A 72,089-nucleotide genomic window follows, 5' to 3' on the forward strand; every position below is an offset into this window, starting at 1 on the left:
TAAACCCTATAGAGCGCAACCTCTATAGGTTGGGAGGCCTTCCATTTAACAAAGTGTAACACGCTGCTGATTATAGCCACCCGAACAGATGCCCTTACTAGACACCTTTTGTGTTAGAAGCCAAAAACCTTCTAGTTGTTCGCACAGGAGGTCGGACCTCTGAAGCAGCTCACATTCTTATGGTTTTTAGTAGAGATACAAAGTTTGCCATGAGGAGTTTTCATGGGGACTGGTGCTTGGCTGCCCCGGAGAAGTGAGTGTCATGGAGGGGAGCCAATGGGGTCAAGCACCTAAGTATCCACTCTGAATTGCGTAGCTCGGGGTAACCCCCCAAGTGAGATTCAACAACTACTGTCTCGTCCAGCCCTAGGATTTGTGCTTGCATGATCAAAACAATCAAACACTTTCAAACAAATAAACATTGTGTCTTCTTTGTTTTCAAGTGTATGCAAAAATATTTCACATTATACTTGAGTCCCCTTAAAACCTATATTATGTGATACTAGGACCTATTATGTGCGATAATACCTATCTTAAATATGACATAATAGAACCTATTATGGCATAATAGGTCCTATTATAACTTAATAACATGACCACATATGCAAAAATCATTTCACATTATATAATTGAGTTCGGGCCTTAAGACCTATATTTATGAGATATTAGGGCCTATTATGTACATGTGATAAATTAATGACCTATTATTGCATAATTTAGGTCCTAATATCACATACATAATAGGTCCTAATATTTGCATAATATAGGTCTTAAGGGGAGTCAAGTATAATGTGAAATGTTTTTGCATACATGGTCATGTATTAAGTCATAATTAATAATACCTATTATGTCAAAATAGGTTCTAACTTATATCATATTTAAGACCTACTTAATTTCATGTGATAGGTCCTTTAATATCACATAATATATTTATCTTAAGGGGAGTCAAGTATATTAATGTGAAATGTTTTTGCATACGCGGTCATATTAAGTAATAGTAAGGCCTATTGTGTGATATTAGGACTTATTATGTGATTATAGGTCTTAAATATGACATAAATTTAGAACCTGTTATGTCATAATAGGTTCTATTTATATGACTGGACGTATGCAAAAACAATTCACATTATACTCAAGAGTCCCCTTAAGACCTTTATTATGCAGATATTAGGACCTATTACATGTGATATTAGGAGGTCTATTATGAAATAATAGATCTTAAATATGACATAGTAGTCCACCTGTTATGACATAATTTTTAGGTCTTACTAAATGACTTGAAATTTTGGTTTCAAATTAAACTTGGAATTTCATTGCATTAAAAATATTCTCTGTCATCTTAAATTATGTGCAAAACGACCTCAAGAAGAAGGGAGTTCTCAAGCGGGAGTCGAGGCAAACGAACCTGTTGAAGAACACAATATAGTTGATGAGCATAGGGAGGAGCTTGCCCAAGTTGAACCAATGTAGGTTGAAGGAGAGGGGTCAGGCTCCTTACCTCCTACCACCAGTATGGATGAGCATATTGTGGATCTAGCTAAACAGGTGAAGAGAAATATTTGTTATAAAAATTTAGATCATTTACTTGAAATGGATGTGGATGATTTGAAATCTCTCAGTGAAGAACCTAGACATACTAAAAGGAGGTCAATGAATAAAAGTGCAAAACAAATAATGTCTCATTTCTACAATCTTGATACTACACTAGAGAAAGCTCAATTGTTATCAATTGCACTTACTCGTAAAGACTTAATAGATCCACTGAAATTGTTGGGTATAGATACAACAAGTCAAAAGAGGAAAACTTCTTAACTACAAAAATCTATTGTTGATAATGTTAAGAAAGGTTTGGAGAACATTGGTAAAAAATCTCAAATAGTAGATAAGACCATTTCAAGAAGAGTGATGTTGAAATCTTTAGTAAATGAAAGATTGCCTCAAAAAAGACAAATCTCTTCACTGTCATCTAAGTTTGGTTTTAGTAGAAGGACAATATCAAAATATGTGAAAAGGAGAAAGAGTTTGGATGATACTACCTCAGAAGGGAATTGGGCAATTATGTGTAGAGCTCCTCACTCTGATAGAATTGAAGATGTTGTTAGGAACTTCATGACAAGTTTTTGGAATGATAATACTTGTCCTTCATCAAACAGTAGAGATGTTATCAAACAAAGGATTGGCCCTGATCGTTATGATCTCCATATAAAACATTGGTTAGACAACAAAACATGAATTGTATGTGTTGTTTACTAAAACAAACCCTCATATAAAGATTAGACAAACCATGTTTGAACGGTTAAGGCCATATTATGTGAAGGTAAACAAAGTCTTCGAAACTTGTTGTTGTCGTTATCACATTGAATTTGATCTGTACTATCAAGTGTTTTGAAATATTAGAGAAGATAGTGATGGTTATGAAAAAGCTCCTCCTAAACGAACAAGTCAATTCATAGCATCCATCTTATGTGATAAATCAGATGATAATGCAACCGGTCAAATAAATTTCATTAAAGGAATTTGTGGAACATGCGGGGAGTTGGATAAATTGACTTTGAGAGATGAAGATACTGACATGAGGAAAATGGTAAATTGCAAGAGTTACAAGTACAAAAAATTTGAAACAAAATTTGGAAAGGAATCTACAAGGTTAGATTATGTAGAAGAGGAAATACCTATTGGAACATTTATGGAAAATTTTCGTAAGTTGATAAAACCATACATATGCCATGGTTTTTTTGCCAAGTGGCAAGCAGAACAATTTAAAACATTAAGAGACACTTTCCCACTTGGAACTATTCTATCCGTAGTGGACTTCGCAGAAAATTACTCTTTTGCACATCAAAAAGAAATTCAATCAGAGTATTACTTTTCAAAGCAAATCACTATTATGGTGCATGCGTGTTATCAACATGCACAAATGGATTTGGATGGTGTTGATAGTACATTTAAAAATCGTGTCATTAAGAAAAACTACCACTTCTATATCAGTGATGATAAGGAGCATGACACACTTTTTGTACAACATTGCTTTAAGAAGTTTTTTGAATATTTGAAAGAGAGAGGCATAACAATAGTTAAACATTTTGTTTGGTCGGATGTGTGACACAATTCAAATCTTCGAGGCCATTTTAGGCACTATGTGGATATCATCAAAATGATAAAATACCACATGTTTGGAGTTTTTTTGAGAGTGTTCATGGAAAGGGTGAACATGATGGTGTAGGAGCTTGTATCAAACGTGCTCTAAGAAAGCATCAAATAAATTATACAGGAGATCGTATAGATGTTGCACATGATATTGTTGAATGGTGTAAGAAACACTTTGTGCAACCTAATTATCCTGGTGAATCATCATCGAGAACATACAAACCCATTCCATATAGAGTGTTTTGGGAGATAATCGGTACGTGTTCTCTTTTAGTGTTTTATTTAAATATTTTTTAAATTTTTTAAAATGTTCCTAGTTAAAATGTTTTAATTTAACAACTTGATCTACATGTATGTTCATGTACACATGTACATTTTGTAAATGTGGATAGAAGATCAATGCATGGATGCAAGAGTGTGGAGAGGACACGATCTTTGCGTTGTGTCATGAGTACAGATAATCACCCATGGACATTGTACACTAGATATTATTCATGTTTTTGTTTTGATTGCATTTTGGAAAACTATGTTGATTGTAAGAACCAAGAGCTTGGATATGTTAGTGAATGGAAATTGGTGCCACTAGATGTTTCTGACACATACGAGGATTCAAATGAGGACGAAATCTTTGAAGACATTCCTTTGATTTCTGGTGATTATGACCATATTTCAGGATTGATTAAAAAAGGTATATGACATGCACATATATTTAAACTATATATATATATATATATATATATATATATATATATATATATATATATATATATATATATATTTCCTTTAAAAATGTTGCATACATGTAAATAGATTATATAAGTTTTAAATCGAGTACATACATTTTAAATTTATTTAACTTGTTTCAAATTGCAGAAGATATTTTTGCAGTCATAATAGAAGATGGAAATATAGAAGGTGTTAGTTATTATTTATTGCGTTGCACAGAAGAGAGAAAAAAGTTAACAAAATCTGAAATGAGTGATGCAATGTCCTTTCCCACAGGTTTAAACTGATTTGAATGTTTAAATTATTTTAAATAAATTTATTTTAAACATTCACACATCTGCACATGTTTTAATTTTTATATGTACACAACTCGCTTACGTGCAAATTTTTAATTTCTTGTTTCTTATATACATGTACATGCAGGCTTAGTTGTAGTGCAAGGGACATATTTCAAACAAGTTAAAATTGTTCAACATGGGATTCATTTCATCACTTCCCTGCTCCCATGCATTTTTTCATTTTTTTGGCCAAGTCTGTGGGGGTGCAAGAATTCTTTTTCTTCTTTTTAATGTTTTATTATATTTTTTAAATTGAAATAATTTATTTTAATATTTTGTATAATTTTTTATTTTTTAATTTTTTTTTTGTATTTTAAGTTATATTTATTATTTAAATTTTTTAAAGAATAAGTTATGTGTTTTCTTTTATGTTTGATTATATTAAAGATATGTTTTTTTTTAACTTATTACTTAAATACTAAGTTAAAAAACATTATTTAGTATTTAAAGTTTTTAAATAATAATTTATGTGTTTTATTTTATGTTTGATTATATTTTTTAAATTGAAATAATTTATTTCAATATTTTTTTATAATTTTTTATTTTTTAAGATATATTTTTAAAATAATAAATTAATAAATAATTATATATTTAATTCTTTTAAATAATAAGTTTAGTATTTTATTTTAATTTTTTAATTTTTTTAATGTTCGATTATATTTTTAAATTGAAATAATTTATTTAATAGTTTTTTATAATTTTTTATTTATTACTTTTTGTTTTTTGTTTTTTTAAGTTATATTTGTAAAACAATAAATATAATAAATTAATAATGTATTTAAAGTTTTTAAATAATAAGTTATGTGTTTTCTTTTATATTTGATTTTATGTCTTTGTTTTACTTATATTTTATGTCAAATCATCTGTAGTTATATATTTAATTTTTATTTATATTCTTTTTTATTTTAATAATTATTATTATGGTTATAACATATAATTATTATTAAAATAAATAAGGATATTTAAAAAAAATAAACATATGATTTAAATTTCTTGAATAAATAAACTGAAATATAAATATACTTATTAAAAACTTCCTATTATTATTAGCAATAAAAAATAAAAATTAAAAAAATTAAAAAATTAAACATATAACTTATTATTTAATATATATATATATTAATTTATTATATTTATTATTTTACAAATATAGCTTAAAAATGGAAAAAATATAATAAATAAAAAATAAAAAATCAATCATATAACTTATTATTTAAAAAAATTAAATATATAATTAATAATTAATTTATTATATTTATTATTTTACAAATATAACTTAAAAAATTATAAAAATAAATATTAAAATAAATTATTTCAATTTAAAAAATATAATCAAACATTAAAAAAAAAATCCTACACCCCCGTGGACTTGGATGCGTCTATTCTAGCTCCAAAATGGGTACGGACTGACTAACACGCATGTTAGTCGCGCGCTTTACACCGTCGATTTTGCAATAAACAGCTGCGATTGACTAACACATTGCTATCACGTTGTACAAAAGGTCCGTTTTGGAGCCAGAATAGCTTCGGCCCGTGGACTTTACCAAAAAAAATGAAAAAATGTCACGCAAATTCCAACACAGTTCCCATAGGATTGAAGGGACAGCTCTGACGGTTATGGCATGGGGATCCGTCCAAAAAGGACTGCAAATGGCATGGATGGCTGTGTCTACTCTGGCTCCAAAACGGACCTTTCATACAGCGTGTTAGCGAGAGGTTAGTCAATCACAACCGTTAATTGCAAAATTGACAGTGTAAAATGCGTGACTAACACGCGTGCTAGTCAATCCGTACTGTCGTTTTGAAGCCAAAATAGACGCGTCCGACACGAATGTAGGGATGCAGATTTTCCCCTGCATAGCCAGTGTCGTCCTCAATCATCTTTGTCACAATTCCTACATTGTTCACCATGATGTCTAGGCACCCCTTCTCCTCCATTGCTCGATCTATGACCCCTTTCACATGGGTCTCTATTGCCACATCACACTTCACAAATGAAGCATTCCCATGGAGCTCTTGGCAAACTTTAACCCCTCTCTCTTCATCAATGTCAGCAATGTACACGTAAGCACCTTCTGCCATGAATTTCCTTGCGGTGGTTGCGCCTATACCATTTGATCCACCTGTCACAATTGCCACTTTGCCTTCAAATCTCCTCATCCTATACCACCCATACGCACTATTTTGTATTACAAATCTATCAGTTACACATGGAGAAAGTAAAACCCAACAAATCTAGATCATAAGCATCACCGTACAAGAAGTTAAAAGTGTGAAATAAATCACAAAAGCATTCTTACCCTGAGAAAGCGATAATAAAACTCTGCCTCTACTCAAACTAGTGTTCCTCTGATCTTAGCTTTGGCCTCTACTTGTAGAAGAAATGAGAGTTATACAGACCTCTTATTCAACGCTCTCTTACACCGCTAAAATTATTGAAGGACTTTCACCCTAGCTGAGTTGAGGGGGCTTTTACTTCTGGTGTCTCTACTCAGCTCAAAATACTTGTTGTTTACTGGAGAGCTAAGTTTCTCAAATTCTGTAAGGCTCTACTGTAAACGAAACCTAGATGCATCATTCAAACATGGGTATCAGACTCAACTATATGAAGATTCAGAATAAAATTTAACGAAATATCACTTCACCTGGACTAACGTTTAATCGCTGCCTGTTTGTTGATCTCAGTTTCTGTTCTCCTTTTTCCTTATATGGACGTATATAAGTAGGAAGAAAGCGGTGGGCGGCAAACAACGCAGTTCTGAATTCAAGATCAAATCCCCAGTTTCACGCCAGCAGAGGTTTACCCCAGGGAGAAGTTTATCTGGCCAAACAGTAGGGTTTAGGTTTTACCATCTACTTTATCAGTTTCATAATATGTTAAACTTTACCTAAACATGTTACTGGGTGCGTGGCGATACTGAAACATTTCGTTTGCGTAGAATTGACATCGTGCCACAAAATCATTGCTAGGTGAAAAAAAAATTCCTGGAACGTTAGTCATAGTATTAATCAGCTGAAGCTATTCTGGTTTCAAAACAGACTTTCCTTACAGTGTGTTAGGGACAGGTTAGTCAATCGCAGCGGTCTGCTGTTTGGGAGCCAGAATAGACGCGTCCAGTATTAAAATACAATTAATAATAAAATACAATGCCTAGGGATCACTATACCGAGAATTGAATATACTTAAATTATTTGAAATAAGGGTTTACTATCATGGCTTTAATGGACGTCGATTTATTTTATTTTATTTTTTATGTATTTTGTATTACAAATCAATACTGATATATTATGATTGCATTATTATTATATTATAAGTCTCTGGAACTTTAAAAAGTTATAATAAACAAAAGTAAATCTTTATAAACTCTTTATAAATCATTTTACTTTTCTCTCAAAATTTGCCCTTTATAAGTTTACTACGGTTAACCAAGAAGGAAGAGTTTGCTACGATTAACATAATTCTTGTCTTATCAATTTAGTGAAAATGAGCTATATTATTATTTTCAATATGCAAACTTCTTTCTAGAATTTAAAACTGTTCTCTATACGAATTTAGAATTTATAACATGCAAATCTATAAAAAAAAAAAAAACACACATCAGCATAGCTTTCATACGGTAAGTCATCGCCATATCATATTTTATATGAACATATTATAATAAACAATTTGTATAAATTAAAATATAATAAAATAATTTAATATTTTGTGAAAACAGATTTCTTTACAAAAATCTTCCTAAGATAGTATTTTCAATCTTAAAATAATGTTTAATAATATTTAAAAAAATTAAAACCAAATATTAAGTAAACTACGTGGATAAGTGAGGTGAGTTTTTTTGCTTAAAGATGATGTATGAATTGTTTTCCCTTAAATATCTCATCTTATATGATGTGTCTTCATGAAATTCAAGAAAAATAATAGGAAGTACAACTGAATTAGTAAAAGCGAAGATATTACTATGAAATCTTATCTGTATCTTTATTGCCACCTGAGACAATATTTTGTAGCATGAGATTTGGATGAAACATATTATTAAATCGTTTCACCCTACCGATAGTTGAAAGAAACAGGTTGCGCGTGATTCCTTTTGAACGTGCGTGAGACAATACCGGTGGGCTATGCCCACATTAAATAGCCTATTGGCTAAAGATTGATAATGGAAATGAAGTATATATATATATATATATATATATATATATATATATATATATATCCCTCTCTCCTCTCTATTTTATCTCTCCCTCTACTTTCAATATCCATTTCCATCTCCATCTTTATCTACCTCTCTATAATGTCTATCTCCTTATCTCCCTTTCACTCTTCCTCCCTTTATCTCTCCCTCTCTCCCTATTGCAAACATGATCACAATGTGAGCCTAATTGTCTTCCCGATTCAAAGGTTTTGTTTGAATCATGTTTGGGTTGTTGTAAGTGGAAGCATAGTTGCTTTGAAGATATCACTTCTCCATTGAAACTTATGTTGAACAAAAATATATTATGTACTTCACAAAAGTATGGAAAAAAACATAAACCAATTTTTTTCCTAATTTACTTTCCACACCTCTTCAGCATACCCATTTCACACTAAAGTAAAATTGCTAGTTTAGTTTCATAGATATTAAATTTTTTCTTCTTCTAAATTTCTAGAGACACCTAGATGATCAAAACTTATATGTAATAGGAGTCAACCAAATAAAGCATCACCGCCTAAAGATTGAGAAACGCTAAAATAAAATTAATAATTTTAAATGTTAATGAAAGTGAGAAGATCATGGATAGGAATTTTTACTTAATTAGAACAAGATATGAAAAACCTTGAGGTATAAGGAAATAAATTAAGGGTTTATGTAATGTGACCTTGTTATACAACTCCAAATTGTGTGGTAATGAGATATTTTTCTGCAAAATAATCTTCTTATCTAAATACAATGATAAATCTTTATATAGTTATGTAATTTATGTCAACCATGAGCAGTGTTATCACCAATATATGTCCCCCTTCAATTAGGTGCATCTAATAAATAGAAAGAAGTAGGAGAGTGGGAAAAAGATACATGATAATGATATTTATATAAGCACAAAGATAATTGAATAAGATGTTATATATAGGAGCATATATCATAGGAAAGGCATGATGCCCCATGGTTGCTCCAGAATTTGGGCAACCAAAGAGAGATCTCTACAATCTACATGTGAGCATGTTAGCATAAGATATGGCGACTTAAAATATTAGCACGATGATAAGGAACATAAATATGTAATAGGTTAACTACATAGGGAATCTGCTCCTACATCACTCATGGAGTTGATATAAAATGAGCTTCATTTTCTAATACAAGCTACCTTTACCTAGGAATTCCAACCTGCTACTTCATTAATTCAATTTTTCCACATCTTAAGGTATACCTCAAGCACTCCAATCTATGTACTATACTCATTTCAATCAATCATATTCTATAGCATTTTCCTTTTTTATGTATTCAGTCACAATTTTATTTATCCCTCACATATGTTAGCCTCCTTTTTGGTTGCCACGTATTCTTCTATTATATTCTTTATTGTTGCATCTTCCTCAATAAAACTCTATATCCTGCTATTTGTCTTCCATTTTCTTAGGTGAGACTTCTATCCTTATGTATCCCCTTACCTATGGTACTTATTTTACAATTTTAGTGTTGTTTGGTCATCCAACAATACTAAAATTCTTGGAATCAATACATATCACTCCTCTCCAACACAAACCCTTTCACTACTATAGAGTTATCTTTCACTTACCCTTAGGGGCATCAACTTGTATATTTAAGAATATTTTTATATGATGTAGGTGTTAACCCTCTCATCTAACTTTACACCTACCAATAACATTTGGTTGAAAGTTTCTAAATCCTTTTCAACAAAACTATTTTGTGCATATCCTACAATTATAAGATTTCATGAGACCACATTTTTTTTAGGCATCCACTCAAATATTTCATGTTCCTTCTCTATGCTTCCACATTTTGCATATATGTCTACTAGAGTATTTTCAAATATAATATTTGATAGTAATTACCCTTCTATTATGATTTGATGGATGTCCATACCCTATTATAAAGCTCCCATTCTGACATAATCAGGGAGAGTGTACTAGAAAATAAAATTGAATGGGATGAAAATGTATTTGTTACATCAACTACATCATGAGGAAAATCATGAATTCTATTTATGGTATGTTATAGGCTTGTAATCTAGATGGTTATTTCCTTTTTAAAACCATTTTTTTTAATTTCAAAATTAGTGTTCTTATTTAGCCAGTATTGTTATGACTTTCCAAAAGATGATAGAAGATGGTCTAAAGACCTTCCAAATGAGCGTGACTCCCCTTGCTCCAAGTGTTCTTGTCATATAATTCATTCTATTTATGGTATATTATAGACTTGTGGTCTAGATGGTTATTTCCTTTGTATAACCATTTCTTATTTGAAATTTTATTTTCTTATCTAGTCAATTTTATTTCATTAGCTCTTAGGAAATAACAAGACAAGAAGTAGCTTGCCTGCTACGATTTCGCTCAGTACTTCTAAGGGTTGTTGAGTTCAACCTTTAGACTATGAGGGGATCCCCTTTAGATGTAGGAGATGCTTCAAAACTGGTCATGCGGCTTCTCATTGTGGTACTGAGAAGAAATCTTTGGCGGCTTCGTGGTGGAAAGGAGCATTAGTTCAGCACTACACTGTTGAGAAAAAATCTGAGCATCATTTGGTTTCTCAGGAGGTTGCACTGGATTCCCAGCATGATTCTCCAGTTGTGCAGGAGATTTTTGTTGGGGCAACTGGTGCTAATGAGCTTTGCGGGCTTCAAATGGAGACTTTGTCTGAGTCCCCTATTGATCGAGGGAATGGGCCCCCGACGTCCACTCCCTAGGTCAATGTCTTGGGTGATATTGGCTCGTCTGTTGGGAGAGATTTTGTCAATGTGTTGGTGGGTGTTTCTCCTGTTGGTTTTTCCTCTCAGGTGGGGGGTGGTTCTGCAGATTGGCATAGTAAGGCCGCACAAGTGGAGGAGGGATGGATCATTGTTCAAGTAAAGAAAGCTAAGTGTTCTTCACCCTCTTTTGATATGACTCTTCATTCCCACAAGAGAAAAGTTAAAGGTAATTCTTGATGGGATGGCTTTTGGTTGGCTACTGGTTTTTATTTCTGGTTATGGGAGCCTCTTGTCTTTTGGTTGTCTATTTATCTAATGCTTCATCTTTAAGGCAACTTCTCTTTTGAGTTTTGCTGATTCTAATTTTTGTAGAATCTCCTTTGTAAAGGGTTTTGAGGACCCCTTCAAAAACTATTTTTTCCTTAATAAAAAAAAAGACAAGAAGTAGCAATTAAAGATAAATTGGGAGCCCATTAGTATTCTTGCTGATTTCAAAAATACATTCTTATACACCTACTAAAAATGCATGGTTGAAACATACATGAGGATGAACAACATCATGAGGATCTTTTATAGGATTTACTAGGTGTATGTGAGGATAGTATGCCACTAGTTGATGATACATCTTTCCTACCATCTACCATTATTTCTCACAATATGCATACACATATGGATATGAGACAAGCTTGAATGATATTTTCCCTTGTGTGGATCGCACCATTACCAAGGAATCAAGATGTATATGAGAAAACATCTAAACAAAAATATCATATCAAACCTTATATAATCATTTGGCTTATCTTGCACCAAGTGGATTTGTGGCACCTTCTTTTTCAAGTAATGATGGTAAAGGTGGTCCATTACAATATTTAGAGTACTTCCACATTATGTGTTTCTATTTTTTTTTTGAGGTTCATTTGTTTGCTAATGTGTTCCTAACAAAATAAGTAGTCATGCCTTCACATGGTTCTATTCATTTCCATGTCACACTTATATAACTTATTTTATGCATTTGGATAATATTTTCATGAAAGATTTCATTATGATATCAAACCTAATACCATGTTGTTAACCTCATACATTAAAACTAAGAAAAAAAGAACCACTTAAATTATGTGCATTATGATTTCAAACGTTAGTTATTAACAAGATTAATTTACCTTAGAAGTGCACTTTTTAAACTATAAATGGTTTACCTCCAATATTTGAAATCCAAGTGTCTTTCATGCATCATCATTCATTTTTATATTTATGTGCCACTATATGTAAATATGACTCGTGCACTTTTTAACCAATTCTCTTTTATGTTAATGTGTTTCTATCACTTTTATATTTATGGATCATGTAGGTAATAAGAATTCACGCAATTCACTATATTAGATGATCCTACACATTTTAAATTAAAGAAACTTTGAGAACGCAATCTTATTATCTTTCCTTTGGTTAGGCCAATTGATATTTCAAATCTTACACCACATGAGGCTAAGCACTTTCTCATTTATCATTGCATACATAGACATTCTCTAGATAGATGTTCTATATTCAAACATAAAGGTCAAAATATCACATGTAAAGGGAATATAAACATTGAGTGTAATCATGGGCATACAACTCTATTTAATGAAGTTTCTTCCAATGTTTGTCTTGAGAGATTAGTATTGTTTATCATAACTTTCCCTATACATTGAGATTACACATGACTAAAAGAAAAATTACCTAATGCAACATCTACTTTGATTATTTGAGAGCATAAATCACACCTGATATCCTTACAATCCCTTCTTGTTCATGGGATCACACTCTATATGAAATGAATGGTCCCACACAAGGGCATTAGTTTTGACATTAACATGTCATCAAAATCTATGGACACGCCAAATGGGGATGATTGCATTGATGATATATTCCCGCTCATCTTTCTTACCACTTGCCACACTTTATATTGTTAGCTTTTATTTATTGGTTTTATCTTTATGTTGTGCCATGTTTGTTGTGATTATCCTTCCTTATTTCCTCATCTGCCTTGTGTATCCTAACACTTTGGCATTTTAATCATATTACCCTCTACACCATAATTTTATTTCTTTCTTTCCCTACTTTAATTCATCATTTTATGTGCATTTCTTAGCATGTATACTTTCCATGTCCTTTGTTTTCCCATGTGTTTTTTCTTACTTTTCTTTATCTTTTCACATTCCTTATTAATTTATTATATGTGTATATGATCATTGTTCTTATACATGTTTTCCTTGTCTTCTTATCCCCATTTCATGGTGTATGTTTTGGCTTCCCCCCCTTGAGGAACCTTTTTTTTGTCACAAATTTTTATCTCCTTATACTTTCATCAATTAGTTGCTATGTCTTATTTTATTTCACCTTTACATATATACATATGTTCCCTCTTGATAGTTTAGCCCATATGTCATGTGTGTGTTGTGTTTGCTTGATTTACTTATTTTATGTGCCTGATACTTATTTATCCCCATGTGTTTCTAATTATGTTGTCTTACATATTATATATATGTTCATAAAACCTATCCTATATGAGGATTTTATGTTTTTTAGAATAAAAGGCAAAATTGCCTAAACTATAGTTTTTAGACAAAAACTTACATAATGAGAAATACATATTAAACTTGCCATATGAGAAAAATGGTAGTGAAGAGGAGAAAATGAACTACTGAGTTCGCCTCTAAAAAGTACTAAGTTCACCAATCTGACTGTAGAAACACTAATTTGTGGAGAGGCCTCACTAATAAAGAGCTAGCATGTTCGTGATTGAAGACGTGTGGTTTGTTGGTTGATGTGGAACAAACAACAGAAAAATATGTTGGAACAGATAGAACAACCAAGATTGAAATACCTCCACAATGCAATCATAAAGGACCACCCCTATCCTATATGAACATGTTGCTATAAAATTCTCCTAACTAGTACCTTACTTTAATGTTCACAAATTAAAATTCTAATACTTATAAATAATTCATTTATGATCACCTTTATGATAGAAATTATATCAGGCTTATATTCTTATGCTTAAGTTGTTATCAAACTTATATCACCTTTTTTTAATGCTTAAATCCATATCATATCTTTACCATATGATTACACATTTATGTTCCTTATCATCACTTATATTTAAGCCACCATATCTTATGCTAACATTCTCACATATAGCTTGTCAAGCTCTCACATTTGATCGCCCAAATTTTGGGGCAACCATGAAAATGGCTAACACCCAAAAACAAAAAAAAACGACGAGAGAAGTCTATAAAAACAAACATTACTTAAACAGGCACGCCTGCAAAACACACATACATGGAATCAACTTCACTGACAAACAAAAGAAGATTGAAAGGCGTTACTGCGAAGCAGTGAGCTGTTCCAGATTCTTGGCCATGCCAGTGACAATAGACCTCCAAAGGGCATCAATGTCCTCTTTGGAACTCCCAGCGATGGGGTTCATCTTGAAAGACCATTTCAGCAAACAGTTGCCCTCTTCCTTTGCTTCACACACATGAATGGTACCCTCGTACCCAATAAAGCCCGGCAAGTCTGTGTCCATCACACGAATAGTCCATGAATGGTTTGTATCGTCCAGAGCGATGAGCTCCTCTACGGCAAAAGAATCGCTGCCCTCCTCATCGGGTTGCAAGCGCATTGTACAGCGGCGCACAGATCCCACTCCCTGTAAAGGCGCTCCTTCCACTCTTTCACACGATTTCATGCCCGGAAACCACTTGTCTATCCCGTAATGCTCTCTAGCTATCTTCCACACACCCTCCAGCGGAGCCATCACATTGGTTTCTACTGAGCCTTGCCATTTGGAGCTCGCCATTTTCTCAGAAGAGGACTAAACAAATGGGGTTTGTGAGATATTGGGAAGAGTTGGGTACAGATAAATATGACGATTCTGATACAATGTTTCAATGACTGCCATTATTGATCTATTCAACGCTGCTTATTTTCTTAGACATGTTTCTTGACTCTTAGCTTGAGTTTGTTATTTTTCTGGCTCTTTGGTTGGCCCTTATACAATGCTTTCTTCCACTTTGGCAGTCTCTTCAATTTGGATTTTGACTCTAACTTTGCTCCAGCAGAATGTCTGAGCCTTTCAAAGCAGCACATGTTATTTTCTGAGAGAAGTTCAAACACGCGTTCTTCCATTCAAAGTATTTTGTCAAACAATTGCATGTAATACCACGTCCCTCGTTATCTCCCATGTCTATGGAATCTATCGATAGTCAACAAATAGATTAGTATGCAAAGTTCAAAATAGAAAAGTCCAAAACATGACATCTATTAATTTTATTTTATTTTTCTTGTGCATTGTGAATTTTTTCTTGTGTATTTTGATCAGAAAAATTACAATTTTTGTTATTTTATCTTCTTCAAATAGATTATTCAAGGTGTTCATGTTTAGTATCTCAATGTAATTGATCCTAATAGCCTCATAAGCCGAACACTCCAAGATGTAATGTCATTCTGTCTCCACCACTTCTTGAGTGCAATAGCACCACCTTCTATCTATCCACTCTTCTTGAGGTGTCATCCATCTTCCGGTTTCATATCTAGGTTGATGCGAACTAGTTTTTATCTTGATTAGAAAATCTACAACTTTTGTTATCTTATCTTCTTCAAACAAATTACTCAAGGTGTACATGTTTAGTGTCTCAATGTAATTGATCCTAATATCCTTGTAAACCGAACACTCCATGATGCAATGTCATTCTGTCTTAACCACTTCTTGAGTGCAATAGCAACACCTTCTGTCTACCCACTCTTCTTTAAGTATCGTCCATCTTTTCGTTTCACATCTAAGTTGATGCAAACTAGTTTTTATCTAAACATTTAACATTTTCACTTTCCATTTTATTCTTCGATTCAATGGTGAATGAGAACATTAAATAAACATCACTAGGAGCCCGTCGGCTACCTCTAATGTTTAATGAGAGAGTGCATGTCATTTCCTTTACATCATAAATATAGGAAAATTCTACTCTGAATGTTTATGTTTTTTTTATATATTTCTATCTATCCACTCTTCTTGAGGTGTCATCCATCTTCCGATTTCATATCTAGGTTGATGTGAACTAGTTTTTATCTTGATTAGAAAATCTACAACTTTTGTTATCTTATCTTCTTCAAACAAATTACTCAAGGTGTACATGTTTAGTGTCTGAGCAATGTAATTGATCCTAATATCCTTGTAAACCGAACACTCCATGATGCAATGTCATTCTGTCTTAACCACTTCTTGAGTGCAATAGCAACACCTTCTGTCTACCCACTCTTCTTCAAGTATCATCCATCTTTTGGTTTCACATCTAAGTTGATGCAAACTAGTTTTTATCTGAACATTTAACATTTCCGCTTTCCATTTTATTTTCCGATTCAATGGTGAATGAGAACCTTAAATAAACATCACTAGGAGCCCATCGGCTACCTCTAATGTTTAATGAGAGTGCATATCATTTCCTTTACATCATAAATATAGGAAGATTCTACTCTGAATGTTTATGTTTTTTTTATACATTTCTTTAAAATATTTCTTTTACATTGAAAAATTAAATAGATATTTTTAGAAATATATATTTCATTTTAATATTTTGACGATTTTTTTGTGTTGTCATTATAGCTAACTTCATGCTCCCACAGATTCTAAACGATACATAAGATTTTGACGATTTTTTTTTGTGTTGTCTCCACATACGAGTTAACTACTTATTGCTATTGGATGGCTTCTAGGTAGTAACTATGCACGCTATAGGATCCGTTATATGTGCAAGGGTCAAAAAGTACACTTTTCAAAGTGTCGCCCAATATCTGCTTAAGGATGCCCCAATAATCGTGTACTTAAATCGTCAATACTTATGCACAAATGCCTCAATAGTCATGTGCTATGGGCACCAATAAAGGTGCATAAATGAACTAATTATGATCCAAAAAGTTAAAAAATGAGCAGCTATTAGTACATGTATAACTTATTAATGAACTTTTAATTTGTTTGTTTTCTTAAGTTAATGATTGGAAGGTTGGATGTGGAAGGAATGAATGAATGGTTATTAGAACATGAACGGGAACTAATGCTCTTTCCCTAGTCTTGTATATTATTATGACGTAACTTGGTGTTTGAGATTTTTAGGATCATATCCTTTTAACTAAAAAAGGAAATTCGTATCCTTGGTACTTGTACTTCGTGGTGGAAATACTAAGTATCTCAATATTTTCGTTTGCTCAAAAAAATTTAAATTTGATCCAACTCGTTCATTTTGTGCATATCCGCCTTCAGTTCTACTGAATGGTCTCTTCTGCCAAAAAACACTCAACGCCATTCAAAACATAATGCTTGTAACAAGCTTATGAGAATAATCCTTGCTAAAATTGATCGTGCAGGTGTGTCCTCTGTGCACTTCCAACCGTAATAGTTGACAATATTTTCCAATCCTTTACGCTGGATGGCTGTCCATACTAAGTTTCAGAAATCCTATGGTTGCTTAAGAACAGGGAGACGATTTCATGCAATTGTTTGACAAAATGTCTTTAATGGGTGAATGCTTAATCCATGTTGTTTTTAAATAAACATTCTTAATACAGGTTAAAAATAGCAAAGTCAAGCTAAGAGACAATAAAAATGTCTGAGAAAATAAGCACAGTAGTCAAAGCTTAGTGTTTGATTTAAGCCATCCGAGCTAAACTACTCTGTAAATTAAATCGAATCGTCACATTTATCTCGCAATCCCCATTTGTTGGGAAAAAAATGGCGAGCTCCAAATGGCAGGGTTCTGTAGAAGCCAAGATCATGGCTCCGCTGGAGGTCGTGTGGAAGATAGCAAGTGACTATTACGAGCTAAAAAAGTGGTTTCCGGGCATGAAATCGTGCGAAAGAGTGGAAAGAGCGCCTGAACAGGGCCTGGGCTCTGTGCGCCGCTGTATAATATGCTTGCCATCCGATGAGGAAAGCAGAGATTTTTTCTTCGTAGAGGAGCTCATCGCTCAGGACGATACTAAACATTCTTGTACTATTCGTGTGACAGACACAGACTTGCCGAGCTTTATGGGCTACGAGGGTACAGTTGAATGCTGTGAAGCAGAGGAAGACGACAACTGTTTGATGAAATGGTCTTTTGAGATGAACCCCATCGCTGGGCGTTCCAAAGAGGACATTGAGGCTCTTTGGAGCTCTATTCTCACCGGCAAAGCCAAGAAGCTGGAACAGCTCACTTCTTCACAGTAACGCCTTTAATCTTCTTATTTTATTGGGTTTGGGTTGTGTTGCTTGTCAGTGAAGTTTGATTTCATATATGTATGTTTTTGCAGGCCTGCCTGTTAAAAGTGTGAATGAAAATATAAATGTAAAGTTTCATAATTTGTATTATAATCTTTTAAAGCTATTAGATTTTCACAATTCATTTTAATATTCAATAATTGTTTCTGGATTTGATTGTTTAAATGAATGAAAAAATGTGATTTGAAGCAACCATGATAAAAATTGACTTACACAATAGAATCCAGAAACAATTATTAAATATTATAATTTTTTAAAATATTTTTAAACTCTTTTTACAGTTAATATGAAAGATTATGTGTGAGCTTTTATACTACTATATACCATAGTAGCAAAAATCGTTTAGGGAAAAAAATTGGCAAACCAAAATTATAAGATTTTTTGAAAAAATCGGTAAAAAATCAGCAAAAAATGGGGAAAAATCAGATTTAAAAAAAACATAAAAGATTGTAGAAAAAGAGACAAAAACTATTTTTTTAAATAACTTCAAAGCATTTCCATAGCATAGAGATATAAAGAGCAAATAAAATAGAGCTCAACCTGTGAATTGTAAAAGTGAGCGCCATTTTGAAGTGATCCAAGAATCCAAGAATTTCATTGTGATTAAGGCAAGGAGTTTTGTAGGGTTAATTCAATATTTTAGAAAGCTTATCAAATAATATTCCACAATTGCAATGCTTTATATCATAGTAACAAAAATCATTTGGGGAAAAAATCGGCAAACCAAAAGTATAAGATTTTTTGAAAAAAATGGGTAAGAAATTGAATTTTAAAAAATTGTAAGAATTTGTAGAAACATAGACACAGACTACATTTTTTAAAAAACTTAAGGGCATTTCCAGAGCATAGAGATATAGAGAGTAAATAAAATAGAGTTTAACCCACGGATTGTAGAAAATGGATTTTGTTGTTTATATTCATGTTGTTGATTACATAGGCAAATATTCATTTAACTTTTTAAAAGGGCAGTCACCAAATACACCAAATAGTTGTCTAAGTCTAAGATCAAAAATTAGCTAAGTCTATGAAGTAGTTGAGATCAAAATATAGGAATTTAGTAAAAGTGGAAGCCATTTTGAAGTGATCCAAGACTTTCATTGTGATTGAGGCAAGGAGTTTTCTAGGGGTAGTTCAAAATTTGAGAAAGCTTATCAAATCATATTCCATTGTTGCAATGCTTTATATTCCCTGATGGCAATTTTTAAGTCTTTTATATGGGGTAGGATTCAACAAAAGGCATTTGTTTAGCTGAAGTAAAATATTAGCAAGCCATTGGTTTTGGCAATACCTAGTTTGCAACTACTATTTTAGGTAGAGACAAATTTTAATGATTGTGTGTTGGAGGCTCTTTTATTACAACAATGCAAGCTTGTTTGTTGTCATTCTGATTTATTTCGTGGAGCACTTTAGATATATTGCTCACATAATGAATTGTATGTCTTTGTTTGAGCAAAAATTAACTATATCAATTATAAATTAAAAATCATATGTGTGTGTGTGTGTGTGTGTGTGTGTGTGTGTGAGAGAGAGAGAGAGAGAGACTCCATTGGTGAGGTAGCCACCAAGGTTCAAACTTCCACTTGGCCATTAAGCTCGTGGGTTTGAACAAGTGAAGTGTGGGGAATGATAAACCCCCCGAAAATGGACAAAATAACAAACTTTTTCAAGGTTGATTCCACATTGACTCTGATTTTGTCTCAGACCGGCCCTATTTCTAAGCAATTCAGTAATTTCACTCGTTTTTCTATGGTTTAGCAAGTTCTTACAATGATTTTTTTCACTTTTTTGCCATTTTGGGGTTTTTAACATGATTTTAACGTGATTTAAATGCAAAAAAATTTAAAAATTGAGTCAACACTTGGTCAACGATTTTTCAAAAATAAATCGGCTAGCTCCAAGATTCAGAATTAATCAGATATAATCACGATTTTTTGCAGACTATTGCTTCATTGCTATATACCAAAGTTCCCAGAATCGGACTCGGCTCGGACTCAGCAAGGCCGACTCGACTCGTGACTCAGCTATGACTCGGTGACGACTCGACTATGACTCGGCAAAATAAAAAACCCTTGAAATTTAGAGATTTTTAACGATTTAAAACTTGTTTCATGCACCCATTATTGAATAAAGCTTAAAGACACTATAACATCATCAAATAGAAGCTAATTTGATCACATACATAAACATACATCCATCACATGCGTAGAAATGTAAATTGTAGCTGAAGGAAATAGAAAACATAGATATATAGAGTTATAAATGTTGTCAAATGTATATAAAATCCATGACATCAAATGTTCCCAAACATATATATAACTATAAACAAAAACAAGTCTATGGCTCAGGCTCTAGCTCATCCTCAGCCTCAGAGTAGTCTATCTACCTCCTACAAATGCGTCTAAGGTAGGTCCTGGATGACTGAGAAGCCATAGTCTCTGCCCATGAGGTGCCTGTGTCGAATCATGCTCTATCCTCCTCCTCTGCCATAGCCACAGCCTCAGCCTCTCTGTCTGCCTAGTCAACCCACTCATGGTCCTCCTCAGTGAAGACGCGATCGGTAGACTCAGTGATCCACTCAGACTCTGGATCGATCTCCGCTAAAGTGATCGGAGAGGAGTCAGTGTCCAAAATCTGTCTGGTCCTAAGATGGAGGTTGTAATGAACAAAAACAAGATCATTCAACCTCTCCACAGACAATCTATTACGCCTCTTCGAGTGGATGTGCTCGAACATGGACCAATTGCGCTCACATCCAGAAGCGTTGCATGGCTGGCTCAAAATACGGATGGCAATTTTTTGAAGGTTTGGGGTTGAGGGCCCAAACATTTGCCACCATCTATCTGAAATAACGAAAAAAAAAAAAAATCAAACTAATTTCCAACTTTAAGGCTAGATTATAAAATCAAAAATTAAAATGCATAAGCCATAAACTTAAGAATCTTAAGTTTACATATATTTCTACCTGACTGCAATTGTGTTCGAGCCTCTATGCACATGCTGCTTGAGAAGATTGCCCCTTCTTGATTATTATATTTATCCAGCTGGAGCGTTGTACTTGAGGCTGTGCCATCAGTACACAACTTTTGAACCACTGTATACAGGCCACTAAGAACCTCCTCATCTGCCTTGAAGTCATCACGGAATTGAAATGCCGGATTGAGGTAATAGGCTGCTGCATGGATGGGCCTGTGAAGTTGGTTCTACCATCTCCTATCAATAATCTCCCAAATGGGGCCATACTTATCCTCATCTCCTGCATATATGGACCTAATGGCCTCCTTGGCCCTATCCATACCCTCATATATATAGCCCATAGAGGGCTTCTCCCCATCAACAACTCGTAGGAGAACTACGAGGGGCTCAGTGACCTACACATAATGTTAAACAAAAACAATTAAGTCACAAATTAAATTAAAAAAAAAAGAAAAATTGCAAAGTTAAATTGTTAATAAATTAAAATTAAATTACTAAATAGTAGATACTAGATAGTAGATACTAAATGTTAAATTGTAATAAATTTACCTGCACGGTTTCTCCACAGGGGGTCCAAAAACCTGGCTCATCAAAAATGCAATTTACCACATCTATCCCTGCAATGGTCGTAGCATAGGATGAGGAAGTCCACTCCTCACCAACAAACATACGCCTCAAAGCCGCCTTTGATTTTATCAAAGATTTCAGTGTGAGGAAGTTTGAGGCAAACCTCATGATACCAGGACGAGCCAACTCCTTTTGCCTCGTGTATTGCCTCATAATGCTAAGGACCAATGCATGATTGTAGATAAACTTGCTGATATTTTTGGCCCTTTCAACTATTGATTTCACCCATTCAAGCTTACCAATATCCTCCAACATGAGGTCAAGGCAATGGGCTGCACAAGGAGACCAAAAAAATTTCGGGTGCCTCTCCATCAAAAGTTTACCTGTAGCAATTTTAAGTTAATTAGAAATTTTGATGTGTTAAGAAAATTTTAAATAATCATAGATGCCTCTCCATCAAGACTTGAAAAGTTCAAAATTTACCTGCAGCAACATAACTTGTTGCATTATCTGTCACCACCTGCACCACATTTTCTTCCCCCACCTCTTGTATGACTTCCTCAATAGCCTCACATAAGTATGTGGCATTTTTCACATGTGAGGAAGCATCAATAGATTTCAAGAACATGGTGGATCCTGAAAATAGAGTTTCAAACTTTCAACAAATCAAAATTTAATTTATTCAATGCATTTAGGGAAGTACAAATTAGAATGAATCATGATCAATCACCTCCGCAGGAAACAAGAAAATTTAGGAGTGTTCTATTCCTCCTATCCGTCCAACCATCTGTCATGATGGTGCAACCCTTTTGGTTCCAAGACTGTCGGTGGTCCTCTAGCTCAACTTTCATATCCTCAACCATTTGTAACAAGAGGGGGCCACTTAACTCAGCATCGGTAGGGGCTTTAAACCCCGCACCACAAATGGTTATGGAATCTACCATGCCTTGCCAATAAGGAGACCTGTCACAAATAGATTATGATTAGACAAAGCAGAGTTCCACTTCAAACTATAAATTTACTTTTAAACTTAAAGCAATCAAATCAAAAAGAATTACCTGGCTGCAATAAATGGAATGTTGCAAAAGTACCAAAACTTGCAAATTTGTTTTCTTGCAGCATCATGAACCTCCTTGTTTCAACCCATGCCCCCAAGTGAGGGTTGTGCCCTAGGAGTACTACGCAGCACAAAATAACTATCCAACCTAGATTTCCGAACTCTAGGGCCAAAGGTAATAGTGCCACTAGGAGGAGTAGAAGTAGAAGCACTAGCACTAGCAGAAGCACTAGGGTGAAAGGGAGGCATGGAAGAACCCTCTCGAACACAGCCTATGGATGCGGATGCGGATGCGGATGCGGATGCGGATGTGGGTGCATGGGAGCCAATAGCACTTAACTCTTCCAATTGCCTCTTCTTAGTTAACTTTTCTTGTTCATGTGTTTCTAATTGGACATAACAGAAACGTTTTGCCTCAGGAGTTTGTAATTTGCATACCTCAATATCATGGCCAGGTATGCCGGCAATATGGTATTTAAATCTATTGATGCCACCAAAATTAATTTCTTTACAAAAAAAACATTTTGTTTGATTTTTTTGTCTGCCAATAAAGTCTTCAGTATATTTCCAAGCGTCATCCTTTTTAGGCATTGTGAAAAATGAATGTTTTTTAAACGTGAAGGCTGCTGCAATAAGAAAATTTAATAAAGTTATAAACTAATAGAAAAAATCAGCAAACCCTACTTTAAAAAAAAATAAAATTGTAAATACATGTTTACAATTTTTTTCTAAAAAAATGTAGGGTTTGCACTTTGCCATTATTCTACTTCTCTCATTGTAATTAAGCTAAAAAAATAAAAACATTCAAGATTTGGAAAGTTAACTGTTAAACTAAAAAAAAATTAACAAACAAATGAAAAAAATCCATTAACATACTTAAAAAAACTAGCAAAATCTACCTTACCTCTTTCAAATGAGTTGAGAAGTCTTGCTTTGGACTCCTTGATGCTCTCAATGCAAGCCTATGGCCTCCCCAATGTGATTTGTGGTCTCCTTGATGCTCTTCTTCCTTGTTGGTTGCAAACCTATGGCCTCTTGTTTTCCTTCCTCTCTCTCACTTTTCCTCTCTTCTTCTCACAACTAACAATTAGAAGACCTTTTAGGGTTATACGAAAGAGAAAGGTAAAAAAAAACAAATGAAAAAGCTTTTTTTTTTTTGTTTTTTAAAATCCGAATTACCCCTATCGCGCGGCCGAGTCCTGGAGCTCGGACTCGGCGAGTTTTGGCAAAACTCGCCGAGTCCGAGCGGCGAGTCAGCAAAACTCGCCGAGCTTGGCTCGACTCGCCAACTCGGTGAACTCGCCTAACTCGCGGCGAGTCTGGGAACTCTGCTATATACTGCTATTTTATTGAATTTTGAATTTTTATGGTAAATGTACCCACTTTTCGTGGAAGCCTTTACAGATTTATTTATGTTAACAAAGATAATAAATTCAAGTTTGTCTACAAATAGTTTTACGTCACCAAAGATTGCAGATTTCTATTGCAGAGTCTAAAATACATGAAAAACTTGTGAAACTGTCGAATCTCATAGTTGGGCACCACTGATCTGAGGCGTTGAACGTTATGCTACTGTGGGATTTGAATACAGATTTCAAATAGAAGCAAAATTATTCCTTAAAAAGCTCTATTACAGAGAAATGGGAATCTCTGTTTTAATATATGGATTACGAGATTATAGTAATCCTAGTCCACACTAATTAATCTCAATCAATTGAACTACAACATAAATTACACATTGTCACTCAATATCTTCCACACGCCCTCCAGAGGGGCTGACACGCCAATTTCTAGAGAGCCCTGCCATTTTGAGATCTGCATTTTCTACCCCACAAACAGAAGCAGACTGGAGAAATTCGTCCTCTGGAAATGTGATTTTGGGAAGAGTTGAGGATGCATTAATTTGATGATCGATTGGATGGACAATGTATGCAAGGATTTGTTGTGTCTGTTTTCAGATGCTTTTCCGGCCGAAGTTGGCAAGGAGGATTTTTTTTTCCCAATTAGAATGACATCATGAATGGGCATGGTTTTGGCACGTTTGAGGGAGGGAGAGGAGAAGATAGAGACACATTTGGGCAGATGTTTAAGTTGAAAAAATGGGACTAAATTTTAGATTAAATTTGATGTGTTTAATTTTATTTTTTATTGTACATTTGAATTGATCTAATGGTAGAGTAATAGTCTTGAAAGAGAGGTCACAAGTTCAAATCTTTTGTGGGTATAGTTAGGTAGAATCAAAATAGATCACCAATCTATTTTCATTTATTTGTATTGTTGTGTCTTTAATGTTAGAAATTGTATTGTAGTGGTGTTCAATAGTTTGTAGGAGTTTTGGGTGCCCTTGCAAGTGAGAATTGTATTGTTGTAGTGGTGTTCGATTCTTTTTAGAAGGGGTGGACTTTTTAATGAGAGGATGCATATCTTGAATTATTGTGACAACTTTTTCGTATTCATGATAAGGATTATAGATGTATGAATATTTAGTCTTTTTCAATTAGCTGTGAAGGATTACAGTATATTCATTTTGCTAAATTCATTCCAAATATGATCATGACCCTACTTTTGGTGAAGTTTAGTGTTTCATATGAAAGTGTCATCTGAAGCACTAACAACTATGTTTAGTGCTTCATATTAACATGAACTTAGGAAAGTGTCATGGAAATGTATGCAAGTCCAACAACTCTTAGGAAATAACAAGGCAAAGAGTAGAAATGAAAATACAATTTGGGAGCCCATCAACATTCTTGGGTGATTTTAGAATACATTCTTATATACATGTACTAAACAAACACATGGTTGAAACATACATGAGAATGAACAACAACATGAGAATCTTTTATAGGTTTTACTTGGTACATGTGGGGATAATATGCTACTTGTTGATGATACATAATTCCCACCATCTACCATTATTACACATGATATCCATACACATGGATATGAGACATGGATATGAGGCATGTGGATGTGAGATGGCCCATCTAAAAAAGTGCATCGATGATTACGAGAAAACATTTAAATACAAATATCTTGTCAAATCTTAGACAATTCTTTAGCATATATAATTTATTCTTATCTTACATAAAGTGGATTTGTGGCACCTTCCTTTTCAAGTCATGGTGGTGGAGGTGATCCATTACAACATTTAGAGTACTTCCAAATTATATGTTTCTATTATTTTTATTTCATTCATTTGCTTGCTAATGTGTGAACAACAAGCTAAGCGATCATGCATTTGCATGGATCTATTCATTTCCATATGAATTTGGCTAGGGTTTTCATGAAACATTTTCATTATAATATTGAAACTTGTACTATTGTCAACCTCATACATTATGAGTGAAAAAATAAAACCAACTAAAACTTGAGCATTATTATTTTAAACATTAGTTACTAACATGATTTATATCTTAGACAACAGTGATCTTTAACTCATATTTATAAATAGTTTATTGGAATCGAAGTATATTTCATGCATCAGCATTCATTTTTAGATTTATGTGTCATTATAATTAAATACGAGTGTTCTTATTAATCAATTATATTTTTTTTCAATGTATTTCTAGCACTTTGTTACATATAGATAATGTAAACAATAAAGAATTGTCTAATTCACTATATTAGATGATCCTACACATGTTAAGTTAAAGCAACTTTTAGAACACAATAGTATTATCATTCCTTTGGTTATGCCAATTGATATTTCAAAGCTTCTACTACACAAGATTGAGTACTTCATTGCTCATCATTGCATGTTAAGACATTCTCTAGATAGATAGATGTTGTATATTCAAACATAAAGATCAAAATTTTATACATTTTAGCTATTGAGATTATAATTGAAAGATATTTAAAATTGAAGTCATCAAATCAAATTTAGAATATAATTGAAAGATATTACGATTCTTAAAATTTAAGTCATTGAATCAAATTAGATTACAAAATTTTCTTACATTGAAAAAGATAATCCATCATTAAAAAAGAAACAAATAATCCATCATAAAAAAGAAACAAAAATGATTAGTGACACCCAACAAAAGAGTCTACAGAACAAACATCACTTAAACAGGCAGGGCTGCAAAAACCACACCTATATGAAATCAAGATCACTGATAAAGAATACGAATCAAACCCAAAAAGAAAAGAAGATCCAAGGCATAACTATGAAGAAATGAGCTGTTCCAGATTGTTGACCATGCCAGTGAGAATGGATCTCCTAAGGGCCTCGATATCCTCTTTGCTACGGCCGGCAATGGAGTTCATCTGGAAAGACCATTTCATCAAACAGTTGCCCTCTTCCTTCGCTTCACAGAATTCAAAGGTACCCTCGTACCCAATAAAACCCGGCAAGTTGCTGTCTGTGATGTGATATGTAAATGAATGGTTACTATTGTCCTGAGCGATGAGCTCTTCTAGGCCAAAAGAATCGGTGCTCCCCTCATCGGATGGCAAGCTTGTTATACAGCGGCGCTCTTTCCGCTCTTTCCAGGTTTGCAAGTTTCGATGGAGCACTCACTCTAAGGAGGGAGTAAGAAGAATTATTGTATTCTATTCAAATGACCTATAACTCTTTATGAGTGTTTGAATATTTATTTTCATATTTGTTGAGAATGTCCATATAGTTTGGAACAATGTCTATGTTACATTCACGTACACATCAAAAATAAAGACAAAATGTAATTAACATATTTACAAATATATGGAAATAGCATGGGAATGTTAAAATTTTAGCATTTTGTGACATACATTTTAGCTGTTCAAATTGCAGTTGAGGGATGTGGTGACTCTTGAAATTCAAGTCATTAAATTCAAATTTCAACTTTACTATCCATTTTTATTAGCTGTTATTGGTTGATCTAGCGACTTGGTACAAATTTCATGCAACAAGAAGTTACTTCAATGTATTTAAAGACATTCATTGTACTTTTGATTTAATTAATTGGAATGTTAGAGCATACTTCAATTCTAAAAGGACAATAAAGGAAGTGAATATGCATAGTCATATCGGTCAGTTTTTCTCATCAATGTGAGTTTGGTCCACCAAGGGATATAACCGAGGAGAACCCAATCACCCATTAACTTGACAAGCTACTTGACATTGCCTCTATACACAACCTCAACTTCAATATATCTAGAAGGTGAAGATAAACATATTTTAGGTGACTTATTTGTTAGATTATTCCTACATGTCTTAGATCAATCGTGCATGTCTTATTAGTTTAATTGTAATCAAGATTGATTATGTGATTTGCAAAATCAATCTACAAAAGTTAGTTTGTCAATTCAGACTTTCATATATTCATTATATCAAGACAATTAATTTTCTGATAGTAAGAAATCATTCCAAGACAACATCAACATCAACATCATTTATCCATTATGAATCCCAGAACTCAATATACCTATCCTCTCATTTGATTGAAAACACACATAATCTTTCATATTCATTGTAGAAAGAGATCAAAAATATTTTTAAAAGATCATAATATAAATTATAAAACTTTTTGAAATATCTGTTATTCACGGACAAACAACACGACCCAAACCCAAAAAGAAAGAAGATGAAAGCCATTACTATGAAGAAGTAAGCTGTTCCAGATTCTTGACCATGCCAGTGAGAATAGACCTCCTAAGCGCCTCAACATCCTCTTTGGTGCTGCCGGCAATGGGGTTCATCTGGAAAGACCATTTCATCAAACAGTTGCCATCTTCCCTTCCTTCAGCGAATTCAAAGGTAGCCTCGTAGCCAATAAAGCCCGGCAAATTGGTGTCTGTCATACGGCTAGTACAAGAATGTTTAGCATCGTCTTGAGCGAGGAGCTCCTCTAGGAGGAAAAATTCGCTGCTCTCCTCATCGGATGGCAAGCTTGTTAGACAGCGGCGCACAGAGCCCACGCCTTGATCAGGCGCTCCTTCCACTCTTTCACATGAATACATGCCCGGAAACCACTTGTGTATCTCGTAATAGTCGCTTGTTATCTTCCACACTACCTCCAGCGGAGCCATGATATTGATTTCTGCAAAACCCTGCCATTTGGAGCTCGCCATTTTCTCATAAGAGGACTAAGCAAATGCAGATTGTGAGATATTTTTTATATTAAAATAGTTCAGAATATATACAATATAATATCAGATGCCCTGTTTACATCTATTTTGCATTGCTTATCCTTTGTTTCCCGCTTTTATACAATATCCTTTTTACATGTATAACAAAACAGGTCGTAGCCCTGAGTCAACTGAGTGAGTACTACAGTAAAAACATCATAGACAAAGGAGACCCTCAGCAAATAAAAAGGAGCCAACAACAAGTTTTCTTAACAAAAGGAGCCATCTAAAACAAGACTTTTTAGGTTCAATGAGAGAATGTCAAAAGAAGTCAAAAACAAATTGCCATCCGGACTTAGGCCATTCACAACCCCAACCTTGATTAACTCTAGAGAAGATTGAGTAATCCTCTTTTAGCAAAAGATTTCCAAGAATGGAGAACCATCCAACCACTTAAGTTGTTTCAAAAAAGAATCAGTATCCAGGATCTTACCAGGAAAAAAACACCTTGTAGCCTTACCAATGAGAGAGTATGTTTTCTTTTGTGAGGCCAGTATCTCATATTAGATTTGATCTCTATCCAAGAGCCAAACCGGTTATCAATCAGTACATTACTAATCGGGGATATACCTTTCTCATTCCAGATCTTAGCAGAGCAGCTTTGGGTCAAAGCAAGGGGTTTGTTATTCAAGTTCACCCCCCACCAAATAGATCTATCCACAACAGCATAGGTCGGAGAAATTCCTATTGCATCCTTAGAGGGTAGTAACCTCCTTACCTGTGACCATGCCTTCCGAAGTGATGCAAAAACACTGGATCCAAACACTTTCATGCTATAGTCCCCAAGTACAATATCACATAAGGGGATATTCCTCCATGTTTTACCTTTCTTAACAACCGACCTTTCAATATTATTTCTTATCAACACCTTCCAAGGTTCATTGCCATATAGGGCTTTTACAATCCATTTGAAGGCTAGGGCAATGCCATGAGCCCTGATATCCTTAATACCCAGACCCCCCATACATCTAGGTCTGCAAAACCAATTCCAATTCACACAGTGTCTCTTCTTGTGCCCCATCCCATTAGACCATAGGAAATCCCTCATAATCTTTTCAAGCTTATTAGTTTGGTAATTAGCAAACACCCATGCAGAGGCACAGTAAATATAATGGGAAGAGATAACCTTTTGAACAATCTGCACTCTGTCAGCCAGAGAAAGCATGTGGGTTTGCCATTTAAAGTGCTTCTTTTCAATTTTAGAGTACAACCATTGCCACATATCTTGAGTAACCGGATTAATGGCAAAGGGAATGCCAAGATATCTTAGAATATGATTCGGTCCTGCCCATTGCCACCCTTTACCTATGATCCAATTTGGGGGACTCTCAAACCATCCAAGGATAGTAGATTTGTGAGGTGCTATCTTAGCACCAGAAGCCAAGCAAAATAATTGAAGTCTTTCCATGGCATTATCAAAATTATCCTCAAACAGGGCTAGGAATAAGGCAGTATCATCAGCAAATTGAGCATTAATCAGATCATCATCATTAGGAAGAGTAAGACATTTGATAGAGGGTCCAAGTTTCGGGGCCCTTAGAATGTAGTAAAGAGCATCTGCAGTAATGACAAATAGGGCTGGGGCAATAGGGCACCCCTGTCTTATAGATCTCCTTAATGGCTTCAGACATATCACCATTAATCTCAACAATTATGGATGAGTCCTTAAAAAGAATATCTATCCATTTACAAAAGTATGAAGGAAAACCAAATGCTTGTAACATTCCCATAACAAACAACCATTCTATTATGTCATATGCTTTCTCAAAGTCCAATAAGACCATTGCAACATTCTGATTATCAGCTTTTGCCCAGTGCATAGCCTCCCAACTGGTGACCAGATTTTCTAGGATATATCTACCTTTTATAAATCCGGTCTGTGTGGCAGAAATGAACTTGTCTAGTAATCCAACAATTCTCCTTGCCAGTATTTTTGCAATGATTTTATATGAGATATTTAATAAGGTGATAGGTCTCCAATTTTTAACCAGAGTCTTATCACCACCTTTTGGTAGCAACTTGATAACACCCTTATTTATATTATCTCCAGGGGACCCCTATACAAAAAAATCCTCGTATAGTATCAGTAGTTCCAAGCTTATCCACTCTATGTGCTTCTTGTAAAACTCAACAGTTAGACCATCTATTTTTGGAGACTTGCCATTGGCTAGTGAATTGATCGAACTTTTGATTTCTTCCAAAGAGATCTTATGGCTCAAAGCCTTGGCATCTTCGCCAGAGATTTTCTTAGGGATTAACATTAAACATTTCTCTAAGGCTCTCTGATTACTATCCCAATGCTCAGATGAGAAAAGACTATTGTAAAAACTGAAGAATGCCTCTTTCGTGGCTACCGGATCATTAGTGATTACATTATTGACTTGGATATCTTCAATAAGTTCTCTCTTGTTCTTGGCTCTGCTAAGATTGAAGAAATAACTAGACCCCTTATCTCCCCCTTTGATCCAGTTCATCCGAGCTCTATCCTTCTACCCTTTAATCTTGAAATTCTGCAATTTCCTTAAAAGGTTCTTCACCAAGGACAACTCTCCTTTCAACCTAAGATCATTTCCCTTATTCTACAAATCCTGTTCAATCTCATTAAGCCTGGTTTGAAGAAATGATTCATCTTTAGACCTGTCCATAGCATTCTTCTATCCAATAATCTGAAACATTTTCTTCCAGGATGTAGTAAGTTTCTCTCACTGCTCCCTTGGTCTGAGATGGGGTGAACAATATTTAGTCGGCTGAGAGACCATCAAAATAGCATCTGCATTATCCTCATCATTTAGCAAGGAGACATTCAATTTGAAGCTAGTTTCCCTTTTAGGTCTAACCACAGAGGAAGGATCAAGGTCCAGATCAACAGTGAAGGAGATAGGAGAGTGGTCTGAGATGCTAGCAGGGGATACACAGATGGGGGCTTTCCCCCTTTGAGGGTGGAAGGAGAAGAAGGAAGCATATGCATAACATCTATCCAATCTGCAATACAGCCTTTGTTTACCACTTTGATTGTTGCACCATGTGAACCAAATACCACAAGAAGATCCTTTCCCCCTCTCCATGGGGTCAATCAAGTTAAATCTTCTTTTGAACTTGGACCAAAAAAATTGTTCATTCCCCTTCCAACAATGTTTAATACCACCACTTTTGTCATCACCATGTTTAATCATGTTAAAATCTCCCACAAAATTCCAGTGTGCATTTGGTAATCCAGTTGTTAGCTAGTCCCAAAGTCTAGCTCTGTCTCTGTAGTCATTAGCAGCATAGATTTTGCAAATACCAAAAACACAATCTTTCTCCTTAAAGGTAACCCACAAGGCTCTTTGACAGGAAGAGACTCCATTAGTAATGATCTTGTCGGCCCACTTGGGGCCAACCATAATGGAAGTGCCACCTTTGCCCCTCTCATGATTGGAATGAAACCCTATGGATTGCTCCCACAGAAATCTCATCATAGTATAAGCCTGAAACCCCACCACCTTGATCTCTTAAAGACATATAATTTATTTTTCCTTAATGCTATTATACCATTTTCTGACAACATATTTTCTATCATACATCTCAAGGCCCCTAACATTCCAGCTATGTATGTGCATCATCATAAGAACTTATTTGAAGGAGGGTTTTTTATTCTTGTACAATCTATTAAAGCTTTCAGGAACCTCATTAACTTTCTTGCTATTATCATTGGAGAGAGATTGTCTATCAGATGTTTTTTTTTCTTCCTCGGTCTTTTACTAACCACTTTAATGAACTGCTCATCATTATTGCCATAAGGGAACAATATGCCTATCAACTGAACCGTCCACTACGGAGTTCATGATACCAAGTAAGGGATTACTCGCCCTCAAATCAGATGGGACTAGGGTGGCATTTCTTAAAAGATCAGCCTTCTCCTTAATACTTGCAAGAGCAATCTGTTGGGCATTTAACCTGGGTTAGAGAGAAGGATTCACAGCCCTTCCTTGGTTAGGGGAAGGAGAATTAGAATGTACTAATTGACACCCGCCAAGGTCCTTGGAGGGATCATTAATGCAGGAGGCTTGAACAACCTCATATTTATCCTCAAACAGAGGATTTGAGAGACTAATAAATTTATTCCCATTGCTATCACCAATAGGGAATTCTAAGCCAGAATTAACAGTCTCTTGGCCTATGCCATTATGAGTATCCATGGGTACAAAGACCCCCTCTTTCGAGGAGGAAACAACTTTTGGCATTCTGCTATTCTCACTTCTCAATTTATTACTATCATCAATATTAAAGTTAGCATTAGGAGATTTCTTTAGAGAAGGGCAATCTTTTCTTACATGTCCATTATTTTTACAAAAAAACATGCCCCCAAATTACCCAACAAAGACACTTCCCAAGCATAATTGTCTCGTTCAAATTCCATAGAGATTAGTCGGGAAACACAATTTCGGGATCAAGAGCAACGAGTGCCCGAGCATTCAAATGGGGGAGGGTAGTTCTCGAACCCTCAACTTGCAGAACGGAGCCCATGGGCTTCAAAATCTGGGAGATGAAAGGCCAAAATTCGGGCTACAAGTTTTCAATTTCAACCCAATTAGGGGATGATCGAGCAATAACCTGCTTTGCATTCTCTTTGGGGGACCAAGGGAAAGCCCTAAATAGAGAACGTCCGACATTCCAAAAGTTCTTTTTTAAAACTCTATCTTGCATATTATGAGACTTAAAGAAAATTACAAACAATCTCTTTTGAATCATTTTGTAGAAATTAACATGAATTCCTAGTTTTTTACCCCACATATTAGCAATCCAATCATCAAAAAACTTCCTCGAAGACAATGAGACTCTATCCATGCATACAAAGAAAACTGCAAAATTTCTTAACCAAGATTGCTCAGCCCTAATAGCCTTAACCATATCCTCATTAAGCAAGAGGGAGAGGGTTTTCAACCCGAGAGGATGAGACTTACCATTTCCTCCTCCTCCGAGATCGTATGTCGCTCTATCATCCCCAGGTTCACATCTATCTCCATCAGTTGTGGCTCCTCCCGAGGTGGTCTCTATGTCCATGCACTCGGCCCTGCAAAAGGATCCATTAAAACAAGCAGAAGGGCAGACAAATGGTGGCCGAATTCTCTAAAACCACTGCCTTGTACGAGATTTTTTCATGCTCTTCCTTCTGCAGAATGGCGGTCTCATTTCCCAAACCTCCTTCATTATTAATGATTCCATTCTCATCATTCCTTCAAGAGGGATCTTCATTACTTATACTACCCATAAAACTCGCACGAGCATCCTCAATGCAAGGGTACGAATGAACCTAAGTCCAGAGGCAAATTGGCACAAAAGAAAACAAACATGTCGAAGGAAAAGGAAAATAAAGAAGAGAACAGAGCACGACAAAGGCAAACATGAGGCAAAAAAAGAAAATCAAACTCTTCAATAAACAAAGCCACACGGAGAAGAGGGCACGCATCACATGAAAGGACACCACTGTGACCTCACAAGCGAAAGCCAACAAACTAGTTCGAAATCCAAGGAAGGTGACAGGGCATCCCCCTAGATCCGTACAAGTTGTAGAGCGCCTCTTTTCTCTGCCTATCAAAAACAGATTGTGAGATATTTCGGAATTGGGGAGAGATATATATGACAATTCGACCATCAATGAGAACATTTTAAAAACACCCACTAGGAGCGTGCTCCTAATTGTTTAATTAGAGAGTACGTTATCACATATGTCATCTCCTTTACATCATAAATAAGACTATTTGACCATGTGAATGTTACTTGTTTTCTATATGCTTTTCCATCCAAGTTATCTATATCCAATTTAATTATCATTTTATTTGGATGTTCTTCAATCTTCGGGCAGTGATGTCTCATTTGTTTGACCTATGCTTGATCGTAGTTTTTGGCTGGCTGTTATTTGTATTTTAGCTAGGTAGAATGGGAGAGGATTGGGGTAGGGCTTAAACAACACACATTAAGTTCTCATTTTTTAAGGTGATTGTGGGTCTATTCTTGTTATCTAATGTATATTCTTGTCTATTACGTTCAAATAATAGTTACCATTAGCATATGAATTTGATTATAGTTTCTATGTAGAAGTTTGTAAGCATTTGATCACATGAAATGAAGTGGATGGCACAAGGCACTCCTATCTATCTCACCACTACCATTATCATGGAATGCCTTACCACTGATGTATTTTTATGAGCTTTCTTGCTTTATGCAAATGGTTTCTTTAATTGACAAAAGGTATAGTTGTCTTCATGATGAAATTGATGCAACAAACCAGTTTCATCCCTATCAATGTTATTTTCTAGTGCACTCCCCACACCTCTGATAAAATGGGAGCTTTGGAACAAGGTGTGGACATCCATCAAAGCATAGCAGAAGGGAAATTATTATCAAATATTACAATTGAAAATGCTTTTAACAAGATAGACATGTATGCAAAATGTGGAAGCATGGACAAGACACATGATATGTTTGCAGGATGCCTGAATGTGGTAATGTGAAATGTTATGATCACAACAAGATATGCACAAAATATGTTTGTTGAAAAGGATTTAGAATTTTTCATCCAAATGTAACTAGCAGGTGTAAAACTAGACTCCACTATCTTTGCCAATATCCTCCCATCCTATATGAAAATGGATTCTTTGGAACAGGGTATGCACATCCATTACATGATAAATGATAAACCAATTTTGTTAGATGTTGTAGCTACATATGCATTAATTGTAGATGTATGCAAAATGTGTAAGCTTAGATAAGGTACTTAAAGTATTTGATAGAATGGCCCAAAGAATTGTTTGGTAGAATGTCATGATTGTAGGATGTGAAAATTCTAGAAAAATAATTAAAGCACATGAACTATTTGACAAAATGTCTCAAAAAAATATGTTCTCATGAAACATCCTAATTGCACTTAGATATTAATATAATGGATTTAGGATGCCTTCCTAGGTTCATGGACTATCGAAACATCCAATGATTGGCTGTAAAAAATCATCAAACCTTTGAGAACCTTAAATATTTACAATTTCTTTATCCAACACCATGAATGTATTATCAATATCATGAATAGTACCAATTGAAGAAATCCCATGGCATTCAAATCTTTTGAGAGGAAGATTATTGACACTTACAAGAGCAATGTTGCCAAGAATTGTTTTCATGCATATATACTCTTATTCCCAATGTAATATTGTCACATGGCCTATGTAAGTTCCTTGTCACTAATGAGGGTATAGCTATAATATACAAACATGTAAGAGATGTCATTATTGACATTGTGTCAAATAAATGGTTTGATGAGATCCATACCAAGCACTCCTAAAGTGGAAGCCAAGATGTCACCACCTTGAAAAAACAAAACTTTTCTCAATCTAACTTTTTTTATCTCCACAAGGATGGTCATCTACCATAATTCACCACCAAAGTGAATGAGCAACATCATTGTGAAATTTTTACCACCACAAAGAGCCTACAAAGGAGAGAAAGTGTGTGTGTGTGTGTGTGTGTGAAATAAATGATTATCACATAACTAGGATTGAGAAACATCTAGTAAAAATAATGAGGCTAAACCCCTTTTGAACTAAACCAAATGTGTGGGAAGTATCATTTCAACATAGAAATTAATTGGTACATGACACTAATGAATGCTCACAAAAGGTGGAATAATTGTACCAACATCAAGAAATTAAATATATTATTGGTCTCATATCTTGCTAAGGCTAGGCCAACCTTTGATCTAGCAATGTGGGACTATTAAAGATGTTAAATTACCTAGTATAACTAATCTACAGTCAAAGTGATGTTTATTCTCTATTTAATAGAGCTTTTTTCTATGTACATAGAATTATCATCATGAAATTGTCCTTAATTATTTTTGTGTCAATGTTGCATGATTTAAATAATAAGAAACCAAGAAAACGGGCTTCAACTTCCACTTCATTCTAAGATCAATGGCCTCAAATTATCATGGAAGCCAACTTTTTCTAGGAATTTCATGAGGAACATCCAATTTCTTCATCATATGATTTGCTAATTTTAAGCTCAAGATTATCATTCTTTTTTATTTGTATTAAAAATTGAGTGATTGCTTTCATGTCTAGTGTCAATAACTTCAATGATGGATCTTTCAAAGATTAACCCCACTTTTTTCTTAGGAATTTAGAAAATGGAGCTCTATTTTTAAATGGTTCTTCCTTGACCTTGAAAGAATTTTGTATAGCACTACAAAGGGATATTTTTCAAAAATATAAAAAAGACTCATGATTGTCTCTTGAGGGTGGGGCAATTAGGTCCATTTAAGGTGAAAATAAAAACATATAGTTTGGAGATAATATTGATTACCTAAAAAGGTTTCCAGATGGTCATTTGGTTGACCCTACCTACTTTGATAAAAAATTGAAACCATTAAAGGCACATTTTTCTTTGATAAATGAGGCATTCATTCATGCTAATATTGTGATAGATAATTTTCCTCTTTAGAATTTATTTTAGTTTTTTTGTAAAAAAATGATGCCTAGTTTATATATATCTAAGAAATTCTTTACTTAGTGTCCTTTTGATATAGTCATGGTCAAACATGGGTCTAATAAAGGACTATGCAACCATGTAGACTAATATCAAATTACACATACAACACAAAGATAACATAAAAAATAATAACATATTATTTATTAAAGCTTACATAATTTTTATCATGATTAAAACATCTTACTCTTTTGTAATGGGATTTCCTACATGCTAGGTTATATCCATTTCGTTACACCTACTACGCCAATTCAAACCTAGGTTACACAATAATATAGTCTCATAATTACATACTAGCCTATTACGTCCACTATTTTGTATTAGAGTATATGCCTTTGGATTGCACTCTACTTTATACTCCTTGTTCTCTACTCAAAATCTTTATCTGAGACCTCATAGTCTCACTTTTCTTCTATTCTGCAACTACAACATTTTCTATTACCTCTTAATGTACCTTTCTTTGATCTATAACATTCCCAATTTTTCTAATGATCTATGTTATCCATAGGATGGAACAAATACTAGTGCCACATGTAACATGTGATGAGCTACAAATTAAATATTTTAAATGGTTAAATGAAGGATAAACCTCCTCGTGGTTCTCAACACTCATCCTCAATGGTTGAATAAATCCTTAAATGTTCATTCTTTTGTTGGTGCAATCTCTAAATAACTTTCGAAGCATGAAAACATCCTAATTGCTCACAAATATCCACTTGGTAGATACTCTTGAAATAAGTTAAATTATATTTAAATATCATCTAATTATTGTTTTGATTAATTAAAGTGGGATAGGCCCCAACCTTTTGCATATCCGCTAAAGAGCAACTACCTAGGATGCATGAGGATTGCACACCTTGCCAATAATGAAACTCAAAAATAACAACTTAAAATAATCCTAAAACTTTGAAACCCAATTTCAAGTTATGGCAATATACAATAACCTTCTTTATCACATACTAGGATCTACAAACTTATAAATAAATAAAAGACTAAACTAAACCACTTTTTGAGAATGGCGTAAGATTACCACACTACCTAGGGATGCTCCTACGTCACTCATGGATTTAATATAAAATGAGCTTCATTTTCTAATACAAGCTACCTCTACCTAGGATTTCCAACCCACTACTTCATCAATTCACTTTTAACACATCTTAATGTATACCTCAAGCACTCCAATCCATGTACTAATTTTTGTAGCACTATTTTATACTCAATTCAATCAATCATATTCTATAGAATTTTCCTTTTTCATGTATTTAATCACAATATTATTTATCCCTCACATATGTTAGCCTCTTTTTTGGTTGCCACATACTCTTCTATTATATTCTTTATTGTTGCATCTTCCTCAATAAAACTTTGTATCTTGTTACTCATCTTCCTTTTTCTTTAGGGGAGACTTCTATCCTTATATATCCCTTTACCTATGGTACTTTTTTTACATTTTTAGTGTTGTTTGGTCATCCAACAATACAAAAATTCTTGGAATCAATAGACATCACTCCTCTCCAACACAAACCCTTTCACTACTATAGAACTATCTTTCATTTACTCTTAGAGGCATCAACTTGTATATTTAAGAATATTTTTATATGATGTAGGTGTTATCCCTCTCATCTAACTTTACACCTACCAATAACATTTGGTTGAAAGTTTCTAAATCCTTTTCAACAAAAATATTTTTTGCATATCCCACAATTATAAGATTCCATGAGCCCACATTTTTTTAGGCATCCACTCAAACATTTCGCGTGCCTTCTCTATGCTTCCACATTTTGCATATGTGTATACTAGAGTATTTTCAATTGCAATATTTGATAGTAATTACCCTTCTATTATGATTTGATGGATGTCCATACCTTATTCTAAAGCTCCCATTTTGACAAAATCAGGGAGAGTGAACTAGAAAATAAAACTGAATGGGATGAAAATGTATTTGTTATGTATCGACTACATCATGAGGAAAATCATGAATTCTATTTATGGTATGTTATAGACATGTGATCTAGATGGTTACTTCCTTTTTAAAACCATTTTAAATTTTAAATTTAGTCTTCTTATTTAGCCAGTATTGTTATGAGTTTACAAAAGATGATAGAAGATGGTCTAGAGACCTTCCAAATGAGCATGACTCCCCTTGCTCCAATTGTTATGTCATATAATTTATTCTATTTATGGTATGTTATAGACTTGTGATCTACATGGTTATTTCCTTTGTATAATCATTTTTTATTTTAAATTTTCTCCTTATCTAGTCAGTTTTATTTCATTAGCTCCTAGGAAATAATAAGACAAAAAGTAGCAATTATAGATAGATTGGGAGCCCATCAATATTCTTGGTGATTTCAAAATACATTCTTATACACCTACTAAAAAAACACATGGTTGAAATATACATGAGGATGAACAATAACATGAGGATATTTTATAGGTTTTACTAGGTATATGTGAGGATAATATGCCACTATTTTATGATACATCTTTCCTACCATCTACCATTATTTCACACAATGTGCATACACATATGGATATGAGACAAGCTTGAATGATATTTTCCCTTGTGTAGATTGCACCATTGCCAAGGTGGCCCATCTAAAGAAGTGCATTGATGGTTATGAGAAAGCATTTAAACAAAAATATCATATCAAATCTTATACAATCCTTTGGCTTATCTTGCACCAAGTGGATTTGTGGCACCTTCCTTTTCAAGTTATGATGGTAGAGGTGGTCCATTACAATATTTAGAGTACTTACAGATTTTGTGGTTCTATTGTTTTTATATGGTTCCTTTGCTTGCTAATGTGTTCCCAACAAACTAAGTAGTCATGCATTGACATGGTTCTATTCATTTCCACAAACTTATATCACTTATTTTATGGATTTGGCTAATATTTTCATGAAATATTTCATTATGATATCAAAAATACCATGTTGTTAACCTCATACATTAAACTAAGAAAAAGGTATCAATTAAAGTTTGTGCATTATGATTTCAAACATTAGTTACTAACAAGATCGATACCTTAGAAGATAGTAACCTTTAACTCATGTAATTTTATAAATGGTTTACCTCCAATATTTGAAATCCAAGTGTCTTTCATGCATCATCATTCATTTTTAGATTTATGTGGCACTATATGTAAATATGAGTGTGCTTATTAACCAATTCTCTTTAATATTAATGTGTTTCTATCACTTTATTGTTTATGGATAATGTAGATAATAAGTATTCACCTAATTCACTAATTATATTCAATCCTACACATGTTAAATTGAAGAAGTTATGAGAGCTCAATCTTATTATCTTTCCTTTGGTTAGGCTAATTGATATCTCAAATCTTACACCACACAAGGCCCAACACTCTCTCATTTATTATTGCATACATGGACATTCTCTAGATAGATGTTGTGTATTCAAACATAAAGGTCAAAGTCTCATAAGTAAGTTCTTGGGAATATAAACATTGAGTGAATCGTGGGCATACAACTCCATTTAATGAAGTTTCTTCCAATGTTTGTATTGGAGTTAAGGAAGAATCAACTCTACAACTCCCAAAGATCACCTACATGCAAACCTGCCACCGAAGGAGAGAAGCAAAAAAGTTATGGAGGCCAGAATTCAGAGATCTAGAAAAGAGTAGTCATATTGATTGTGCAACAAGAATGCAATTCAATAATTATAGTTGTTCATGAAAATACAAAGAGAGAATCCTTATAAGAGGATACTAGAAACCCTAAAGGAGAAAACCCTAAATAAATATAAGATTCGGGTAAGTGCACCAAGTTGTGGTACCAAAAAGGTGCCACTTCTTACTTTTTCATAAAAATGCATCATTAGCATGAAAAGGTCGTCCAAACCTATGGGTTGGATGCCCAAGGCAAATCCAACCCAAAGGGTTCGTATTATCCCCAGCAAACCATTTGGCGAGCACCAAATATGGCGCTCGCCCTATTTGGCACTCGCCAAATGCAAAATTTTGAATTTTCAAATTTGGCGCTCACCAAATGCAAAATTTGAATTTTCACATTTGGGGCATGCCAAATTTGGCGCTCGCCAAATGTGAAAAGTCAATTTTTTGCATTTGGCAAGCGCCAAATGTTCTGCATTGTCCAATGTGAAGGTTTTGTGAGTGTGTAGATTTTTCAATCTGGGCACAAGTTAAATCCACCCTCGAAGGAGAATATATGCATGAAATATAAAATTTAAGTATAGCTCTATAGGACTTATAATGTAGATTCTAGTTTTTAGAGGATCATATAAAATTTCAGACTTAGTCAAATTTCAATAATCGTCATGTCAAATTTCAGTAATCAACATGATCCCATTAGCATTCTTTAGCTATGTATCTCACTCTCTTTATCGTCCCCAAACTCTAGACCTATCTCTCTCCCTCTCTTGTCTCTCTCGCTTATTTATCCTTGACTTGCTCCCTCTCTCTTCTCTCTCACTCCCTTATTGTTTCTGTCTCCTCCCACTCCTTTCTCTTGGTCACTACCTATCCCTTTTATCCTCTCTCTCCCCATATCTAGGGTTGCCCCTCCCTCACTATTCACCTCACTGTCTCTCCCTCCCTATATCATTACCCACCTTTCTCTCCCCCTCTAGGTTTCTCACTTATCTAATTGTCCACCCTCTAGTTCTCTCCCTCCCTCTCCACCTTTCTCTCCCTTCTCCTTACCTCTATCTATTTATGAACTCTCTCCCTCTCTTCTCTCTCTCTCTCCAAACCTTTCTATCTCCTCATTCTCTAGGTCTCACATTCCCTCCATGTCTACTTCTCTATCAATCTCCTCTTACTCATCTCTTTGTTCTTCTCTCTCTTCTATTCTCCCTCCCTCCCCTCTCCAGGTCTCTACCTTCCTTTCTTCCTCTCTCCCTTTCTATCTCCCTCTCCCACTCTCTCATCTTCTCTCTTCCTCTCTTATTCTCTATCTTCATTGTCTAGGTCATTACCTCTCCATCCCACCCTATCTCCCCTCTCTATGTTTTTCCCTCCCTTCCTCTCCACCTATCTACCTCTGCATATAGGTCTCATTACCCACCTCTCTTTATCCCCCTCTATCTATCTCACTCCTCTCTAGCCATCTAGGTCTCTCACCTATCTATATGCCCCCTCTATAGTTCTCTATGTCCCTCTCTACCTCTCTCTCCCTCCTCCTTAACCCTATCCCTTTATGAACTCCCTCCTTTTCTCTTCCTCCCCTAACCTCTTTATCTCCTCCTTCCATAGGTCTCTCACTCCCTCCATGTCTACCTCTCCATCCATCCCCTCTTACTCCTCTCTTTGTGCTTCTATCTCTTCTCTTCTCTTCTCCCTCCCTCCCTTCTCTAGGTCTCTCCCTTCATTTCTTCCCCTCTCCCTCTATACCTCCCCATCCATACATACCCCCATATATATCTCACTCCCCCACTTTTTTATTCTCTCTTCCTCTTTTATTCTCTCTCTCTCTACATTCTAGGTCATCAACTCTCTCTCACCTCTCTAGGTTTATCGCTTCCTTCTTCTCCACCTATCTACCTCTGCATCATGTCTCATTACTCACCTCTCTCTTCCCCCCTCTATCTATCTCATTCCTCTCTTGTCATCTAGGTCTCTCATCTCTCTTTCGCAATATAGTTCTCTCACCTATCTATTTGTCCCCTCTATAGTTCTCTCCCTCTCTCTTCCCCTATATCTCCCTCCCCCTTTACCCCTATTTATTTTTTAACTCTCTCCTCCTCTTCTCGCTTTCCCCCCACCTCTACATCTTCTCCTTAGTCCCTCCATGTCTACCCCTCCCTCAATCCCCTCATACTCTTCTCTCTCTTTATTCTTTCATCTCTCCTCTTATCCATCCCTCCCATTTATAGGCATCTCCATTATTTTCTTCCCCTCTCCCTCTCTATCTCCCTCTCCCTCCTTATCCCCAATCTCTCTCTCCCTTCCCTACTAATTCTTATTCTCTCTTTACCATCTACATCATCAGCTTTCCATCACACACTCTCTAACCCTCTCTAGGTTTCTCCCTCATTCCCTCTCCACCTCTCTACATCTCCATCCATATCTCATTACCAACCTCTCTCTATCCCCCTCCATCTATCTCAACCTTCTCTCTCTCACCCCATCTAGGTCTCTCACACCTCTCTCCCCCTCTAGGTATCTTATATCTCTATATAACCCATATGGGTATGTGCAAGAGCATGGTGGGCCATATGACCCCTTAGAAAACCATTACTATCTATCTTAGGAAACCATATGACCTCTTAGGACAACATATGGTGTCATTACAAGTCATATGGTGTCCTAAGGGGTCATTTCGTATTTTATGACCCCTAAAGACATCATATGACCTGTTAGGACACCATATGACCCCTAACAACACCATATAGTGTCCTAAGGGGTCATATGGTATTCTATAATCCCTTATGACACCATATTCCCCATAACAACACCATATGGTGTCGTTAGGGCTCATATAGTGCCTCAGGGGTCACATGGTGTCGTTAGGGGTCATATGATGTCCTAATGAGTCATATGGTGCCCAAATGGGTCATAGAATACCATATGACCCCTTAAGACACCATATGATCCCTAACGGCACCATATGATCCCTTAGGATACCATATGACCCCTAACGACACCATATTGTGTCTTGAGGGGTCATATGGTGTCACAAGTGGTCATGTCATGTATTAGCATGTTAAAAGGGGTCATATGGTGTCCTAGAGGGTCATAGAACACCATATGACCCCTCAGGACACCATATGACCTCTTAAGACACCATGTCATGTCGTTGGGGGTCATGTGGTGTCCTAAGGGGTCATATGGTATTCTATGACCCATTAGGATGACATATGACCCCAAAGGACACCATATGACACCATATGGAATTGTTAGGGGTCATATGGTGTCCTAAGGGGTCATTCCTAAGGGGTCATACTATGACCCCTTAGGACACCATATGACCCCTAAGACCACCATATGGTGTCCTGAGGGGTCATATTGTGTCGTTAGGGGTCATATGGTGTCATTAGAGGTCATATTGTGTCCTAAGGGGTCATATGATGTTCTATGACCCCTTAGGACACCATATGACCCCTAAAAACACCATATGGTGTCCTAAGGGGTCATATGGTGTCATAAGGGATCATATGGTGTTCTATGACCCCTTAGGACACCATATGACCCCTAAGACCACCATATGGTGTCCTGAGGGGTCATATTGTGTCGTTAGGGGTCATATGGTGTCATTAGAGGTTATATTGTGTCCTAAGGGGTCATATGATGTTCTATGACCCCTTAGGACACCATATGACCCCTAAAATCACCATATGGTGTCCTAAGGGGTCATATGGTGTCCTTAGGGGTCATATGGTGTTCTATGACCCCTTGAGACACCATATGAACCCTTAGGATATGTCATATGGTGTCATAAGGAGTCATATCGTGTCCTAAGGGGTCATATGGTATTTTATGACCCCTTAGGACACCATATAACCCCTAACATCACCATATGGTGTCCTAAGGGGTCATGTGGTATTTTATGACCCCTTAGGACACCATATGACCCCATATACCATATAATTCCTAACACCACCATATAGTGTCCTAAGAGGTCATATGGTGTTCTATGACCTCTTGGGACACCATATGACCCCTAATGACAGCATATCGTGTCCTAAGGGGTCATATGGTGTTCTATGACCCCTTGAGATGCCATATGAGCCCTCAGGACACCATATGACCCCATACGACACCATATGACCCCTCACGACACCATAATGTGTCCTAAGGGGTCATATGGTGCCCTAAGGGGTCATATAATACTATATGGCTCCTTAGGACACCATATGACACCTAATGATGTTAGATGACCCCTTAAGACACCATATGGTGTCGTTAGGGGTCATATGGTGTCTTAAGGGGTCATAGAACACCATATGACCCCTTAGGACACCATATGACCCCTAACAACACCATATGACCCCTTAGGACACCATATGACCCCTAACAACACCATATGACCCCTTAGGACACCATATAGTGTTCTTAGAGGTCATATGGTATCCTAAGGGGTCAGATAGTGTCCTACGGGGTCATAGAACATCATATAACCCCTTAGGACACCTTATGATCCCTTAGGACACCATATGACCCTTAATGACACCATATGGTGTTGTTAGGGGTCATATGGTGTCCTAATGGGTCATAGAATACCATATGACCCCTTAGGACACCATATGCCCCTAACGACACCATATGACATGCCCTAACGGGTCATATGGTATCTTAAGGGGTCATAGAACACCATATGACCCCTAAGGACACCATATGACCCCTAAGGACACCATATGACCCATTAGGATACCATATGGTGTCGTTAGGGGTCATATGGTGTCCTAAGGGGTCATTGAACACCATATGACCCCTTAGGACACAATATGACCCCTAATGACACCATATGAACCCTAACGAAACCATATGATCCCTTATGATACCATATGGTGGTCTTAGGTGACATATGGTGTCCTAAGGAATCATAGAACACCATATGAACCCTTATGACACCATATGACCCCTTAAGACACGATATGACCCCTAACGACACCATATGGTGTTGTTAGGGGTCATATGGTGTCCTAAGGGGTCATATGACATCCTAATGGGTCATAAAATACCATATGACCGCTTAGGACACCATATGACCCCTAATGACACCATATGACCCCTTAGGACACCATATGACTCCTAATGACACCATATGGTGTCCTAAGGGTCATATGGTGTCCTGAGGGGTCATATGGTGTTCTATCATGCCCTAGGACACTATATGACCTATTTTAACAACCTAGTATATGACATGACCACTTGTGACACCATATGACCCCTCAAGACACAATATGGTGTTGTTAGGAGTCGTATGGTGTCCTAAGGGGTCATATGGTGTCGTTAGGAATCATATGGTGTCCTAAGGGGTCATATGATATTCTATTACCCATTAGGATACCATATGATCCCTTATGACACCATATGACCCCTAAAAACACCATATGGTGTCATTAGGGGTCATATGGTGTCCTCAGGGGTCATATGGTGTCGTTAGGGGTCATATGGTGTTATATGACCCCTTAGGACACCATATGACCCCTAACAACACCATATGGTGTCCTAAGGGGTCATTTGATGTTGTCAGGGGTCATATGGTGTTCTATGACCCCTTAGGACACCATATGGTGTCGTGAGGGGTCATATGGTTTCGTATGGGGTCATATGGTGATATGACCCCTTAGGACACCATGTGGTGTTTTTAGGGGTCATATGGTGTCTCGAGGGCTCATATAGTGTCCCAAGGGGTCATAGAACACCATATGACCCCTTAGGACACCATATGTTGTCATTAGGGGTCATATGGTGTCCTAAGGGGTCATAGAACATCATATGACCCCTTAGGACACCATATGTTGTTGTTAGGGATTATATGGTGTTTTACGGGGTCATATGGTGTCCTAAGGGGTCATAGAACACCATATCACCCCTTAGGAAACCATATGACCCCTTAGGACACCATATGGTGATGTTAGGGGTCATATGGTGTCTTAAGGGGTCATAGAACACCATATGACCCTATAGGACATCATCTGACCCCTTAGGACACCATTTGGTATTGTTAGGGGTCATATGGTGTCCTAAGGGGTTATAGAACACCATATGACCCCATGGGACACCATATAACCTCTAACGACACCATATGACCCCTTAGGACACCATATGGTGTCATTAGGGGTCATATGGTGTCATGTGGGGTTTATGTGGTGTCCTAAGGGGTCATAGAACAACATATGACCCCTTAGGAAATTATATGACCCCTTAGGAAACCATATGACCCCTTTGGACACCATATGGTGTTGTTAGGGGTCATATGGTGTTCTAAGGGGTCATAAAACACCATATGACTCTCTCATATATCTTCCTTACTCTCTTATTGTCTCTCTCCATTCTCAAGGTCACCATCTCTCTCTATTCTTAAGGGGTCATATGGTGTCATATGACCCCTTAGGACACGATATGACCCCTTAGGACACCATATGGTGTCATTATGGTTCGTATGGTGTCCTAAGCGGTCATTAGGTGTCTTATGACCCCTTAGGACACCATATGACCCCTTAGGTGTCGTTAGCGGTCATATTGTGTCCTAAGGGGTTATATGGTGTCCTATGAACCCCTAGGACACCATATGATCCCTTAGGTGTTGTTAGGGATCATATTGTGTCCTAAGGGATCATAGGGTGTCCTATGACCCCTTAGGACACCATATGATCCCATAGGACACCATATGGTGTCTCTATGGGTCATATGGTGTCCTATGGAGTCATATGGTGTCAGATGAAAGATACCATGTGGAGTTACATGAAAGATACCATATGGTGTCCTTTATGGGTCGTATGGTGTGCTAAGGGGTCATATGGTGTTGTATGACCCCTTAGGACACCATATTGTGTTGTTATGGGCTATATGGTGTTTTAAGGGGTCATATGGTATCCTATGACCCCCTAAGGGGTTGTTAGAGGTCATATTGTGTCCTATGACCCTTTAGGATACCATATGACCCCTTAGGATACAATATGGCGTCGTTATGAGTCGTATGGTGTCCTGAGGGGTCATATGGTGTCCAGTGACCCCTTAGGGAACCATATGACCCCTTAGGATACAATATGGTGTCGTTATGGGTCATATGGTGTCATAAGGGGTCATATGGTGTAGGACACCATATGAGCCCTCATATGGTGTTGTTATGGGTCGTATGGTGTCCTAAAGGGTCATATGGTGTCCTATTACCCCTTAGGACACCATATGGTGTCATTATGGGTATTATGGTGTGCTAAGGGGTCATATGGTGTTATATGACCCATTAAGACACCATATGACCCCTTAGGACACCATATGGTGTCATTATAGGTCGTATAGTGTGCTAAGGGGTCATATGGTGTCATATAACCCCCTAAGGGGTTGTTAGGGGTCATATTGTGTTCTAAGGAGTCATATTATGTCCTATGACCCCTTAGGACACCATATGACCCCTTACGACACAATATGGTGTTGTTATGCATCGTATTGTGTCCTAAGGGGTCATATGGTGCCCTATGACCCCATAGGACACCATATGACCCCTTAGGTGTCATTAGGGATCATATTGTGTAATAATGGGTCATATGGTATCCTATGACCCCTTAGGACACCAAATGGTGTCGTTATGGGTTGTATGGTGTCCTAAGGGGTCATATGGTGTCATATGATCCCTTAGGACACCATGTGACCCCTTAGGATACCATATAGTGTCGTTTTGGGTTATATGGTGTCCTAAGGGGTCATACAGTGTTCTATGAGTGACTCACTCGATTTATATGTAACATGCCCACGACCCTACTATTTGCCCTACTATTCTATTATTCCACCCACCCCTACGATTTTTTATCGCCTGCCATGTGAGCAGCCTGCTAGAGTGATGCATGTTATGTATAGAATCTGGAATCGACTAGAAATGCAAGGTGGGAAGCAATAGACCGTATTCTTAAACATGGAAAAAAATCATTAGCTTATCGAATTTTTTATCAATCTCTAAAAAAGATTAAACAAAAAACAAAGAAAAATCCACTAATTGTTCTACGTCAAGCAATACACAAATTAACTCACAAATTGATAGTAAAATCAACTATATGGAATCCTAAGGGGTCATACAGTGTTCTATGACCCCTTAGGACACCATATAACCCCTTACGTGTCGTTAGGGTTCATATTGTGTCCTAAGGGGTCATATGGTGCCCTATGACCCCTTAGGACACCATATGACCCCTTAGGTGTCGTTAGGGGTCATATTGTGTTCCAAAGGGTCATATGGTGTCCTATGACCCCTTAGCACACCATATAGTGTTAATATGGGTCATATGGTGTCCTCAGGGGTCATCTGGTGCCCTGCAACCCCTTAGGACAACATATGGTGTTGTTATGGGTCGTATGGTGTCCTAAGGGGTCATGTGGTGTCCTATGACACCTTAGGACACCATATGGTATCGTTATGGGTTGTATGGTGTCCTGTGACCGCTTAGGACACCATATGACCCCTTAGATGTCGTTAAGGGTCATATTATGTCCTAAGGGGTCATATGGTGTCATATGACCCCTTAGGACACCATATGACCCCTTAGGTGTCATATTGTATCCTAAGGGGTCATATGGTGTCCTATGACCATTTAGGACACCACATGACCCCTGAGGACATCATATGGTGTTGTTATGGGTTGTATTGTGTCCTAAGGTGTCATATGGTGTGCCCTTAGGACACCATATGACTCCTTAGGTGTTGTCAGGGGTCATATTATGTCCTAAGGGTTCATATGGTGTCTTGTGACCCCTTAGGACACCACTTGGTGTTGTTGTGGGTCGTATGTGAAGGAGGAGGGGGAGAGAGATAGAGAGGGAGAGAGAGAACTATAGAGGGGACATATAGATAGGCAAGAGACCTAGATTTTGAGATAGGAGTGAGATAGATAGAGGGGGATAAAGAGAGGTGGGTAACGAGACCTATATGCAAAGGTAGATAGGTGGAGAGGAAGGGAGGGAGAAACCTAGAGAGGGGAGAGAGGGTGGGTTGGAGAGTTAATGAACTAGGCAATGAAGAGAGAGAATAAGAGATGAAGAGAGATAATGAGAGAGTGGGGGAAGGATATATAAATGGAGAGGGAAGAAAGGAAGGGAGAGATCTAGAGAGGGAAGGGAGAGATCTAGAGAGGGAAGGGAGAGAAAAGAGAAGAGATAGAAGAACAAAGAGATGAGTAAGAGGGGATGGATGGAGAGGTAGAAATGGAGGGAGCGAGAGACATAGATAATGAGGAGATGGATCTAGGTTTGGAGAGAGAGAAGAGAGGGAGAGTGTTCGTAAATAGATAGGGTAAAGGGAGACAATGGTGGAGAGGGAGGGAGATAACTAGAGGGTGGACAATTAGATAAGTGAGAAACCTAGAGGGGGAGAGAGAGGTGGGTAATAGTATAGGGAGGGAGAGGTAGTGAGGTGAATAGGGAGGGAAGGAGAGCCCTAGATATGGGGAGAGAGAGGATAGAAGGATCGGTAGTGAACAAGAGAAACGAGTGGGAGGGGAGAGAAATAATAAGAGAGTGAGAGAGAAGAGAGAGGAAGGGAATCAAGGATATAAATTAGGGTACAAGGAAGGGATGAAAGGTAGAGAGGGTGGGATATATCTAGAGAGGAGAGAGAGAAGTGAGAGAGACAAGAGAGGGAGAGAGATAGATGTAGAGTTTAAGGAAGACAAAGATAGTGAGATACGAATCTAAAGAATGGTAATAGGAGAATGTTGATTACTAAAATTTGACCAAGTAAGAAAGTCAATATGATCCTCTAAAAACAAGAATCTACATTATAACTCCTATAGAGTTGAAACCACTCTCAAACATCCTACCATACATGATATATAACTTAAAGTGACTTATACTTAAATATTATATTTCATGTATATATTCTCCTCTCATGATGGGTATAACTTGTGCCCAAGTTGAAAAATTTGCATCACAAAACCTTCAAATTGGACAATGCAGGACATTTGGCACTCGCCAAATGAAAAAAGTTGCTTTTCTCATTTGGCGCGCACCAAATGGGAAAAGTCAATTTTTTTCATTTGGCGAGCGCCAAATAGGGCGAGGAATTGGAAACTACCAACCCTTTGGGTTGGATTGTACTTGGGCATCCAACCCAAAGGGTTGGACAACCATTTCAGGTCTGAGACGTGTTTTTAATAGAGGATTAAAAAATTTTCACATATTTTTGGTCGTGCTCTCCATCAGGTTTGCACGTGTTTCAATAAAACTAAAAAAAAATACCATAGAGACATCAATCTCTCTCTTAGCTATCCAAACATGTAATTCTTTTCACATTTTGATTTTGTTAAGGCTTTCATCTATAATTTCTTTTGTTAGTGTGTTCATTTTTGGTCAAAAAGCAACATGCACTATTTGGGGTATAGTTGTTTACACGTTCATCGGATTTTGAAGAAACTTACATTTTTAGAAACTAGACTCCATTCTACACAATTTAAAAAAAAGTTTTGATTTTTGATTAGTTATCAATGATTTTAGGGGGGAGCACGCTGAAATTTCTGTTTTTCAGGATGTGTCCACTTCAAAAATTAGTAAAAAATCATATACTCATTAAAAAATTAGCTGAAAAATCTGGCATAAACTACAAGGTGTTAGCTAATTTCTCACCGAAGTGATTTTAAAAATTCAAAAAAAAAGTTAACATTTTAGGGGGGCCACAACAAACACTATGTTATGTTTTTTGCATAAAAACAAGACCACTTTTTATGGCCCCCCTTTTTGAAGCCCTTAATCTCCACCATTTTCAAAAAAAGTTAGTAGTTTAGAAAGTAGACTCGAAGCACTCTGACTCTTGTTCTTGTTGCATCTTCAAATTTGGAGTCTAACTATCTTCAATTTGTCATTGAAGTTCAAACTTTGTTGATTTCAGAAAAAAGTGGCATCTTAAGACCCCCTTTTGGTACCACAACTTGGTGCACATACCCATTCCTAAGTTTAGCTTAAGCATAGAGTATAATAGACTAATAATTAAATAAATAATTATTAGCTAATAAAATATTACTCTAACACCCCCCTTAAGATGAACTTAGGGAGTCGCTAAAAAAGAACTAAGGACTAAAAAAGCATGTAAAAAATGCAGGAAAGCAACAATGGGTCCTGACAACTAGGCCTGATGAGGTACCCAAGTACAATAAAATCTCTGTAAAGTGGAGAAAAAGAAGAAAACCCCATGGGAACAAAACTCCTCTCCAAGAAGAGATGAAAGCTCAAGTGAAGGACTAAGAATCCTCCAAACAAGAGTGTTCTAGAAGATAGGAACAAAAAAAGCATGAAGAACACCACTGAAGCATGAAATAGCAACAAACATTGTCTAAGAGTAACTGCTGATCTGAAGAACCTCCACTGAAATGGAACATGACTAGGTAGAGAAGATTGTAATCTGCATGAGTGTCCTCAAATGACACTACTCGAATCAGATGGCAAACAAAGGCAAACAATTGAACTCGAAGATACAGATGACATGAAACACCAAAGCCTGAAGAGTTGATCAATCAAACCAAGGAAGCACTAGAACAATAGAACAAAACTCCCCATAATGCGGACAAGGGTGAGGGACAAGCTCACTAAAAAGGACGACCAACATGAACTACATGACGAAGAACCAAGAACATCGAAGGTGCAGAGAAAGTACATAGTGTCATAGAAGGAACACACACTTGACACACATCATGAGGCTAATGTCATGGAAGGAACACTCACGTGACAAAGGTAGATGGCAAACAAAGGCAAACATAAACCCCCCCATGGCACTTTATAGGTAGTGCATGTACAATAAGGCACAAGATGTGCAAGATCCCAAATATACAATGCATAGTGGCATTTTATCTTAGTGTGTTTGCATAAATAAAATGCTACAATGATCAGAAGAGACAGAAGACTCGAAACAGAAAGAATAGCCAAAGATGAGACATCCTACTCAAAGAAAGAGATCCCAGGACCTGAAACATCCAAGATATTCACCAGAGTGTTGAAAAGAAAAAAATTGAATAAAATATACCCGGAGCAGAATCTGGAAAGGAAACTCATATGAATGGAAAGAACATAGAACAAGTTTTCCAACGATATAATTTTTTTGAAAAACAGAGTTCGGATGCTCAAATTATGTCTCCAGGAGTGCAAAAATGAACCTCTGGATTTGACAGAAAAAGCACCATCAAAAAAGAAAAATAAAAAATTCAAACCTCCAGATCTGGATAGAGCTCAGAAAGAGCTTTCCGACGATATAAGATTTGTTGAAAAACGCCTTTGTATGCCCAAGATATGGCCAAAGACTAATGGTGCTCCGGATGGGCCTCGAAGAGCCTTGAAGACTGGTTACACAGTGCTAACGTCATCGATTTGCGAGCATAAATTTGACGGTCGTATGGCCGTCACCACCAAAAAAACAATTTTCCTGGAAAAATTTGCCGAAAAAAATTTCGATGCTCGGCAAAAAATCTTGATCGTCGGAAACAGGTCGGCGGCTCCTGGGCGGTGCGGGAGTGGTGCAGTGGTGGTGGTCGGGCGGCCGACGGGAGTAGTGGCTAGTCGGCGAGAGCTTAGCGGCTGGCGGGAGCCTGGCGGTCGGCGAGAAAGGAGTGCAGCAGGGCTTAGCGGCCGGCGGGAGCCTAGCGAGCGATCGGCGGGATCTTGGCAGGCGACGGTCAGCAGGGGCGATCGGCGGCGTCTAGTGGCGTCAGAAGGCTAGGGTCAAGTGGGGTGAACAAACCACCAGCTGGGAGGAGCAAGCTCCACGACTTGCTGCAGGCCTTTACGGACTTCCACAAGTTGTCAGCCCCCCAAAAAAACTTTTTTTTTGTTTATTAAAAAAACTATACTAAACCTTTTGTTAAAGCTATGAGATTTCCACAATCCATCTTTTATTCTTATGTATTTTTCTGGATTCGATTGTGTGTATTCTTTTCATCCTGATGATGAATCACAGAGTGTGATTCGAGACATTGAGGGAAAAAAATACACACAATCGAATCCAGAAAAATACATAAGAATAAACCTTTTGTGTAAAGGTTTTTCAAAAATATTTTTTTTGGAAATCTGGCCTAAGTAAGCCGTTAAACTGCCCAAAAAAAATATTTTTTTCTCAATCTACATGCCTGATGTCGTACGGTCTGGGGCCTACATTTTTTTTTGCCTCGAGAACACCTGACACCAAAAATATATTGAATTTTATATCAAAATTCATGGAAACAACCTCCTGAATCCAACTGTGATGTCCTTTTGGCACCAAAATGTACCAAAAAAATCAGCTACCCCCAGAAATGGAAAAAACAACAACTGCACAAACCCCCGAATACACAGATCTGAAGAACAAGGCCCAAAAACTCTCATGAAGAGAACAGGGGCATGCAGATCTAGAGCTCTGATACCATATTGGAGTTGAGAAAGAATCAACTCCATAGCTCCCAAAGATTACCTGCATGCAAACCTGTCATAGAAGGAGAGAAGCAAAAAAGCTATGGATGCCAGAATTCAGAGATCCACAAAAGAGGAGTCATATTGATTATGCAACAAGAATGAAATTCAATAATTACAGTTGTTCATGAAAATACAAAGAGAGAATCCTTATAAGAGGATACTCGAAACCCTAAAGGAGAAAACCCTAAAGAATTATAAGATTCCTAAGTTTAGCTTAAGCATAGACTATAATAGACTAATAATTAAATAAATGATTATTAGCTAATAAAATATTACTCTAACAGTTTGTCTTGAGAGAATGGTATTGTTTATCATAACTTTTCCCTATACATTGAGATAAGCAAAAGAGAAAAATCCCAATGCAGCATCTACTTTGATTATTTGAGTGGCATCCTTACAATCCCCTCTTGTTCATGGGATCACACTCTATATGAAATGAATGGTCCCACACAAGGACATTATTTTTGACATTAACATGTCTTCAAAATCTATAGACACGCTAGATCGGGCTAATTGTATTGGTTATATATTCTCACTCATCTTTCTTACCACTTGCCACACTTTATATTGTTAGCTTCTCTTTATGTTGTACCATGTATGTTGTGATTCTCCTTCCTTATTTCTTCATCTACCTTGTGTTTCCTAAACACTTTTGCATTTTAATCATATAACCCTCTACATCATATTTTTATTTCTTTCTTTCCCTACTTGAATTCATCTTTTTAGTGCATTTCTTAGCACCTATACTTTTCATGTCATTTGTTTTCCAATGTGTTTTTTCTTTACTTTTCTTTATCTTTTCACATTCCTAATTACTTTATATGTGTAGATGATCATTGTTCTTATACATGTTTTCCTTGTCTTCTTTTGCCCATTTCACCTTGTATACGTTTTGGCTTCCCCCATTTGAGGAACCTCTTTTTTGTCACAAATCTTTATCTCCTTATACTTTCATCAATTAGTCGTTATGTCTTATTTTATTTCACCTTTACATATATACATATTTTCACTCTTGATAGTTTAAGCCATATGCTATGTGTGTGTTGTGTTTGCTTGATTTCCTTATGTTATGTGCCTAATACTTATTAATCACCATATTTTTCTAATTATGTTGACTTACACATTGTATATGCTCATAAACCCTATCTTATATGAAGATATTGCTATGAACTAAGACCTTATTTTAATGTTCATATATAAAAATTATAATACTGATACATGTTCACCCTATGATAGAAGTCATATCATGCTTATGATCTTATGCTTAAGTTGTTATGAAACTTATATCACATCTTTTTCATGTTTAAATCCTTATGGTGTTCCTTATCATCACTTATAATTAAGTCACCATATCTTATGCTAGCATTCTCACATAGATCACCCAAATTTTGGGGCAATCATGAAAAGGGCTAACACCCAAAAACAAACAAACGACGAAAGCAGTCTATAAAAACAAACATTACTTAAACAGGCACGCCTGCAAAATACACATACATGAAATGAATTTCAGTGACAAACAAAAGGAGATTGAAAGGCGTCACTGCGAAGCAGTGAGCTGTTCCAGATTCTTAGCCATGCCAGTAAGAATAGACCTCCAAAGGGCCTCAATGTCCTCTTTGGAACTCCCAGCGATGGGGTTCATCTTGAAAGACCATTTCAGCAAACAGTTGCCCTCTTCCTTCGCTTCACAGACTTCAATGGTACCCTCGTACCCAAAAAAGGCCGGCAAGTCTGTGTCCTTCACGCGAATAGTCCATGAATGGTTTGTATCGTCTAGAGCGATGAGCTCCTCTACGAAGAAAAAATCGCTGCTCTCCTCATTGGATGGCAAGCGTATTATACAGCGGCGCACAGAGCCCAGGCCCTGTAAAGGCGCTCCTTCCACTCTTTCACACGATTTCATGCCCGGAAACCACTTCTGTATCCCGTAATGCTCTCTTGCTATCTTCCACACGCCCTCCAGCGGAGCCATGACATTGGTTTCTACAGAGCCTTGCCATTTGGAGCTCGTCATTTTCTCAGAAGAGGACTAAACAAATGGGGTTTGTGAGATGTTTCGGAAGAGTTGGGTACAGATAAATATGACGATTCTCATACAATGTTTCAATGACTGCCATTATTGATCTCTTCAACGGTGCTTATTTTCTTAGACATGTGTCTTGACTCTTAGCTTGGCTTTGTTATTTTTGTGACTCTTTGATTGGCCCTTATACAATCTTTTCTTCAACTTTAGCAGTCTCTTCAATTTCTATTTTGACTCTAACTTAGCTCAAACAGAATATCTTAGCCTTTCAAACCAGCATATGTTGTTTTCTGAGAGAATTTCAAACACGCGTTCTCCCATTCAAAGTATTTTGTCAAACAATTGCATGTAATACCATGTCACTCGTTATCTTGCATGACCTTGCTTTCTACATAACCCTGCCATTTTCTCCCCCAACGGATTAAACAAATGTGGTTGGTAAGATATTGAGGACGATTGAATGACAAAATGAATGTTTTTAATAATGTGTAGAGACAAAATAGTATGTGGGATTTATGAATAGTCAATAAATAGATAAGCATGAAAGTCCAAAATATGGTATCTATTAATTTTCTTTTTTCTTGTATATCTTGGATTTTTTATTGTATCTTGATTAGAAAATCTATAACTTTTGTTATCTTATCTTCTTCAAATAGATTACTGAAGGTGTTCATGTATAGTGTCTCAATGTAATTGATCCTAATAATCTTGTAAGTCGAACATTGTATGATGTAATGCCATTATATCTCCACCACTTCTTAAGTGCAATAGCTACACCTTCTATTTGCCCACTCTTCTTGAGATGCCATCCATCTTCCGGTTTCATATCTAAATTGATGTGAACTAGTTTTTATCTTGATCAGAAAATCTACAACTTTTGTTATCTTATCTTCTTTAAACAAATTACTCAAGGTGTTCGCGTTTAGTGTCTCAAAGTAATTGCTCCCAATATCCTTGTAAACCAAACACTCCATGATTCAAATATCATTTTGTCTCAACCACTTCTTGAGTGCAATAGCAACACCTTCTGTCTGTCAACGCTTCTTTAGATACCATCCGTCTTTTGGTTTCACATCTAAGTTGATGCAAACTAGTATTTATGTGAGCATTTAACATTTTCGCTTTCCATTTTATTCCCTAATTCAATGGTGAATGAGAACATTAAATAAACACCACTAGGAACTTGTCAGCTACCTCTAATGTTTAATGAGAGAGTGCATGCCATTTCCTTTACATCATAAATAGGAAGATTCTACTATGAATGTTTATGTTTTTTATACATATTTTTAAAAATATTTCTTTTGCTTCAAAAAATAAAATAGATATTTTTAGAAATATATATTTCATTTTAATATTTTTCTTTTAAATTAAATATATTTATATAAAATTTATTTAAGCCTATAGGAAATTTGGTGGCATGTGCTAACCCATTGTCAAAAGTCTTTTGTGATAAGGGTGACATCTTTCCCTCTTCCATAGGGGAAGCGTACCAATAGTCGTTATAGCTAACTTCGTGCACCCACAGATTCTAAATGATACATAAGATTTTGATTGTTGTCTCTGCATGCAAGTTAACTGCTTATAGCTATTGTTTTGGCTTTTGGGTAGTAATGATGCATGTTGTAGGATCCATTATGTGTGCAAGGGTCAAAAAGTACACTTTTCAAAGTGTCGCCTGATACTTGCTTAAAGATGCTCCAATAAACATGCACTTAAAATTGTCAATACTTATGCACAAATGTCTCATTAGTCATGTGCTATGGGTAGCAATAAAGGTGTACAAAATGGGCCAAGTATGGTCCAAAAAAGCTCAAAAATACGCGGCTATTAGTACATGTGTAATTTATTAATGAGCTTTTAGTTATTTATTTTTTTAAAGTTAATGATTTGGAAGTAGGGTGTGGAAGGAGTGAAAGGTTATTGAAACATGAACAATAACTGATGCTCTTCCCCTAATCTTGTATATTAGTACGACTTAACTTGATGTTTGAAATTTTTGAGATCATATCCTTTTAACTTGAAAAAAAAAATTCATATCCTTGGTACTTGTACTTCATGGTGCAAATACTAAGTATCTCAATATTTTCCTTTGCTCAAAAACTTTTAAATTTGATCCAACACGTTCATTTTGTGCATATCTGCCTTCAGTTCTACTTAATGGTTTCTCCTCCACAAAACAGTCAACACCATTGAAAACATAATGCTTGTAACAAGCTTATGAGAATAATCCTTGCTAAAATTGATCGTGTAGATGTGTCCTCTTTGCACTTCCAACCGTGATAGTTGACAAAAATTTCCAATCCTTTACGGTTGATGGCTGTCCATACTCAGTTTCAGAACTTCTATGGTTGCTTAAGCGAAGGGAGACGATTTGTTTGACAAAATGTCTTTAATGGGTGAATGCGTATGGTGTATTTAAATAAACATGTGCGGGTTTGAAAGGTCCAGATATCTTATTGGAGCAAAGTTAGAGTCATTCTAACAATTTGATAGAAGCATTTGTCATATTATATGTTGTGAAGCATAGTTGTGATTTTGGATGGTGCAAGGTCATTTATGAGTCCGATTCCCAGGTTGTGATGATTTTGTTGAACATGAGCAGTTAGATTATGTTTGTGATTTTTACTCTTATCTTTAGAGATTGGAATGGTGTTGCAGATTGGAATGGTCAAATGGGCCTTGGATCAAATGTACAATTGAAATATTGTTGATCCGGACCAATTACCTCCGGATCTGTCCCAAGAATTGGACTACTTAATTAAGATGGATAGAGTTGATTAATGTTTGTACTTTGTATTCCTTTTGTTTCTGAATAAATTTTTACCCCTTTTCAGTGAAAGTTAGAATCTTAAGATAGAGCCAAAATTGAAGAAAACATTTTATGAGAGCCAACCTAACACCGTTGAAGAGATCAATGTTAAAACATTGTGTATGAAGATAGATATGCAATACTGGGTTAAAGCCAGGCTAATCCGGCTCTATAAATTGAATCGAATCGTCATATTTTTCTCACAATCCCCATTTGTTGGGAAAAAAAATGGCGAGCTCCAAATGGCAGGGTTCTGTAGAAGCCAAGATCATGGCTCCGCTGGAGGTCGTGTGGAAGATAGCAAGTGACTATTACGAGCTGAAAAAGTGGTTTCCGGGCATGAAATCGTGCGAAAGAGTGGAAGGAGCGCCAGAACGGGGCCTGGGCTCTGTGCGCCGCTGTATAATATGCTTGCCATCCGATGAGGAGAGCAGAGATTTTTTCTTCGCAGAGGAGCTCATCGCTCAGGACGACACTAAACATTCTTGTACTATTCGTGTGACAGACACAGACTTGCCGAGCTTTATGGGCTACGAGGGTACAGTTGAATGCTGTGAAGCAGAGGAAGACGACAACTGTTTGATGAAATGGTCTTTCGAGATGAACCCCATTGCTGGGCTTTCCAAAGAGGACATTGAGGCCCTTTGGAGCTCTATTCTCACCGGCAAAGCCAAGATGCTGGAACAGCTCGTTTCTTCGCTTTAACGCCTTTAATTTTTCTTATTTTCTTGGGTTTGAGTCGTGTTGTTTGACTGCGAAGTTGATTTCATATGTGTATGTTTTGCAGGCCTGCCTGTTAAAGTATAAATGAAAATATAAATGTAAAAATGTTACAAGAGTCATTTAGAAAAGTTAGATGGCTCGTCCTCACCTCAGTGGTGCAGTGAAACAAACCCAATTCCAATCCCAATCTATATCTATATAGTCAGTGTCAATCGTTGTTCATCCGGCTGCTTGAGAAGCTCGTCCATACTAGAGAAGCACTAATGGCGGGAGACGAAGCAGATCTGTAATTTATATTATGATCCTTTTTAAATGTGTTTAAACGCTTTTCACAGTTAATATGAAAAATTATGTGTGATCTTTTATACTCCTATATACTGCTCTTTTATTGAACTTTTATTCTAAATGTACCCGATTTTCTATACTGCTCTTTTATTGAATTTTTATTCTAAATGTACCCGATTTTCGTAGAAGCCTTTACAGATTTATTTATGTTGACAAAGATAATAAATTTAAGTTTGCCTACAAACAGTTTCGCGTCACCAAAGTTTGCAGATTCCTATTGCAGACTGTAAAATACATGAAAAACTTCTAAAACCGTCCAATCTCAGAGTTGGGCACCAGTAATCTGAGGCGTTGAATATTATGCTACCGTGGGATTTAAATACAGATTGCGATCGGTTATTTGCAAATACAAATCTGGCGTTTGGTGAAGCAAAATTATTCCATAAAAAATCTATTACAGAGAAATGGGAATCTCTGTTTTTATATATGGATTACGAGATTATAGTAATTATAGAATTTTTTTTGTATTAAGTATCATAAAATCAGAAAACTTCTTTCTAGCATCAAACAAGATCAAGAGTCACAACTTAGAATTCTACACAAAGGTGTCCCTCATAAGAATTGAACTTAGAATTCTACACAAAGGTGTCCCTCATAAGAGTTGAACTTGGATCTAACATTGAGAACTCAAGCTTTAACCAATTAAGCTCAACCCCTTGAATTTAATCATAGAAATTCAGAGATTGAATTTGGTTCAATCATGTCCACACTAATTAAGCTTAATCAATTGACCTGCAACAAATATTACACAGTAGTCACTCATTATCTTCCACACGCCCTCCAGAGGGGCCGATACACCGATTTCCAGAGAGCCCTGTTATTTTGAGCTCTGCATTTTCTACCCCACAATTAGAAGCAGAATGGAGAAATTCGTCCTCTGAAATGTGATTTTGGGAAGAGTTGAGGATGCATCAATGTGATGATCGATTGGATGGACGATGTATACAAGGATTTGTTGTGTCTGTTTTTCAGATGCTTTGCCGTCCGAAGTCGGCAAGGAGGATTTTTTTCCCCAATTAGAATGACATCATGAATGGGTCTGGCTTTGGCACGTTTGAGGAAGGGAGAGGAGAAGATACAAACACACTTGCAGATGTTTAAATTGAGAAAATGTGATTAAATTTCAGATTAAATTTGATGTGTTTAATTTTCTTTTATATTGTACATTTGAATTGATTTAGTGGTAGAGTAATTGTCTTGAAAGAGAGGTCACAAGTTCAAATCTTTTGCAGTTATAGTTAGGTAGAATTGAAATAGATCAGCAATTCATTTTCTTTTTCATTTATTTGTATTGTTGTGTCTTTAATGCTTGTTATGCGAGAGGCATCTACAATGACATCAAAATGTCTGTAAACAAAAATTCAATTTTGAAACAATTTGACATGCAAATGACGGGTAAATGCATGAAATATGCCATCTTTTGGTTTTTGTGGAGGTGTTATTTTATTACTCCGAACTACTATACCTATATTTTAAAAGTATATGTAAAATATGTCGAGAGATATCTTATAATAGAAGAGAATCATTTGTAAAATAAATGTTCTTCTAAAATACTAAACATCAAGAATACAAATCCATTAAACTGGTGCATGCAAAAGTTGTGAATCTACTTGGAGACAAGTGACGAGGGTTCTATTTTATTTGGAGTAATAAAATGACACCTCCACAAAAACTGAAACATCGCATATTTCATGCATTTACCCGTCATTTGCATGTCAAATTGTTTCCAAAATGGATTTTTGTTTACAAACATTTTGATGTCATTGTAGATGCCTCTCGGCATAATAAAATAGAACCCTCGCCACTTGTCTCCAACTATATGAAACTGTTACATTCAAATGATAGTGGAAGAGTGCCATAATATTTAAAAGGGAACAATCAATAAAATCAAGTAGTATTGAGAGGTTAGTGGAGGAGTGGGCTTGAGTATCTAACAATTCTAAATTCCATGTTCATGTTGTCGTATTAGATAATGTTGGATTCCCTTCTATTATAAGATATCTCTCAGCATAATTTACCAATATTTTTTAAATATAGATATATTAATAGTTGTATTGTTGTAACGGTGTTCAATAGTTTGTAGGAGAATTAAGTTCCTCTTATTTGAGTACGAGCAAGTGAGAATTATACTGTTGTAGTGGTGGGTGTTTGTTTTTAGAAGGGGTGGACTTTTTAATGAGTGGATGCATATCTTGAATTATTGTAACTGTGACTAGGAATTTGGGAAAACATCAAAGCAATATCAATTAGCTAACCACAAAGCTAAATTGCAATGATAAGAAAACCTAATACATTCAATAAAGGCATGAAGATGAAATACTAAAATAAAATGCAAACCAAAGCATGTATCTCCTTCATTGTTCCTCCATTGTTCTTCTTTCTCCTTCAAATTTGTGGATGTCACCTACAAAGCCAGTGTGTTGCAAGCAAGATAATGATGAAATTGATAGCATAAGGATACTCGAAATGTGGTTAAAAATCAATGAGAAAAGGGTTAAATTTATAGAAAAATTGAGATTGATTGGAGAATCGAGATGGATTAAAAAAGATGGCATAAAGCGGATTTTGATTGGACATATCTCCTTTTTGAATTTTAAATTGATATTAAAGAGATATTTTACAAGAAGATAAATCAAGAAAATCAAAGCTAAGTGGTTATTTCCATTTTCAATTTTTAGGAAGATATGATAATGATTTTTGAAAATCATATAAAGCAGATGATGACATACTTTCCATTTTTTAAAATTGGAAGAATATGAGGAAATCAATTTATTTAAAATGGATAATGTTTTATTTTAATTTTTAAATCATTTTCTCGATTTATTGCCATTTTTGAATTTGGATGAGGATAATTAGAAATTAAATTAATTAAATAAAAACAAATAATATTTGTTTCCATTCTTGATTTTTAGAAGAAGATAATTAAGATTTTATTAAATAAATAGAAATTTATTTAATTATGATGAAAGAATTAGCTAATTAAATAATTTAAAGAAATTATTCAATTATGAGAAAAATGAAATTGAATTTAATTAAATAATAAAGATTATTTAATTAAAGTAGGATTGAACTTAATAAAATAATAAAGATTATTCAATTAATGTTAGGAAATTAATGATTAATGATGAAATGATTTAATTGATTAGGAAAATAGAAAATTTAAATTAGAAGAATGACATAATGTCAACATATGATGAAAATCAAATGCGACATGGAAGACATGTTAAAAATTAGGTTAACGACGTAGGAGTGATGACCAATTTTGAGTGTCTACAATAACAATTGTTTTATATTTAGGATAAAGATTAAAGATGTATGAATATTCAATCTTTTTCAATTACATGTGAAGGGTTATGATATATTCATTTTGCTAAATCCATTCCAAACATGATTGTGACCCTACTTTTGGTGATGTTTAGTGCTTCATATTAATATGAACTTAGGAAAGTTCCATGGAGATACATGAAAGTCCAACAACTCTTAGGAAATAACAAGGGAAAGAATAGAAATGAAAAAACAATTTGGCAACCCATCAGTATTCTTGAGTGATTTTAGAATGCATTCTTATATACATGTACTAAACAAACACATGGTTCAAACATACATAAGGATGAACAACAACGTGAGAGTCTTTTATAGGTTTTACTTGGTACATGTGAAGATAATATACCACTAGTTGATAATGCATAATGCCCACCATCTACCATTATTACACATGATATTCATACACACATGGATGTAAGATGACCCATTTAAAAAAGTGCATTGATGATTACGAGAAAATATTTAAATAGAAATATCTTGTCAAATCTTACACAATCCTTTAGCATATATAATTTATTCTTACCTTGCACCAAGTGGATTTGTGGTACCTTCCCTTTTCAAGTTATGATTGTGGAGGTGATCCATTACAACATTTAGAGTACTTCCAGCTTATGTGTTTCTATTATTTTTATTTCATTCATTTGTGTCAGCATCCCCTCAATTTTTCATTAAAATTTCAAACTCGGAGATTGCCTTGGTGTTTCTTTCCTCTTTCGGCCCTATGTTTCCTTTCTTTGAACCTAAGTCGTTGAACCTTTTCATAGTTCAAAGGTTCAAGGTTCAAAGCACCCTTTAATTAATGCTCTCACGACTTTGTATAATGGTAAGGCAAGCGTATAATTGTTGTAATTTGTATTGAACTTTGAACCCTTGAACCTTTTTCGGTTCAAGGTTCAACCGGTTCTCTTGCGTGAGTCGCGGCTATGTAATGTTATTTAACAAGCAATTGTGAATGTGTTAAGTCGAATTGAACTTGAACTTTGAACTGTTTACAAATCGGTTCAAGGTTCAAGGTTCAAAACTTCCCTTTCTGATTGTTAAAGGTATTTGCTTGTTTCCGGTGTTGTTTTGAGCCACAGGTTGAGAATTCTTTGCTTTGTCTCCTAGAATTGAACTTGAACCATTGAACTCTTTGCGAGTTGGTTCAAGGTTCAAAAGATCCATTCCAAGTTCGCTTTAAAGACTTTAATAACATTGAAGGTGGCACGGCAAAAAGGAATATTCTCAACATCTCATAGTTTAAAATTCTAAATTTAGAAAGAAATCATGAAAGCATCAACCGTTTGTGCGGAGTTGATAGGTAATTAAGAAAGTGTCAGGTTCCTATCATATCACAGTTATCTCACACATTCGAATGAATCATTATGAGGCATGTGTAGATCTTTCTCAGTTGTTTTTCCGTTTGTTTTAAAAGACATGTGAATTCTCAATATTGTAAAAGTAGTAGGTGCTATTATTGAAGGAGCTAGAGACGCCGAAGGTAATTTCAGCTCCATTCTACCGAGGGTTTCACAGATTTTGTGGTGGTTACAGGTGAGTTTTGATAATCTCACTCTATTGTCTTTTTAGCTCAGAAGGTTGGTCAGAGTAGGAGAGATCTTTTGTTTTGGAATAGAATTTTGTCCTGTTTAGGAATTGTTGTTTAATATAAAAGTGGCTTCAATGAGGACAATACTTCCAAAACTCGGTCGGACATCATGCTTGGTGAGCATACTTCCAGAGTTGGATGACACCTCTTTGGACCAGGCCGACTTGGGAGATTTCTTAGGCAGGGCTAGAAACCCTAGAGTTGGTTCAATGATGGAGAGGATAGTAAGAAGTTGTTCTAATTGAAGCTGTCGCTTTTCCAATCGCTGCTCCCTATCCAGATTTGGTAATAGCATGCATGAATAGATATGATGCTGATAACAAGTGCATTAGACCAGTAGTGGCGAGTTGTTGGTGGAGATTAACAGAGAGATAGTAATGGCTACAATGGGGATCCCACATAAGGAGCCATATGAGGACTAGTCAATTGGGACCTCATATGCGTTTTTCTTTAAGAAGAAAAGCACATATAGAAGTGTTATTGCAAGAAATTGGCTTCTGAAGGTTCAAAAGGGTGGGTCTCGGTTACCAAAGCCCCTTACTAGAGAACACTTCATTACAAAAGTGCAAGATATTGTTATATTGCTAAACAGACTCAAGGGGAACTCGCACTCCTTTTATTGGGAGGATTGGATGTATTTCTATATCCAGGTGTTATTAGCAGGTGAAAAATATCTTGAGTGGGCAAAAGTGATTGCAGAAAGGCTCCATGAGGGTTTGAGCAATTTTATGGGCATGTCTAGCTTCTACATGTCTTCATATGTGTTCTACATATTAGCTTGTACCAAGGATTGGAAAGGACTGCATAATGAGCCGTGGGTAGATGGCATGAAGGTCTATGACTATTACCCTTTACTGCAACAACAAAAATATGTAGAGAATTTCACCAGATGGAATGATGTCTTCGCAGGAAGGCTGGTCTTTGAATTGCAAGGTGATATTAGTAAAAGAATGTCGGTTGAAGCCATGAAATTGATTAGCATATATGGAAGCTTTTTCATTCAGTTTCCCAAATTTACCTATCTCCGAGTGGGCGGTTTTGAGGGTGAACGGTTCAAATTTCCCAGATATGCCTTTGATAGCTATGCACTCATTGAAGTGAGCAGACAATTGGCTCATATTGACAAAAAGTTAGGAACAAAGGGTAAATCTGGAGTAGTTATTCCAATTGAACTTAGTTATTATAGTTGTAAATTTGTATCTGATGCTTTGAATTTTAGAATTAGAATTTAAGAAAATGAACTTGCAGCCTTACGTTGCCAGGCGAAAGTTTGACAACAGGGATATGCTATGGAAAATCTGAACGTGGATGATCATTCCTTTCATGAACCCCAGTTGGAAGACTACTGGGAAAATTGTAGTGATGAGTTGGAAGTAAGAAACAGATTATGATCGAGGTTCACTTTACAGCAAGTGATTACCATGAAACTGTCCATTAATGTGTTTGGTGTGCAAGAAGAAACAGGGGAGGATGTCTTGGATCTTGAATTCAGTGAGAAGATTCAAGGATAGCTAATTCCTAAGATTGACTAGGACAGGAGAGAAGAAGAAAACATTCAGGCCAGGACCTTTAATGTCATAAGGAGAACATAAAAATGGCTAAGGGATCAAAAATTTAGAAAAGGATCAATCATGCCTTCCCATGAACTAACAGTTGGTCTGCATGCTACAACTCAGCTTCATATTTCCACCTCTAACAAGATTGTTGATATTGCAGGTGGTACAAAGCCAATTATTGAAGAGGTTCAACCTAGAAGATCAAAGAAGTCTCCACTGAGTTCTTCAGCAGTTCGAGTTACTCGCTCGAGGAGCAAAAGGAAGAGCAGAGAACTAGTGGTGAACCAAATTGTTGTAGACTTGGATCCGGGTGAAGAAACTGAAGTGATAATGGATCAACAGGTATTGAATAACCCTCCAGTGCAGGATGTGGATACAGGAAAAGAACCAGAAGAAGAGCCAAACCCAATGAGCACTCTAACTATTATTGACTCCCCGGATGCTTAGACACCTCCACCATCCAAAGAAACTCCCAACAGTCCCCAATGGCTAGGAGTGTCAATTGGGAAGAAATGTAATGTTGTCCCTATCACAATTCCCATGGAGGATATGGTGAGCAAGTGTCTCGAGAAAGTATCTAAACCAAAGAAGCTCAAAACACAACCAATGGTGGAAGTGGGTGAGGCAACAGGTCATTGGGTGGCTGAAGTAGAAAAACCCATCTTAGGCAGAGATTCAGAGAAGGCAATTGAAGATGATTTTACTATGGAGAAAATTGATTTGGGAGTTGCTTCGAGGGTGGTAGATGCTAAACACCTAGAATCCTCCACAAAGAGGATGATATCCAGGTCTTGGAAGGATGAGAAAGATAAAAAAGAGCTGAAACAGATCATCACTCAAATGGCAGAGTACATCAATGCCATACACCATCCAAGCCCTTAGCCCCTAGTTTAGATTACATTGCCAACCTGGTTAAAGTGTATGGAGATGCTATAAATGTGAGTAAAGAGTTAGAGCTAGAAGTTGTTTCCTGGGAAAAGGAAAGAACCAAGTGGGTGGCGGTCTTAGCACAAATGAATGATGTGCAAAAGTTTGGTGTGATGAAATTTCTAGCCGAGAAACTGGTGGAAAATTTGGATGATAATGTGTTTTATGTGTCAAGGAAAAATATCAAATGGAGAAATTCTATCATCAAACAAGGCCATGAGGAATCTGCAAGGTTACTTACAGGGTTGAAAGATCTGATTGACACAATGCAGAAAGATCTAAAGTGCATTGATATCCAACTCATGAAGGAAGGTGCCCAAACAATTGAAGCTCCTGCAGACATGGAAAAGATCTTCAAAGAAAGGGTACGACTCATCAGGGAAACGAAGTCTTTAACTATGGATGATTTTTCAAAAGTGGCTAGAATAGAGTTGATGCTCACAGTCTGCTCCAATCACTTGGAGGCACATAAAGCTAAAGTGTTGCAAGTGAATATGGATAAGGAGGTTTGGAAGCAACGCATCCAACACATTGGACTTCCATACTTTCAGGTTATCTTGAACTTTTCAGCAGTGCATCTAGAGTGGCATAATGTGCGTGGTGCCGCAGAAAAGAAAGACAAATCAACAGTTTCTCTTTCCATGATGGAGTCATGATCGGCTAACGGATGAGTTGTCATCCTATATGTGGCTTATGTTTATTTAGTTTCATAAAGTTCAAAGCAAATGATTTTCTTTGACTCTAGGTTAGAGTTAAAAGGTTTAGGGTTATTTTGTAACAGACTATTGACCTGGGGGCTAAATATGTAAAAAAATGAAGCTTTGTGAAGGTCCGAAAAACTTTGATTTGGAGGAACAGATTTGATTTTCCTTGAATTTCTCATAACTGATATTTCTGGTACTTGAATGAAATGCTATTTTGATGCAATCTTTAAAATCTATGTGTTTGAAGGATTAGTGATCTCTGTTGAGATGTATGCTGATGTGTGAAATATGTCATTTCATTACCAGTTCTTTTCGTGTCTATGAATTCATTGATTTCCATTGTTTATAAGGGATTTTCATTGTTGTTTAAATGGCACTGATCCCCCTTGTCCTGTGAGGCATGAGTGAGAATTGATCAGTATTTACACTACTTTGAGTGTACTTTATTTTGAGTTTTTTGAATGAAAGTATACGGAAGTAGAAGTTTGTGAGCTCTACACTTGAAAATAGATCTTTGTAGCATTCTTTTGTGTTGATGAATGAATGCGAAAGTCTTTTGCGCTTTCTGGTGAACAGTGTATTCGTTTCTAAATTAACTGCATAAAAATTCATTGTAAATCTCATGAGGAGTTGCCCTTAATTCGGTTCACCCAACTGTTGGTTCATTTGCTTTCCTTTCATAAAGGGTGTACACGAGTCAATATTGTCATTTACATATATAAATAAAAAAAAGGACAAATCTGTTAACCAACAATTTGCTTGCTAATGTGTTCTCAACAAGCTAAGTAGTCATGCATTTGCATGGATCTATTCATTTCCACACACTTATATCACTTATTTTATGAATTTGACTAGTGTTTTCATGAAACATTTTCATTATAATATTAAAACTTATACTATTGTCAACCTCATACTTTATGAGTGAAAAAATAAATCTAATTAAAATTTGTGCATTATGATTTCAAACATTATTTAATAGCATGATTTATATCTTAGACGACAATGACCTGTAACTCATATTTATAAATGGTTTGCCTCCAATACTTGAAATCCAATTATATTTCATACATTAGCATTAATTTTTAGATTGATATGCCAATATGTAAATATGAGTGTTCTTATTAACCAATGCTATTTTATCTCAATATATTTCTAACACTTTGTTACATATAGATAATGTAGAGAATAAAAAATCACCTAATTTACTATATTAGATGATCGTACACATTTTAAGTTAAAAGCAATTTTAGAACATAATAGTATTATCATTCCTTTAATTATACCAATTGATATTTCAAAGTTTCCACTACACAAGTTTGAGTACTTTACTGATTATCATTGCATACTAAGACATTCTCTAGATAGATGTATATTCAGACACAAAGATCAAAATTTTATACATTTTAACTATTGAAAACATAATTGAAAGATATGATGATCTTTTAAATTTAAATCACCAAATCAAAAAAAAATTTACATTGATAAAAATAATCACACTATATAATCCACCATGACAATTATTACTCACACCCAACAAAAACAAACAACCACATGAGTTTACAAGAACAAACATCACTTAACCAGGCAGGCCTGCAAAAACCATACCTATATGAAATCCAGTTCACTGACAAAGAACACGATCCAGACCCAAAAAGAAAAGAAGATCAAAGGCATAACTATGAAGAAGTGAGCTGTTCCAGATTCTTGACTATGCCAGTGAGAATGGATCTCCTAAGGGCCTCAATATCCTCTTTGCTACGGCCGGCAATGGGGTTCATCTGGAAAGACCATTTCATCAAACAGTTGCCCTCTTCCTTCGCTTCCCAGAATTCAAAAGTACCCTCGTACCCAATAAAACCCGGCAAGTTGCTGTCTGTAATGTGATATGTAAATGAATGGTTACTATCGTCCTTAGCGATGAGCTCTTCTAGGCCGAAAGAATCGGTGCTCTCCTCTTCGGATGGCAAGCTTGTTATACAGCGGCGCACAGAGCCCACGCCCTGTTCAGGCGCTCCTTCCACTCTTTCGCACAATTTCATGCCTGGAAACCACTTGTGCATCTCGTAATACTCGCTTGTTATATTCCACACTCCCTCCAGCGGAGCCCTGATCTTCGTTTCTACAGATCCCTGCCATTTGGAGCTCACCATTTTCTCCCCCACAGAGAGAACCGGACAGATCCCCTAGTTTAATAAGAGAGTGCTCTATATCGTTTATGCCATTCCCTTTCTATAGTATTTTCGTTTGTCCTATATCCAATCACAATATTCTATATCCCTCACCTCCTCTCTGGTCTCGACTGAGGGGAAGAACACTAGTTATCATCGTTCACTCTTTGCATATTCAATTTTTTAATTACTAATTTTAAAGAAACTAAAAAAAATTTAAAAGTTCATAATAAATTTTACATGTATCAATAGATGTTCATTTTATAGTATTTTTGGATCATAATTGATTCATTTGTGCATCTTTATTGGTATCCATAGTGCATGTCTATTGAGGCATTTGTGCACACAAGTATTGGCATTTTAAGTGCAGTGCTATTGGGCATCTTTAAGCAGGTATTGGATGACACTTTGAAATGTATACTTTTTGACACTTGCGTGCATAACAGATCCCACAATGTGCATCATTACTACCTAGAAGTCAAAACAATAGTTATAAGCAGTTAAGTCGCATGCGGAGACAACCATAAATATCGTCAAAACTTGATGTACCATTTAGAATCGTTGGGTGCACAAAGTTAGCTATAACAACTACTAGTACTCTTCCCCTGCTCTTTTGTTACATGTTCCTCAATAAAACTTTGTATCTTATTATTTGTCTTCCTTGTCCTTTGGGTGAGACTTTTATCCTTACATTCAATTATCTACATGATCATTTATATTTTTAGTATTGTTTGGTCATCCAACAATACTACATATTCTTGGAATCAATGCATATCACTCCTCTCCTACACATACCCTTTCACTATTATAGAATTATCCATCACTTACCCTTAGGGGCATCAACTTGTATCTCTAGACATCTTTGTATATGATGTAGGTGGTATCCTTCTCATTTGGCTTTACACCTAAAAATTACATTTGATTGAAAGTTTCTAAATCCTTTTCAAAAGCCACATTTTGTGCATGTATCTATGATTATAACATTCCATAACTAACCACATTTCTTTGAGACATGTGTTCAAACAATTCACATGCCTTGTATGTATATTAAAACATTTACAACTATAATATTTGATAGTAATTACCCTTCTATTATGCTTTGATAGATGTCCATACTCTATTCCAAGGCTCCCATATTGACAAAATTGAGGGGAGTGCGTTGGAAAATAAATTTGATTATGATGGCAACCTATCTATTGCATCAACTACACTATGAGGAAAAC

At 36.0% G+C, this 72,089-nt stretch overlaps 7 protein-coding genes across 7 annotated transcripts; 2 read left to right on the forward strand and 5 right to left on the reverse strand.

Annotated features, from left to right (window-relative positions):
- Positions 1 to 5,990: 5,990 nt before the first annotated feature.
- Positions 5,991 to 6,371, reverse strand: LOC131057602 (zerumbone synthase-like). The gene has a single exon (XM_057991751.2). It carries the CDS (start codon positions 6,369 to 6,371, stop codon positions 5,991 to 5,993), a length of 381 nt encoding a protein of 126 aa, XP_057847734.1.
- Positions 6,372 to 14,478: 8,107 nt separating this feature from the next.
- On the reverse strand, positions 14,479 to 14,955 carry LOC131057603 (uncharacterized). The gene has a single exon (XM_057991752.1). It carries the CDS (start codon positions 14,953 to 14,955, stop codon positions 14,479 to 14,481), a length of 477 nt encoding a protein of 158 aa, XP_057847735.1.
- A 2,922-nt stretch (positions 14,956 to 17,877) lies between these two features.
- On the forward strand, positions 17,878 to 18,354 carry LOC131057604 (uncharacterized). The gene has a single exon (XM_057991753.1). The coding sequence runs from the start codon at positions 17,878 to 17,880 to the stop codon at positions 18,352 to 18,354; it is 477 nt and encodes a 158-aa protein (XP_057847736.1).
- Positions 18,355 to 21,373: 3,019 nt separating this feature from the next.
- On the reverse strand, positions 21,374 to 22,136 carry LOC131057612 (uncharacterized). Its single transcript, XM_059207588.1, has 2 exons — positions 21,928 to 22,136; positions 21,374 to 21,773 (listed from the first exon to the last, which is right to left on the reverse strand). Exons 1-2 carry the CDS (start codon positions 22,111 to 22,113, stop codon positions 21,606 to 21,608), a joined length of 354 nt encoding a protein of 117 aa, XP_059063571.1. The 5' UTR covers positions 22,114 to 22,136; the 3' UTR covers positions 21,374 to 21,605.
- Positions 22,137 to 56,236: 34,100 nt separating this feature from the next.
- On the reverse strand, positions 56,237 to 56,713 carry LOC131057607 (uncharacterized). Its single transcript, XM_057991755.1, has one exon. It carries the CDS (start codon positions 56,711 to 56,713, stop codon positions 56,237 to 56,239), a length of 477 nt encoding a protein of 158 aa, XP_057847738.1.
- Positions 56,714 to 59,759: 3,046 nt separating this feature from the next.
- LOC131057608 (uncharacterized) lies at positions 59,760 to 60,236 on the forward strand. Its single transcript, XM_057991756.2, has one exon. It carries the CDS (start codon positions 59,760 to 59,762, stop codon positions 60,234 to 60,236), a length of 477 nt encoding a protein of 158 aa, XP_057847739.2.
- Positions 60,237 to 70,374: 10,138 nt separating this feature from the next.
- On the reverse strand, positions 70,375 to 70,848 carry LOC131057611 (uncharacterized). The gene has a single exon (XM_057991760.2). It carries the CDS (start codon positions 70,846 to 70,848, stop codon positions 70,375 to 70,377), a length of 474 nt encoding a protein of 157 aa, XP_057847743.2.
- Positions 70,849 to 72,089: the final 1,241 nt, after the last annotated feature.

Source organism: Cryptomeria japonica, chromosome 6 (genome assembly GCF_030272615.1).
Source record: "Cryptomeria japonica chromosome 6, Sugi_1.0, whole genome shotgun sequence".
Classification (NCBI taxonomy): Eukaryota; Viridiplantae; Streptophyta; class Pinopsida; order Cupressales; family Cupressaceae; genus Cryptomeria; species Cryptomeria japonica.

Excerpts from the sequence above, each read along its gene's own strand:
- LOC131057602 (XM_057991751.2), bottom strand. The coding sequence starts at position 6,371 with ATGAGGAGATTTGAAGGCAAAGTGGCAATTGTGACAGGTGGATCAAAT.
- LOC131057603 (XM_057991752.1), bottom strand. The coding sequence starts at position 14,955 with ATGGCGAGCTCCAAATGGCAAGGCTCAGTAGAAACCAATGTGATGGCT.
- LOC131057604 (XM_057991753.1), top strand. The coding sequence starts at position 17,878 with ATGGCGAGCTCCAAATGGCAGGGTTCTGTAGAAGCCAAGATCATGGCT.
- LOC131057612 (XM_059207588.1), bottom strand. The coding sequence starts at position 22,113 with ATGAGGTTTGCCTCAAACTTCCTCACACTGAAATCTTTGATAAAATCA. Across the intron at positions 21,774-21,927 it reads CCTGTGGAGAAACCGTGCAG|GTCACTGAGCCCCTCGTAGT; the intron begins GTAAATTTATTA and ends CATTATGTGTAG.
- LOC131057607 (XM_057991755.1), bottom strand. The coding sequence starts at position 56,713 with ATGACGAGCTCCAAATGGCAAGGCTCTGTAGAAACCAATGTCATGGCT.
- LOC131057608 (XM_057991756.2), top strand. The coding sequence starts at position 59,760 with ATGGCGAGCTCCAAATGGCAGGGTTCTGTAGAAGCCAAGATCATGGCT.
- LOC131057611 (XM_057991760.2), bottom strand. The coding sequence starts at position 70,848 with ATGGTGAGCTCCAAATGGCAGGGATCTGTAGAAACGAAGATCAGGGCT.